General features: G+C 45.3%; 1 long non-coding RNA gene across 1 annotated transcript; it reads right to left on the reverse strand.

Annotated features, from left to right (window-relative positions):
* Positions 1 to 4,011: 4,011 nt before the first annotated feature.
* LOC133229989 (uncharacterized) lies at positions 4,012 to 50,382 on the reverse strand. Its single transcript, XR_009730692.1, has 3 exons — positions 50,177 to 50,382; positions 43,039 to 43,220; positions 4,012 to 5,784 (listed from the first exon to the last, which is right to left on the reverse strand). It is a non-coding gene; the product is annotated as an uncharacterized LOC133229989 (long non-coding RNA).
* Positions 50,383 to 72,089: the final 21,707 nt, after the last annotated feature.

The raw sequence follows: 72,089 nt of genomic DNA on the forward strand, positions 1-72,089 counted from the left end.
CACTTCTGGTAAAGTGTGATGAAAAGCAGCAGTTGGCAAGTGTTTATCTGTGTTCTGTGTGTATCTTTGTTCTTCTAAGAGGTACATCTGTGTGAAAGAGTGGATCTTCCTTCTTTCACCTGAGAATGTGACACACTTTAATTTTTATGTCACCTCTTGCTTTCTCTCCCAGGTTCTAAGACCCTTGGCAGAGACTGTACACACCATCACCAGGCTGAGATAAATTTTTTATTAAGTGGCCACCAGTAAACACACTGAACATCTGGGTGTCACGTGGGCATTAGAAACAATGACTCATCCCCAGATCTTGCCCCCCATCACCCTCCTACTGGGTCTTTATCTCTGTTTCCCCTGCCACAAGGATCTGCACAACACCCAGGGCTATGTGCTCAGTTGTGTCTGACTCTGCAACCCTGACCCCATGGGCTGTACCCCGCCAGGCTCCCCTGTCCATGGGTTCTCCAGGCAAGGATACTGGAGACGAGTGCCGTTTCCTACTCCAGGGGATCTTCCCGACCCAGGGGTTGAGCCCGAGGCTCTTGCATCTCCTGCATTGGCAAGCGGGGATTCTTTACCACTGAGCCACCTGGGAAGCCCATCTCTATATTTGATAGGTATCAAATCCTTTGAAATGATCAAATGCCCACTCCCAATGCTCTACACTACCCACTGGCTAATGCATTCAACATGTGTGACTTTGGTATTCCTAGAAGTTCAGGTTGGCCATAAGGAAAGAGCTATAAGTTGGAGGAGTCCAGAGCAAAGGTCATGAAAAGCAGACCCTCCACCCCAGTCGGGAGTGTTTCTTTCAGGAGGAAATACTTGTAGTCTTCTAAGATGATTAAAAAAAAAAAAATCTACCTTTTACTGAAAGGAAGTCAGTCACTACTTTTAATAAATTCTTTGGCTACAAAGATGAAACAGGCAGACAACAACAACAAAGAAGATAATATTAACATAATTTTATGTAATTAGATAGAGGTGTAATATTTAATATTACAGAGGAAATATGCCACAATGCAGACCCTGGATTAATTCTTTATATCTTTGGACTGCACTTATCAAATAAAACTCTACTTATAGAAAAAGCAAACACATAAATCTTGCCAGCATTGTTAGCTGGCAACTCCCAGCAATGGCTAATTGTATTATACATCTTCTGCAGCCATGCCTAGTGGTTGCCAGGTCCAAATGCATTATTATTTATAACATGAACAAATGCAATTTTGTTCTTTGGAATGTGAGTTTGGAATTCCATGAAGGCCTAAAGTGTGCCCCTCTTCTATCCTGGTAGGAAAAGTAAGACCCCAGTGAGGATAATCTGTTGTAGACTTCTCCCATGAAGATAAAAATGTTTCCCTTGGGAGATATGAAATCAAATCTGCAAGGAGTGGCCTCTGAAGGGCCATTAGGATGGGGGTGAAGCCCTTCTAATTCTCCTCTTGGGAAAGTTTTTGCCCCAGGAGGAAGGCCTGCTAGGCATTTGCCAGCGCCTGAGACAGTGTGCAGCTCTGCTTGTCTGTGGTCAGGGTCTGTGTGCCTGGTGCCCGTCGCATGCATGCACCTCTCTTGTCCTTACTCGGGTTGTCCTTTTCTCTCTCCTTCTGCCCTTGTTGGGACAGGCGAACTCCCGTCTGGAGGCTGACTGCTGCCCAGCTTGCCCTTTCTTGCTCTCTTGTCAACCAGACCCAGGATCTCTGCTCAGCTGCAGGCTGGAGCAAGTGGATTTCTTTCTTGCTCGGCTGACATTCTTTCAGGACTAGCAGATGTGTTACATTGGCCCAAAATATAGTAAAGTCTAACAATGTTAGTAAAATGGATTTCTGCCTGCTCCCCTCACATTTCCTAGCACAGAAGTCAGGGCAGAAATACCAGTTATTGTGATTTGGGGTTTCTTCGTCATAATCATTATACATATATATAATGTAGAAAATACAGAGGGAGTCTATGTAGGCAAACAAAGCAAAATACAGTCAACTCTGGTTTCCTGACAAAACTACATTTAATAACAATAAATTCAACACACAAAGAGTTACTCCTCTGCTCTGGTTCAACTAAATAAAATGTGAATAGCTCTTATGTACTACATGCTAGGTTAGGGTGCTTTCACAGACTGTAGCCTGTGCCCATCACAGTCACTCTGCAATGCACAAACTTCACCCCATCCCTTCCCAAGTATGAGAAATATGAGACTCCAAAAGTTTGATGGCTACTCACACAACCGGGACTTGCAAACAGACTTCCCTATTCCATTTCCAAGACTCTTTCCCTACCACAGTTCCATTTCCTGGGAAGAGAGGCCCTGGGTGGGGTAGACAGTGAATCTAGACCAGGGATTCGCTTTTCCACCAAGTCAAGAACTGGGTGAAAACCAAAGAAATCAACAGAATCCTGCCCAGAATCCTACCCACTGAGTAGGAATTCTACGATGGAGCATTCTGTCAGAGTGGGATCATGTCCTGTCTTTCCTTCATGAACCAACTAAAATCTCATCTCACACACAAAAGGAAATAAAAGGTAGAGTCAGAGAAAGAGACCATGCAGCGTGTCTCCAGTTGGTTTTCTCCACCAACCTGTCTGCCCGTTCTTAAGCGTAAGTCCTGGGACATCACCCCATCACCAAGGCGGGCATATTTCTCTGAGAATATGTCATTTATCTTCTCTGATCCCACCGAAATGTCCTTCCCAGCCCCTGAAGTTAGGGACTTCTCTGAAAAAACATATTGATAAATATATCAAAATGTGTGTTGAATGCTTGGCTGAGGAGGGTTCCCCCGCCCCCTGCTTTGTTTCTAGTAGGCAGTGGAGATCCAGCCAAGGTCTGGGAGAAAGTCAAACATGTTTCTGTTGGCATACCATAGTCTAGTTCCCGGACGTAGCCTGTCCCACGAAGCAATGGTATATCCTTTGGGTGAAATTCACAGGCCATGTCTGCAAAATTATGGAGGACTCTCAGAGAAAGAACAACCAAAGGGTAACTGTGGTAGGACATAGGACTCTGTATCAACTCTAAAGTGATGAAACCTTCAAGGATTAGGGGGCCACACATTTCAGAGAGCTTCCCAGATAAGGACTGATTTCCATAGAATCGAAAAGTACCTTGGACATTGCTCCCTTCCGTTCATAAAAACGTGGCTGTCAGCGAATGTGCCGGCCACCCAGTGTAACTGTAGACACTTTGGCGTGTTAAGCTGAGGCCTCACTGAGCTCAGCTCTCCTTTGAACCCTGGGGACACTAACATGTTCTCCTGGCCCAGAGAAGCACACACACAGGTGTCCCTGACTCTGTGAGGAAGACAGGAACTCCCGTTCGTGGGGCCCAGTGCAAGTCAAAGTGGAGGACCTCTTGTTCAAAGATGGTTAAAAACTTTTAAGACGGCAACAGTAAGGCATTAAACCAGGTGCGGGCACCTTCTGAGCACCAGGACCTGCACAGCTGGCCCCAGGTCAAGTGCCCATGCAGCTGGCCCTGCCAAGAATCATCAATGAGCCATGGCCATGGATTTCTGAAAATGATCCAAACAATGAACAGACCAAGAACATGTAGGTTCTTTATGCTCTGCTGGCTTTGGTGACCCTGCCTAATGTGGAAGAGCCACTGGGATGACTCTTGTCCTCACCTAAGGAGCAAACTACAGGTCTCCATAGATCCCACATCTTGGTCCCAGAGGTTTTCCTTTCTGACGTTATGAGGAAGAAAGGAGTGATGACTATAAGGCAGTTCATACAACAAAAGGAAGACAGACTGTAACACTGAGGCTTAGAAGGAATTGGCCTAAACTCTCACATCCAGCAGGGTGAGCAGCCAGTGAGTGGAGCAGACAGAACTTCATCACTGCACTGCACCATGGAGATACAGAGAGATGAGCAGAGCAAAAGAGGGATTCTTAAAAAGAGGACAAGACAAGGAATTAAAAATATCTAGGACATCCACAAGTCACACCTAAATTCTACCCACGCATGTCTGCAGCACAATTTAACCAGCACGGAGTGATAGCAAGGATCCAATTCTTAGGGGAAAAGAAGTACGAGAGAAATTCTAAGACTGAGACCCTTAAGCCTATCTTTTCCCTGTAAACTTAGAAAAAGACAACCGTTTTTCTACTTTAGTGATAGATACATGCCAGGGTTAAAGAATGAAGTACATTAGTCTATATTTTTACTGTGTGTATCTTTAATAAATGCACAGTAGACTTTAATAAAAATGGTCACTGTAATGAGAACCCTGTGACTGTGGCTGAGGTTTTAGCACTCAAAGCAACAGAACCAGAACGCAGAACATAGATATGAACACATCCAAGGATAACAAAAAATTACCCAGAGCATAAATATACAAACAGAAGTGGAAGAATATTAAAATTTCGGGGAAACAAAAAGATGAGGAATTCGAACAAGTGGGCCAAACAACTAACTCAAAGCCCTTCTTCTTTCTTTGGGGGCCAGGTGGCAAAGGCAATATTTTTTCACTGGGTTTTCTCAACTATCCCCTTAATTTTGCTTCTAAACTCAGTTGTGCTGACATCTTACTGTCTTGTCTCCCAAGAGGGACATTTAACTAAGGTATTGTCCATTCAATTTAAAACAGATGCTGAATATGATCACTTTCCCATTTGTTTGAGAATAACATCTCACCCCTTGATACTTAAAAGGTTTGGGGGGTGGAGGTTGTATTGCAGGAACTTTCCAGCTGCCCCCCCAAAAAATGTATACTTTGACATTTAACCAAATTAACAAACATTAATTGCACATAAAAGCCACTTTGCTGAATTGCAATGAGCCATTTAACTCTATGGACCAATCCACCCGAGAGTTACGGGAGGAGAAGCAGAGTTGGCAATTCTCAAACATTAAGATGCTCAGCAGCCTACACCCTAGCTCCTTCGAGGTCAGAGAAAGCTATGTTGCAGAAAAAGAACGTGAGTCCAAATTAGCAATTTGGCAGTGCTCTTCAAAAAGAGAAATGTAACCTCAGGACTTTCCCAGCGCTCTCGATTCGGTCTGCCAAGGCCTGTCGATGGATTGCCGACTTATCTGTACCCAGGGCAAAGGAGGCCGCTCCCCACAGCAACCCCTTTCCTTAGCACATATATAAACACTAAGGATTTTTTTTTTGGTGGGGGGCACATGTCTCTCTCTGGCTAATTGCTGATTTTCTCTTAGCCCAAGGCTATGACACTTTCTGTCACATCACTTTTCTCACCAGCAATTCCTCATCACAAAAATCATTTCTCCCACTGTCTTCTCCAAGATGTGAGAGGGCTGTGGGAACCCACCTCGGATCTGTCTCCCCTCTGAGGCTGTGGTTCTTGGAAATGGGTGACCTGCGACCATAGCTTTATTGGTTTTATCCTCCAGAGGGACAGGGTTTCCATCCCATGGGACAGTGTATGACTCACGTCTGTTTCACTGACCTCGCTATTTTCAGGCTGGACTCCTCATGCAGCCACATTAGCTGCTCAACAAAACCTTAATGGATGCATAATAAGGGGTGAGGTGGCAGAACTTATTATTTATTTCTTCCCAAAATGTTTTCCAAAGCACCATGGGTTCCAAGGAAATTATCAACGGCCCCCAGACTCACCTTTCACATAGATGTTACCAACGCACTGTGTGCTTGTCTTGGTAATACTTTTTGTTTAGCTTGTACACACCCCAAGCACCAGAATGCAGGTCCACAGAACCCAGGACCCAAGAACCCAGCTTTCGGAAGAGCAATTGTTGGGATCGCCTTGTCTCACTAACAGCTGCATCATAAAGTCTCCAGCAGGAAATGAACAGTCCATCCTGTAAAACAGAGAAACCACCAGAGTTTTGTCTTGTCCCCGTTTCTTTCCTCCATTAGAAAGCTTCAGACACTGGGCATGAGGGTTCAGGTCTCCCACACTGTTTGTCAACTTCTACTTTTGTTTCTGATTATTTTGAGTTGATATATATTGAATCTACTGTTTTTTCCCCCATTGAGTTGCACATCTATTAAATGAAATTCAGACAATTCCTTTGTCTGTTCAAAATGAGACTGTGGCTATTACTCTTTAATGCAGGTTATTCTATCTCATCTCCCTGACATTAATTTTCACCATCTTCCACTCATTTGTGATGCCTGCTATACACCTGTGTAACACACACACACACACACACACACACACACAGAGGCTTCAGGGAAGTATCAGTGGAAGACACCTCTCATCCACCTCCAGGATGGGGTGGAAGTGCACAGTAAACAATCACACATGAGTGAAAATCAATTCAGGTAGACCTCATAGCTCAGTCAGTAAAGAACCTGCCTGCAATGCAGGAGACGTGGGTTCAATTCCTGGGTTGGGAAGATCCCTTGGAGAAGGAAATGGCTACCCACTCCAGTATTCTTGCCCCCAAAATCCCATGGACAGAGGCACCTGGTGGGCTACAGTCCATGGGGTTGTGAGAGCTGGACACAATTGAATAACTAAGGTAGAATTAAGAATAAAATGCAATAAAGAGTAACAGCCACAGTCTCATTTTATATTAACAAAGGAATTATCTTAATTTAATATAATAGGCATTTCCTTCTCCAGGGGATCTTCGCAACCCAGGGATCGAACCCAGGTCTCCTGCATTGTAGACAGACACTTTACCATCTGAGCTACCAGGGAAGCCCATAATATAATAGGCATGCAGCTTTACAGGAAAAACAAAAACACAAAATATGGAATCAAAATAATTAGAAATGGAAGTACATATTGACAAAAACATGGGGGATATTAACCCACCACCAATGGCGTTGTCTGTAGCCATAAATCCCACATGGAAACAGATGAACAACACTAACTTCATATCCAACTATTCCCTCACCAAATGGCCAGTTAACTGAGACAACATAAACCAACACTCTTAGAAAGATCAGGAAGATGAAAATTTAAGTAGGATAAAGAGTATTTTAATTAACATGTAAGATTAATGTTAAAGGTATATTATACTTTTATCTTATAGAAAAGACATTTTAAATGTCTTTAAAGTATCCATGCAAATTGATCAGCTAAATACAGTTCCAAATACATAAGTCCCCAAAAGACTGTGATTGAATCAAAGGGTAATAAGATTAGAAATGTAGAGCAGAGATTAAAACAAAAATTGCAATTATTTTGAGGAAGCACACCTTTAAATACCTCTTAGGTCAGAGAAGATCAAAATTAAAGTTTGCACCTATACTTGTAAGTAAATAGGGATTGGTAACATATAAAATGTCAATCAGTATTGTGAAAATGACTATATTACCAAATGCAATCTACAGATTCAATGTGATCCCTATCAAATTACCAATGACATTTTTCACAGACCTAGAACAAAAAAAATTCACAATACATATGGAAATGCAAAAGACCCCAAATAGCAAAAGCAGTCTTGAGAAAGAAGAATGGATCTGGAACAATCAACCTCCCTGACTTCAGATTATACTACAAAGCTACAGTCATCAAGACAGTATGGTACTGGCACAAGAACAGAATTATAGACCAATGGAACAAGGTAGAAACCCAGAAATAAACCCATGTACCTATGGGCACCTTATTTTTGACAAAGGAGGCAAGAATGTACAATGGGGCAAAGACAGTCTCTTCAATAAATGGTGCTGGGAAAACTGGACAGCTACATGTAAAAGAATGAAATTAGAACACTTCTTAACACCTACACAAAGATACACTCAAAATGTATTAAAAACCTAAATGTAAGACCAAGAACTATAAAACTCTTAGAGGAAAACAGGCAGAACACTCGATGACATAAATCAAAGCAAGATCCTCTATGACCCACCTCCTAGTGTAATGGAAATAAAAACAAAAGTAAACAAGTGGGACCTGATTAAACTTAAAAGCTTTTTCACAGCAAAGGAAACCATAAGCCAGGTGAAAAGACAACCCTCAGAATGGGAGAAAATAATAGCAAATGAAACAACTGACAAAGGATTAATTTCCAAAATATACAAGCAGCTCATACAACTCAATGCCAGAAAAACAAACACCCAATCAAAAAGCGGGGAAAAGACTTAGACATTTCTCCAAAGAAGACATACAGATGGCTAACAAACACATGAAAAGATGCTCAACGTCGCTCATTATTAGAGAAATGCAAATCAAAACTACAATGAGATATCACCTCACACCAGTCAGAATGGTCATCAAAAGTCTGCAAACAATAAATGCTGGAGAGGGTGCGGAGAAAAGGGAATGCTCTTGCACTGCTGGTGGGAATGTAAATTGATAAAGCCACTATGGAAGATGGTATGGAGATTCCTTAAAAAACTAGGAATAAAACCACCATATGACCCAGCAATCCCACTCCTAGGCATATACCCTGAGGAAATCAAAATTGAAAAAGACAAATGTATCCCATTGTTCACTGCAGCACTATTTACAATAGCTAAAACATGGAAGTAACCTAGATGTCCATCAACAGATAAATGGATAAAGAAGTTGTGGTACATATACACAATGGAATATTCAGTTCATTTCAGTTCAGTTCAGTCACTCAGTCGTGTCCGACTCTTTGCAACCCCATGAATCGCAGCACGCCAGGCCTCCATGTCCATCACCAACTCCCGGAGTTCACCCAGACTCACGTCCATCGAGTCAGTGATGCCATCCAGCCATCTCATCCTCTGTCGTCCCCTTCTCCTCCTGCCCTCAATCCCTCCCAGCATCAGAGTCTTTCCCAATGAGTCAACTCTTTGGACGAGGTGGCCAAAGTAACTGGAGTTTCAGCTTGAGCATCATTCCTTCCAAAGAAATCCCAGGGCTGATCTTCAGAATGGACTGGTTGGATCTCCTTGCAGTCCAAGGGACTCTCAAGAGTCTTCTCCAACACCACAGTTCAAAAGCATCAATTCTTCGGTGCTCAGCTTTCTTCACAGTCCAACTCTCACATCCATACATGACCACAGGAAAAACCATAGCCTTGACTAGACGAACATTTGTTGGCAAAGTAATGTCTCTGCTTTTGAATATGCTATCTAGGTTGGTCATAACTTTCCTTCCAAGGAGTAAGCATCTTTTAATTTCATGGCTGCAGTCACCATCTACAGTGATTTTGGAGCCCAAAAAATAAAGTCTGACACTGTTTCCCCATCTATTTCCCATGAAGTGATGGGACTGGATGCCATGATCTTCGTTTTCTTGTTGTTGAGCTTTAAGCCAACTTTTTCACTCTTCACTTTCACTTTCATCAAGAGGTTCTCTTTAGTTCGTCTTCACTTTCTGCCATAAGGGTGGTGCCATCTGCATATCTGAGGTGTTTGATATTTCTCCCGGCAATCTTGAGTCCAGCTTGTGCTTCTTCCAGCCCAGCGTTTCTCATGATGTACTCTACATAGAAGTTAAATAAGCAGGGTGACAATATACAGCCTTGACATATTCCTTTTCCTATTTGGAACCAGACTGTTGTTCCATGTCCAGTTCTAACTGTTGCTTCCTGACCTGTATACAGGTTTCTCAAGAGGCAGGTCAGGTGGTCTGGTATTCCCATCTCTTTCAGAATTTTCCACAGTTTATTGTGATCCACACAGTCAAAGGCTTTGGCATAGTCAATAAAGCAGAAATAGATGTTTTTCTGGAACTCTCTTGCTTTTTCCATGATCCAGCTGATGTTGGCAATTTGATCTCTGGTTCCTCTGCCTTTTCTAAGCGCAGGCGGCTGCGACTGGTGCACTAAGCGCGGCCGAGAGGAGCTACCCCACGTCCGAGGTCAGGGGCAGAAGCCGGGAGGACCCCAGCCCAAATGGAATATTACTCAGCCATAAAAAGGAATGCATTTGAGTCAGTTCTGATGAGGTAGAGGAACCTAGAATCTATTATACAGAGTGGAGTCAGAAAGAGAAAAATAAATATCATATTCTAACATATATATATGGAATCTAGAAAAATGACACTGAAGATTTTATTTACAGGGCAGCAATGGAGAAACAGACATAGAGAATAGACTTATGGACATGGGGAGAGGGGAGGAGAGGATGAGATGTATGGAAAGAGCAACATGGAGACTTACCTTACCATACGCAAAATAGCCAACGGGACTTTGCTCTATGGCTCAGGAAACTCAAACAGGGGCTCTGTATCAACCTAGAGGGGTGGGACGGGGAGGGAGATGGGAGGGAGGGTCAGAAGGGTGGGGATATATGTATACCTATGGCTGATTCATGTTGAGGTTTGACAGAAAACAACACAATTCTGTAAATTATCCTTCAATAAGAAAATAAATTAAAAAAAAAAGACGACTCAAAAAAAAAAGCCAATATGTGACAAATAAATCCACATGAGATGTGTTAAATGCTATAGTCAGAAGCAGATTCATAAATTAAATGCTTTATACATTTGTACATATATGAGATATGCTTAAATATTAGGTAAGTGAAAAAATGCTTAACTTTAAATGTTTAAATATATGTATATTATATTTCAATGTGTGTCATATATGTGTGTATATATCAGTTCAATTCAGTCACTCAGTCATGTCCAACTCTTTGCAACCCCATGGACTATAGCACACCAGGCCTCCCTGTCCATCACCAACTCCCTTAGCTTACTCAAAGTCATGTCCATCGAGTCAGTGATGCCATCCAACCATCTCTTCCTATGTCATCCCCTTCTCCTCCTGCCTTCAATCTTTCCCAGCATCAGAATCTTTTCCATTGAGTCAGTTCTTTGCATCAGGTGGCCAAAGTATTAGTTTCATCTTCAGCATCAGTCCTTACAATGAATATTCAGGACTGATTTCCTTTAAGATGGACTGGTTGGATCTCCTTGAAGTCCAAGGGACTCTAACTTTTAACTTTTAAATGTTTAAATATATGTATATTTCATTGTGTGTCATATATATATAGATACATATATACAGTTACTGCTTTTCATTTAAATTGAAAAATAAGAGGGAAAATATAAGTAATGTTTCCTTAGTAAATTAAGAATCAAGAAAAGAAGAAAACTAAACAAAATGTCTACAAGTTGATACTTTAGTGTGGCAGGGCAAAAAATAAAATGACCTCTAAGAAGTCAAGTAATGAGGAAAAAAGGAGGAAGCATGAAAGCACAATGTACGTACAAGAAGCAGGGCAGAGCCTTTAAAGAATGATGGACAGGGAGGCCTGGCATGCTGCGATTCATGGGGTCGCAAAGGGTCGGACACGACTGAGCCACTGAACTGAACTGAACTGATATGACATTCACCCAATTAGTTTGAAAAATCATAGTGAAATGTTTAAACAGTTTCCAAGAGGCTATCAAAATTGATCCATTTGCCTAGATCAATAACTATTTATTTGAATAGAACTTTTTTTTTAAGTTTCATACTGTCACTTAAGTAAAATGGCATTGGGTCTGGAAGATTTAATAGGCAAGTAATTTCAAAGATTAACTGATTTTCATAACATGTAATGTTATCCAGAATGTTTAAAAGATAGGCAATTCCTAATCTGCTTTGAATCAGGAATGATTCTGTAACTGAGTTGAAATACTTCAAACCACAAACTGCAGTTCTCCTTTATATTGGAATATAAATATAAAAATTCTAAATAAGAGATTACTGAACCCAGTAATGTATTTCAATAATAGCACATACTAAGAAAAACTCGATACCATCATAAAATTACCATTTAATAATAGAGAGTCTTTTAACAGATTGACCCTCTTCAATTTGCCAAAGAAGATGTATATTTTTTAATCTCAGAGAAAGTCAAAAAGATATTTAATAAAATTAAGCACTAAATGCTGCTAGCATTTTATCTAAATACTTTCTAAATGCCATAAATAACATCCATCTGTAATGGTTTGAATAGTGCTCTCCAAAAAAGTTCATGTCCACTGAGAACATCAGAATGTGACCTTATTTGGAGAAATGGTATTTGCAGGTGTGACTAAGGTAAGGATGGAGATGAGATCATACTGGATTAAGGCGGGCGATAAATCCAATGAGGGGGTCCTTTGACAGACAAGAAGGCAATGTGAAGACGGAGGCAGGGACCACAGTGATGCATCTACAGGACAAGGAACCCCAAGGAGTCCTTGCAACCAGCAGAAACTGGAGAGAGGCAAGGGGCAGTTTCACTCTCAGAATCTCCAGGAGGAATCAACCCTGCCAACACCTTGATTTGGAACTCTGGCCTCCGGAACTATGACGGAATCAATTCCTATTGTTTGAAGCCACCCAAGATGTGGTACTTTGTTAGGATAGCCCTGGGCACTGTGGGCTCAGTCGCTCAGTCATGTCTGACTCTTTGCGACCCCATGAACTGTAGCCCACCAGGCTCCTCTGTCCATGGGGATTCTCCAGGCAAGAATACTAGAGTGGGTTGTCATTTCTTCCTCCAGGGGATTTTCCCAACCCAGGGATGGAACCCAGGTCTCCCACATCGCAGGCAGATTCTTTACCATCTGAGCCACCAGGGAAGCCTAAGACTGTCCTAGGAAACAAATACACCATCTTAACCCAAAGCCAACATCACCCCTTACAGCAAGGGCATCCCCACTACTTTCAGCAACAAGACAGTAAGTACCTCCCAAGGAATCACTATAGTTGACAGTGTGGCCTGCTGGAGGAGGCTCCTCTCTTGCACACAGCTACCTCTGAATCCATTTAACTGGCATGTACAGTGCCTGAGCTGATGCTTTGCAAACCAGGACAGAGGAGGAAAATCACCAGTGAGGTGTCTGACAACTGTCCCTGCATTCATTCCTATGACCATTCCTTCTGCAGGTTAAAGACATCTGCTTGAATCCTGCTTTGCCCACTTCTTGGGTCATTCCGCACAAGGCACTTAGCTTTCCTGAGCTGTCCTTCTCTAATCTATAAGATAGAGATCATATACATATATATTTTGCTACAGCAAAGATGAAGCTAAAATAAGAATGGATCAAAAAGACACTTAGCTCAAAACCTGGCACATAGTAGGTACTCAATAATTGTCGGTTTCTTTCCTTTCTGAAATATTGACATATCAGGGGTGAGCCTTTGAGATGAGAATTATATTTGGTCAATTATGCTATTCATAGTCTCCCAATTATGGTAAAACTATAGATTTAAAAATCTCCTCATGGATCAATTTCTCTAAGTCAATTGAATTACAGACAGGTAAATCACATACCTGGAATGTTAGGTCCATGAATCAAGGCAAATTGGAAGTGGTCAAACAGGAGATGGCCAAGAGTGAATGTCGACATTCTAGGAATCAGCGAACTAAAATGGACTGGAATGGGTGAATTTAACTCAGATGACCATTATATCTACTACTGTGGGCAGGAATCCCTTAGAAGAAATGGAGTAGCCATCGTGGTCAACAAAAGAGTCTGAAATGCAGTACTTGGATGCAATCTCAAAAACGACAGAATGATCTCTGTTTGTTTCCAAGGCAAACCATTCAATATCACAGTAATCCAAGTCTATGCCCCGACCAGTAATGCTGAAGAAGCTGAAGTTGAACAGTTCTATGAAGACCTACAAGACCTTCTAGAACTAACACCCAAAAAAGATGTCCTTTTCATTATAGGGGACTGGAATGCAAAGGTAGGAAGTCAAAAAACACCTGGGGTAACAGGCAAATTTGGCCTTGGAGTACAGAATGAAGCAGGGCAAAGTCTAATAGAGTTCTGCCAAGAGAACACACTGGTCATAGCAAACACCTTCTTCCAACAACACAAAAGAAGACTCTACACATGGACATCACCAGACGGTCAACACCGAAATCAGTGATTTGATGATTGATTATATTCTTTGCAGCCACATATGGAGAAGCTCTATACAGTCAGCAAAAACAAGACCAGGAGCTGACTGTGGCTCAGATCATGAACTTCTTATTGCCAAATTCAGACTGAAATTGAAGAAAGTGGAGAAAACCACTAGACCATTCAGGTATAACGTAAATCAAATCCCTTATGACTATACAGTGGAAGTGAGAAATAGATTTAAAGGACTAGATCTGATAGACAGAGTGCCTGATGAACTATGGATGGAGGTTTGTGACATTGTACAGGAGACAGGAATCAAGACCATCCCTAAGAAAAAGAAATGCAAAAAAGCAAAATGGCTGTCTGTGGAGGCCTTACAGATAGCTGTGAAAAGAAGGGAAGGGAAAAGCAAAGGAGAAAAGGAAGGATGTACCCATCTGAACGCAGAGTTCCAAAGAATAACAAGAAGAGATAAGAAAGCCTTCCTCAGTGATCAATGAAAAGACATAGAGGAAAACAATAGAATGAGAAAGACTAGAGATCTCTTCAAGATAATTAGAGATACCAAGGGAACATTTCATGCAAAGATGGGCTCAATAAAGGACAGAAATGGTAGGGACCTAAGAGAAGCAGAAGATATTAAGAAGAGGTGGCAAGAATACACAGAAGAACTGTGCAAAAAAGATATTCACGACCTGAAAAAAACGATCATTGAAAAAGCAAGAGAGTTCAGAAAAACATCTATTTCTGCTTTATTGACTATGCCAAAGCCTTTGACTGTGTGGATCACAATAAACTGGAAAATTCTCAAAGAGATGGGAATACCAGACCACCTGGCCTGCCTCTTGAGAAACCTGTATGCAGGTCAGGAAGCAACAATTAGAACTGGATATGGAACAACAGACTGGTTCCAGATAGGAAAAGGAATATGTCAAGGCTATATATTGTCACCCTGCTTATTTAACTTCTATGCAGAGTACATCATGAGAAACGCTGGGCTGGAAGAAGCACAAGCATGACTCAAGATTGCCGGGAGAAATATCAAACACCTCAGATATGCAGATGACACCACCCTTATGGCAGAAAGTGAAGAGGAACTAAAAAGCCTCTTGATGAAAGTGAAAGAGAAGAGTGGAAAAGTTGGCTTAAAGCTCAACATTCAGAAAACGAAGATCATGGCATCCAGTCCCATCACTTCATGCAAAATAGATGGGGAAACAGTGGAAACAGTGTTAGACTTTATTTTTCTGGGCTCCAAAATCACTGCAGATAGTCATTGCAGCCATGAAATTAAAAGATGCTTACTCCTTGGAAGGAAAGTGATGACCAACCTAGACAGAATATTAAAAAGCAGAGACATTACCTTCAACAAAGGTCCGTCTAGTCAAGGCTATGGTTTTTCCAGTGCTCATGTATGGATGTGAGAGTTGGACTATAAAGAAAGCTGAGTGCCAAAGAATTGATGCTTTTGAACTGTGTTGTTGGAGAAGACTCTTGAGAGTCCTTTGGACTGCAAGGAGATCCAACCAGTCCATCCTAAAGGAGATCAGTCCTGGGTGTTCATTGGTAGGACTGATTTTGAGGCTGAAACTCCAAAACTTTGGCCACCTGATGCAAAGAGCTGACTCATTTGAAAAGATCCTGATGCTGGGAAAGATTGAGGGCAGGAGGAGAAGGGGACGACAGAGGATGAGATGGTTGGATGGCATCACCAACTCGATGAACATGGGTTTGGGTAAACTCCGGGAGTTGGTGATGGACAGGGGTGCCTGGCGTGCTGCAGTTCATGGGGTCGCAAAGACTAGGACACGACTGAGTGACTGAACTGAACTGAAATCACATACTGAAGCAAGAGGGAAGAAAGAATTTTGTTGGTGAGGGTGTATTTTTTTTTATTAGCCTACGAATCACTGAAATGCAATGTTTCATCACCACTTTCTGTTTGTAAAGACAGTGCTGGCCAAATGGTCTAAGCCCATACACACCAATGGGAGAAACAGACCTTTATGTACCAAGAACAGTTGATTTCACAGGTTGTTTAATGCACAGTTTTTAATTTAATATTTTCCCAGAGGCCTTTAAAAGTATTACATGCATTTTGAAGTCCAATAAATATTTGTCATTTTATATAGAGCCATCATTTTTTGTTTGTTTGTGGGTTCCCCTCCCCTCTCAAACACAAATCAAGTGAAATACTTAAGGTCTGAGCCAAGCACCCAGGAGCTTATTCAAAATGAGTCCAAATGAATTTGCTTGCTGGCAAATGCTGGGAGTATGTAAATGAGGCTAAACTTAAGAATCCCCGAGTGGGCTGGAGAAGGAATGCTATGCAGGATGCCCTCTGGGGCAAGCTAGACTAGAAACCTGAGTAGCTGAGAATTAGCCCCGAGGGGTGTGCCCAGGCAGGGAGGGGCCGGGGAGAGGTGCCTCGAAGGTCAAGGAGCAGGAGGCTCGGAAGATCTAGTGTATGGAAACCAAGAGGGAGGCGCCGCTACCCTCCCCAAGCCCACCTCCAGCACATATTCAATAGGACAGCAGTCAAACTCCGAGTCAGTCATCTGATAGCCAAAGGAGAGCCAGTTAAAACTACCCTCCTAGCACACTCCTGCGCGATGCCGCCAACTAAGCCTAACATATTTATTTGTAGTTCCCAAATCACCCAGTTGCATCAATCCTTTTTTTTTAAAACATCATTCAAATCACTCTTGTCACTGACTTGGCAAATACCTGTGCATGGAGTGTCCACTGAAACTCTGTGGGGCCTGGGACAAATGATGACTCGAAACGGGCAGTCACTGCCTCACTGAACTCAGTGTTTAACCAGGAGGTCTGCTCCTCTGTCCCGTTTCTCACAGACTTGACCCAGAGCCTACGTCTTCCTCCTATGAACCATCCCAATCTCCCCGCCTTTAGTCTGCCGTCTCCTCCCTCACCCTCCACACTCAGGAGATACCAATTCCATCATATTACTCAACTAAGAAATACATGCTGGCTCTCTATCACCTACAGAAAGTGAAAGTCACTCAGTCGTGTCCGACTCTTTGTGACCCCATGGCCTATACAGTCCATGCAATTCTCCAGGCCAGAATACTGGAGTGGGTAATCTATCCCTTCTCCAGCGGATCTTGCCGACCCAAGAATAGAACTGGGGTCTCCTGCATTCTTTACTAATTGAGCTATCAGGGAAGCCCAATTGTCTGCAGAACAAAGTCCCAACTCCTTAGTAAAATGTACAAGAGTCTGGCCTGAATTGCCATTTCTTCCCTCTAGCCTCATCTTCAGGCTCTGCTCCTACTTGAATTTTACGTTTCAGCAACTCCAAGAGATCGTTACTTTCCCAAGACACTATGTTGGATCACACTCCCCGCCTTGGTGCTTCCACTCAGCCTTCTAAATTAGGCTGGACTGTGATAGCACCCCAAATTTCTATCTGTTTTATGGACCCTCTGTCTAGTTGGTCTTACATATTGGACACTCTACAAATGATGTTCTGGATTGTCCCCGTCAAAATGCAATCTACATGTCACAAAGGGCATGCTTCAGTTCAGGTGAGCATTTACTGAAACCTAAACTGAGGCAGACTGCTCAGCTTAGGGGCTACAGAGTTGAGTAAGACATGACCCTACACCCCGTGGTTCTCACCATCTAGTTTAAGGGACATAAATAAGAAAATAAGGGCAGTGTTGAGTGACTTATTAAATAATACAATATTATAATATATGATAAAATTAAAATTATGTGTTTCATAGGGATGAGTAGTTGCTTTTGATTTGGGAGTAAGAGAAGGTTTCCTAGAAGAGCCGATTCCTGAATTAGGCATCAGGAGATTATGGTAGACAGAATAATGGTCCCCAAAGACACTCATCTCCTAATGCCCAGAACCTGTGAATATGTTTACCCTGCTTTGCAGATGTGATTAAGGATTCTGAGATGGAAAGAGTACGTGACATTATCCAGATGGGCCCAACATAATAAACGGGTCCTTGTAAGAGGGAGGAAGAAAGGGCAGAGGCAGAGAGATTTGAAGATGCTACACTGCCAGCTTTGAAGATGGAAGAAGGGCCATGGGCTAAGAAATGCAGGTGGCTTCCAGCAACTGCAAAAAGACAAGGAAGTAGATTCTTCACCGGAGCCTCCATAAGGAAGGCAGCCCAGCGATTCTTTGATTTTAGTCCAGTGAGACCCATTTTGGGCTCCTGACCTCCAGAAGTGTAAGAGGATACATTTGTGTATTTTTAAGCCACTAAATCTGTGACAATTTCTTAGAGCAACAACAGGAAACTAATAAACAGATATGCAGGAGTTTAGTGGGAATACACTAGAGGAACAACAGGCACAGCATGTGCAGAGCAAGGATCCTAGACCACTTTTCAACGTGAGAAAAGCTCGGCACAGTCATCAGAGAGCCGTTAGGCCGAAGTTACCATCAGAGGCGGGCCTCCCATGTGGCACTAGTGGTAAAGCACCCACCTGCTCACGCAGGAGATGTGGGCGACACAGGTTCAGTCCCTGGTTCCGGAGGATCCCCTGGAGCAGGAAACGGCAACCCACCTCGGGGTTCTTGCCTGGGAAGGCCCACGGACAGAGGACCCACTGGAGCTCTGGGACGCCGGCGGTGACAGCGGTAAAAGTGAAGACGGGGATGGCCGCGCTTCACCTGACAGGAGAAGTTCAGTAGCAGTGTCCCTGGTCTGGCCTTTTCGGACAAAGGCCGCCTGGACCCAGGAGGAGGCACCAGAAAGCTCTTTGGTGTCAGAGCAGGTCATGAGGGGAAAAGAATCGACTTTGCAGGCAACGGTGACGAATGGTCAAGGTGACCCTCTGCAGAGTCGGCCGCTTTAGTTTGATCAGCAGGTGCGAGTTCGGCCACTGACCCTGTCTTGCAGCTGCTCCTCTCTCGCCTGACTGCAAACTCAGATGGGTGACCCCTGGAGACCTCGGGTTCTTTCTCTCTTGGGTGAGGCCAGAAATACCCCGGGCAGAGCTGACTGCAGGCAGGACATCCTCACAGCTGGCTGTGAGTGGCCACTGGGAAGGGAAGGCAGAGGCAAGTGAGACCGATAGGGCAGGAGTGGGCTGAACGCCGGGAAAGTTCAAACATTTGATTTTGTCCTGATTTTGTCTGAGGCTAAGGGGCGAAGCCATTTCTTATTTTATCCAAATCAGCGCAGCAGCCTTGAGAGACAAGGCCATGGCACTGCTGCAGTATTCCCAAAGCCCTCGGCTAAATGTCTTGACGCTGCCCTGAGGCACCTAACATGCCACTGGAAGTAGAGCCTCACACGGCTTAAAATAAGAGCGTTACCCGGGGCTCAATAATGAACACGCGGAGTAGGGGATTTCAGTATCGTGGGATGCCTATGTCAGCTGGCCTAACCCTTTTCAGTTGTTTTGTGGGAAAATTGGGCTTGCTTTGTAGAAGTTTCCTTGGGACCCAGGACTCAGTCCAAGAGCCATTTTGACAGAAAAGTTTCCTCTCACAAGACTGCTTCAAGGCTGTGTTCACATCACATTCATCTCTAGGCCCTGATCAGAGGTTCTCATGTGTTCTTGTCGTTGTTTAGCCGCTAAGTTGTGTCCAGCACTTTTATGACCCCATGGACTGTAACCCACCAGGCTCCTCTGTCCACGGGATTTCCCAGGCAAGCATGCTGGAGTGGGCTGCCATTTCCTTCTCCAGGAGATCTTCCCAACCCAGGGATCAAACTCCGATCTTCTGTGCATCTCCTGCATTACGGAGAGATTCTTTTACTGCTGGTCACTGGGGAAGCCCTTCTCATGTGTAGTCACAGTCAAAACCTCTCTGGAAGTGCTTGCTTGTATTTCATGAAAGAGGGCCATGACTAGGAAGACCGCGCAAGCTCTCAGAAGGCTTTCCATCTGGGACGAGGGTCCAGTTGAAACTTCTGCAGAAGTGACAACTCTGAGGATCTGAAGGACAAGAGGGTGCTAACCAGGCAAAGGAGGGGCATGTTTTCCAGCAAAGAGGAAATTTAAGAAGACAGGGGGAAGGCTGGAGCCAGAGAGTACAGGTTTACCAGAGCCAGTAGGTAGCTCTTCCCAACTCCACATTCAGTAACATCACATACGAAGCTTAAAATGGGCATTGGGGGGAGTGTTTACACCACTGGCAGATGCTGGCCGATGCTGCAAATCAAGGCTTTTTAAAGTTTTATTTGAGGATAAGGACCTTATCTTTCTGGCACTCTTTTTATAAAAAGTATTTATTTATTTGGCTGTCCTGGGTCTTAGTTGCAGCACATGGAGTCTTCAGTCTTTGGGGTGGCATGTGTGTCCCTCAGTTGCAGCATGTGGGATCTAGTTCCCTGACCAGCGGTTGGACTCAGCCCCCTGCCTTCAGAACATAGAGTCTTAGCCACTGGATCACCAGGGAAGTCCCATATTGCTCGAGCTTACCTGGCAGATTACAGAAGCTCACTAAATGTGAATTTTGGGGGAAGTGGGCTGGATGAAGTTACAGAATTCAGTTATCTGCTTTCCCAACCTATGGCTTAACCTATAGAATGGTTGAGAATCAGCATGAAGGAAGAGAGAAAAAACTAGGGTAAGAACCCTAACTTCTGATTGGTTCTCAGAGAGGCAAGTTCCCATCAGCTTTGAGCAGCAACTCTTCCACTCATTGAGAACATGGGCAGTCAGATATCTGAATCTCACTTTCCTCACACCTTTGACAATTAGTCTCAGTTACAACTTTTGGTAGAAAGCATTGGTGTGGTTAGTACTGGGTTTTTCTCATCCCAATGCCATGGGGTCGCTAAGAGTCGGACACGACTGAGCGACTTCACTTTCACTTTTCACTTTCATGCATTGGAGAAGGAAATGGCAACCCACTCCAGTGTTCTTGCCTGGGGAATCCCAGGGACGGGGGAGTCTGGTGGGCTGCCGTCTATGGGGTCGCACAGAGTTGGACACGACTGAAGCGACTTAGCAGCAGCAATGCCACCTAGGGACTCGCAAGGACTCAGTAATTCACAGGGTTGTCAACTTGCATTGGGGGGAGGGGGAGAATTGGTGTCCAGTTTTTCCTACAAGAGTGATAATATGTGTAGACATACATGTTATGAATGAGCTTAATTTTAAGAGTGGGAGTTCTGGAAATGGTCATATTTAGATTCAGATCTTGACTCTATCAGTACTTTTAGTTACAGGGACAACTTATTTATCTTCTCCATATCTACAAGGATTCTGATACCTCCTAAAATTGTGATGAAGCTTTATTGAGATAATGCAAGTATAATCCTTGGCATTTAACCTACTGTGTAATAAGTTTCCCATAAACAGTAGTCAAAGGCTTTAAGAAACGAAAACGAGAGATGTGCAGGAGATCCGGAGGTGACTTAGACACGCGTCCCTCACTGGAGAGCCACCACTTATGGGAAACCAGGCACCGGTGGGCCTTCTGGGTCCTTTTCATTTATCACTTGCAGTAATGAAACAGCCCGACCAGCTCCATATAATTACCGTTATTTTCCTAATGATGAACTTGAGGGCAAGAGAGGTTAAGGAGCATAAGGCCGCAGTTCATATACAACAGAACCAGAATTTTAACCTAGTTTTCCTGTTTTCAAAACCTAAGATATTCTCTATATTATGCTTCCTCAATAGGTAAGAAAGTCCAGGGGAAAGCCTCTTTCAAAATGTTTAATCTGTCCAAGATAAAATAATAATAATATCCAAACTACAAGTCAAGTCTTGGAAACCTACCCTGGTGTAGTTTGCATCAACCCAGCACCCCACACAAGTGGATTTAGATCAGCTCTATTCAGGACATTAGTAGGTCAAAACAAACTACATGTGTGGGGTCAATGATGCAAGTCGAACTCTGTTCACAGGTGGAAGCAGAGGACATTAAATGCCTTTTGTTACCCAAAGGTATGAACTATAACTCGGGTTTTTTCCTCACTAAGCCCACACTTCTAAACTCTCCAGCACCATTTCTAGTCCTGTTACCCACTGGATGTGTGCCTCAGTTTCCACATTTAGAAAGAGGAACCATAATCCTTCATAATGCCACTGTGAGACAAAGCCATCTGAATTCACTGGGTGTGATTCTGTGTACAAAAGGGGTGCCCATCCACTTTCGCTTTCCTTCCTTCCCCCAGAAACACAACTTTGGGCTTCCCTGGTGGCTCAGAAGGTAAAGAATCTGCCTGCAATGCAGAAGACCAGGTTTGATCCCTGAGTTGGGAAAATCCCCTGGAGAAGGGAATGGCTACCCACTCCAGTATTCTTGCCTGGAGAATTCCATGAACAGAGGAGCCTGGTGGGCTACAGTCCTTAGGGTCATAAAAGAGTCTGACACAATGGAGCGACTAACACTTTGTCATCTAGCTGCATCCTAAGCTCAGCGCTGGGGAGGACACAGTATTCTATAGGGTACGCCCTGAACCATGAGCAGCCCCAGCCCTTGTTTATGCTGAGAGAGTTCCCTATCAGGACTCTCCCTCAATAATGGGTGGTGGTGACAAGGAATCAAAGTGCAGTCTTGGGACATTCAGCAAACATTAACCACTTCAGTGGTGATTACTTCACCATGGGCTCTATTGTCTGCCAGTCAGTTATCTCACGGAACCACGAGTGAGGACAGGCTAGTCACAAGTGAAGGAGGAGCACCACACTCAGGTGCTTTTGGAGGTAGTCAAGTGGGAGAGGCAGAAGGACCAGGCCAGGCATGCCCGTTCTGTGAGGAGTCTGTGGTCCGCATCACTGCTATTGAAGAAATGTATTTGGAGCGTGAGGACCACATTTCAGTCCAGCTCTGCTGGCAACCGGCTGTGGGCCCTGGAGTGAGTCACCACGCAGACCACATGTATGAACGAGGAGGGTGGCACGGTTGGAAAGACTTGAACTTGGATTCCAGGAGCTGCGCTCCCCAGCTGCGTGGGCTTGGCCTCACTGGCTGGCTTCACAATCCACTGCTGCTGAGAATGTTACAGCCCACAGCACAGCTGCACGCACTTTAATGTTTATGATCGTGTCTTGCCTGGCAGGCTTGCCAAGAACATGCGTTTGGTCTGACCTCTGTATTAGTTTCCCATTGCTGCTACAACAAATTACCACAAACTTAACACAAGCTTAGTAGCTTAAAACCCAGCATTCTCGAGGTCTGAAGCCCAGAGTAGGTCTGTCTTACTGGACTAAAACTGCAGTGTCAGCAGGACTGGGTTCCTCCCAGAGACTCTAACGGAGAAGCCATTTCCTCATCCCTTACAGCTTCTATGGTGGTTCAGTGGCTAAGTCGTGTCTGACCCTTGCAAGCCCCCTGGACTGTAGCCTACCAGGCTCCTCTATCCTTGGGATTCTCCAGGCAAGAATACTGAAGTGGGTTGCCATTTCCTTCCCCAACAACTTCTATAGACTGCATGCATTCCTTGACTCCTACCTCTTGTTCCATCTTCAAAATTCATCACTCCAGCCTTTGCTTTGTCCTCATATCTCTGTCTCTGGCATTTGTATTAATTATCCTGGAAACTTCTGATGATATGGGGCCTATCCACATAATCTAATGTAATCTCCCAATCTTGAAAGCCTTACTTTAATTGTATCTGCAAAGTCCCTTCTGCCATGTAAGGTAACACATTCACAGGTCCTGAAATTACAACGTGGACATCTTTTTTCTTGGGGGGGGGGGCGGTGGGCAGCCAATGGGGGAGGCTTATTCTCCCCACTACATCATCTTTTTTAAAAGATGTTTATTTATTTATCCCCTCATTGATTTAATTTGGCTGCACCAGGTCTTGGTTGCAGAAGGTCTTCGATCTTCACTGTGGCATGCAAACTCTTAGTGCCGCATGTGGGAATCTAGTTCCCTGACCGGGAGTTGAACCCAGGCCCCCTGCACTGGGAGTGCAGTCTCACATACTGGCCCACCAGGGAAGTGCCCTGCCTACCACATCATCTTACAGTCAAAGTTAAATGACAGTCGTCTAGGAGAAAGAGTTAAATAATCTCCATTGGCAAACTACTTTGATAATAACAAGTAAAATGGAAGGGACAAAAGGTTGGGAATCAAAGGGAATTACCTTTTAGCTGGACTAAAGTGAATTGAGCCAACGCGTGCTCAGTTTCCGTCTGTGAAGTGAGGATTATAATGCTACTGCCAGTCACATAGATTTATTTAATGAGATAATATTCATAAAGTATTTCTACAGTGGCCAGCACACTGTGGAGACACTAGGAATTCTAACCCAGATACCCTATCTTCTTCACAATTACTATGCCATTTACAGAAGAATTAAAGAGCTGATTGCTGAGTGATCAAGGCTCAGAGTCATGGTGACTTTCTGACAAAGTACGACATCTCCAGTTACCTCTCAGAGCAGACCTTGCGTACCACTCCTGTCAGACTTCATGGTATTCTTTTAGATAAAAGTAATAAGCAATGTGAGGGCAATTTAGAGTTCACAAGGCATTTTCTCCCTTCAACTTCATCACAGCTCTCTACCCAGAGGTGTTATGTTAATTCCCTCTACCCAGAGGAGGAGACAAAGCGTCAGAGTCAGGTCAGTTCAGTTCAGTCGCTCAGTCGAGTCTGACTCTTTGCGACCCCATGGACTGCAGCACTCCAGGCCTCCCTGTCCATCACCAACTCCCAGAGCTTGCTCGGACTCATGTCAGAGTGGTTAAGCCCTAAGTCGCAGTGGTGCGAAGTGGAAAGCCAGGCTCTGCTCCCACTTTTCCTACTCTGGCATCACGCCTTTCTGCCATGCCCTGCTGTCCACTTTCTTGAGTTGTGCCACATTTATGTACTATGGCTGTGAAAACAAGGCTAAAAGAATCCAACAAAAATTAACAGGCAACTCAGTTTCAAAACAGCTGGTAATCACATAGATGAGATGACTGATCATTGTTTTTATTGCTGATATTTTATTCTGAATATGTTCCTCGGGCTCAAAATACTGGAATTGGAGTAATCTGGGCTTGAATCCTGGTTCTGACACTTAGAAGTCAGCGATATTCTGCAAGTCATCTAACCTCTGAGTCTCAGCGCCGGCTCCTCCTCCAGGAAAGCTGTGCATTGCTGTCATTTGGGCACAAATGTAAAAGTGAATGCAATTGTTGCGTGACAGATTAGTGGGGTCAGACTATACTTATGGAAATGTTCCAAGGAAGGTTTGATTGGATTAATCCTTCTAGAACCCTTGCAATTAAGTGGAAACTACCATAGAGGCTAACCAACAGGTGAGCCGGCCTGCCTTCCATCAGTCTTGCCCATCTTTTCCAGAGGCTCTTGTTTGGGGAGATAAATGTTTAGGTTTCAAGAAATCAAGTTCAGTTTCTCTGTGGCCTTCTCACTTCAGTTGAATATGAAAAGAGTTACAATTTGGAAGGTACATCATAAATCTAGTGACAGCTATTCTGGAACTGACTGGAGACACTTTCAAACCTAATTAAAGTGGTTTCCCTTCTTGAATTTGCTCCAGGTATGCATTTATTGCCTGGGCTGGAAACTAATTTGTAGCAAGATTTGGGATCCAGGCCCTTATACTGGGAGGTTTGTTATATGTGATTAAGCTACACTATTTAGTTTAATACCAGAGAAGTAATTTAAAATAAAAGAAACTGCATTCCATATTCAAGAAGTAAAATACCCTTCTAGTATAAACAGAATTAAATTGCATGGAAGTATATTTTCTGAAACCAAATGTCTATTTCAGGTGCTCTGTGAATATGGACTTAGAAACATTTATCTCAAAGAGTCACTTCTTCAACTACAAGTCCAATTCCTTCATACCTAAACTCAGTGCCTGTCTTCCGCATTGCCTTTTTCCTTTTCTTCTTCATTCTGATCTCATGCTGACCTCCTTCTATTGCAATGTCATTACAAGAAATGAAAAAGATGTTTTAAATTACTTAGCACAGTGCTCGACACATAGAAGGCACCTATCAGATCAGAGCCTACCCCAACATCATCACCGCCACCATCACCATCAATACTATCATCTGTCTAGAGACTCTTCCTTCTAGAGAGTGAGGGAGGGCAGGAGATTACAAAAGGAAACCAGAGAATCACTAATTGAGGGGTCTAATCCTTCTCTAACAATAACTTTCACTGAGTTCCCCAAACCACTCTGTTATGTGGATCTGGCAAACTCTCCATGACAAAGGCAGAACTGAGGCAGAGATCCGTTAACACTCTTGTTTATAATCAAATATCTACTAAGCTCTTATTCAGCTTGTACATCTCCACTCAATCATTGCCTCCTGAGGGAAACCTTCTCCGAGCCCCTGGACAAAGTCAAACCTCCCTGGTATATAGTCACATAACATCATGTACAACCACCCCTCTGTAATTTCCCTCATAATTGCATTTTTACTTTTATTTGCATTTTCACTTTTATTTGCATTTTCATTTGGTCTGTCGGTCTCTGCCAAAATACCATAAGCTCCTTACGTGACTTCCAACTCTTATTCTCTGGGCTCCAGCACACACAGGCACTCAGTGACTAGTTGGGTTTTAATATTAACATTTGTTTATTTGGCTGCACCAGGTCTTGGTTGCAGCGTGTGGAATCTTCGATCTTCGTTGCCACATGTGAGATCCTTTCCTTGCAGCATGCAAACTCTTAGATGTGACACGTTGGGCTTAGTTCCCTGACCAGGAATGGAACCTGGAACCCCTGAATTGGAAGCATGAAGTCTTAGCCACTGGACCACCAGGAAATTCCCTAATTGTTCAATAAATAAATAAATGAATGAATGAATCAAAAAGACCAACAATGATAAGTCTTGGTGAGGATATAAAAAACTAGAACCCTCATACATTGTTGGTGGAGTTATAAAATGGCGCAGCTACTGTGAAAAACAACTTGGCAGCTCTCTGAAATGCTAAACATACAGTCACCATCAGTTCAGTTCAGTTCAGTCGTTCAGACGTGTCCGACTCTTTGCGACCCCATGAATCGCAGCATGCCAGGCCCCCCTGTCCATCACCAACTCCCCGAGTTCACTCAGACTCACGTCCATCGAGTCGGTGATGCCATTCAGCCATCTCATCCTCTATCGTCCCCTTCTCCTCCTTCCCCCAATCCCTCCCAGCATCAGACTCTTTTCCAATGAGTCAACTCTTCACATCAGGTGGCCAAAGTACTGGAGTTTCAGCTTGAGCATCATTCCTTCCAAAGAAATCCCAGGGCTGATCTCCTTCAGAATGGACTGATTGGATCTCCTTGCAGTCCAAGGGACTCTCAAGAGTCTTCTCCAACACCACAGTTCAAAAGCATCAATTCTTCAGCGCTCAGCCTTCTTCACAGTCCAACTCTCACATCCATACATGACCACAGGAAAAACCATAGCCTTGACTAGACGAACCTTTGTTGGCAAAGTAATGTCTCTGCTTTTGAATATGCTATCTAGGTTGGTCATAACTTTCCTTCCAAAGAGTAAGCGTCTTTTAGTTTCATGGCTGCAGTCACCATCTGCAGTGATTTTGGAGCCCCAAAAATAAAGTCTGACACTGTTTCCACTGTTTCCCCACCTATTTCCCATGAAGTGACAGTCACCATAAGACCTACCAATTCCACTCCTAGACGTACATCCAAGAGGGCTGAGAATCGAGGTTCACACAAAAACCTCTACATGAATGAACATAGTATCATTAGAGCCACAAACGCAGACAGCCAAATGTCTATCGACTCATGGGTGAATAAATAAAATGTGTTATATAACCTAGGAATATTATTTGACAATGAAAACAAATGAGGAACTGACATTTGCTACAACACGATCAATCCTGAAAACTTTATACTAAGTGAAATAAGCCAGTCACAAAAAAGTCATATATCATGAATCCACTGGTTCAAAATTATCCAAAAGAGAAAAAACCCTAGAGGGGGACTATATAGCATTCCAAGAGAAATGGATTTCCATCTAAGCCTTTCTGCATTTTCCATTTAGTCTTTGTCTTATTCATACAGCAACCTTGACTCAGGAGACTGGAGAACAGGAGGGTGAATGGCAGGATTCAGGTGCTACAATCTGACACAAAAATCCAAAGTGCTGTCACTCTGAAGTCTGCCTGCCCAGCAAACCAAACACTCGTGAAAGTGGGAATTGGGTGTCAGAGGAAATGGGGCAGGGATATTTCATTTGCAGTGAAAATTCCAGATCATTCCAAACGCAATGGCAAAGATGCATTTACAAGAGGAACAGATGGGTGCCTGTGAGCATGGGAGCTTCAGACATTCAGGAGAAGATGTTTTAGCCAAATCTCCTCAGGGAGTCCATCTGGTCCAGGCCAAGACAACTTACTCCATGAGGAGGCTTAATGAGGCCTGAAAATGCCTGCAGCTCTGAGGAGGTGGGCTTGTGGAAGGGGCAGCATTCTCATGGGAAACCAGCCTATTCGGCTCTTGATGGTGACTTTCAGGTCAGCTCTGAGAAAGGAGAAAAAAGATGTTGCTCTGAGGAGGCAACACAGTGAATCCAACCCATCCTTTGCAAGGGCCCTTTGTAGGAGGAAGACTGAGAAGCAATCCACATGTGGCCCAGCCCAGCTCCTGCTGCACGGGAAGGTTGATAGTTACAGGTTCTGTGAGTTCAGGGTGAAAGACCGACGCACCCAAGGGCAGCTCTCGGTGGGCATTCCGTTCCCACCAGCTGTTTGGTATTATTTTTCACAGCATGGCTTCCCGTGCTGCAATTCATTAAGTCTCCCAAACTCCCAAATTCCTTAGCCCTGCGAAACTTCAGCTGATAATGTAATGTGATCACTCTCTGAAATGCAAGGCTCTCTAGGGTGGTCCAAATTACAGGTTAAAAACAAGAGTCGCACATTGTTCTGAGCACAGAGAAGATCGGAGGCAACATGGGTGAAGCTCCAGGATGGCAGATCTCAAACTTTTGGTCTTGAGGACCCATTTACACACTTACAATCTATTGAGGTTCCCAAACAGCTTTTGTTTATGCAAGTTATATCTATCAATATTTACCCTTTACAAATTCAAACTGATGAAATTTTAATATTTATCTACTTATTTGCAATAATAATACTAAATCCATTACATGTCAATGTAAGGAACACAGCTTTGTTTAACAATATAGTTTTCAATTTAAGAAAACAATTTACTGAGAAGAGTGGCATTGTTGAACAGTGTTTGCAAGTCCCTTTAATGTCTGGCTTAGAAGACAGCTAGGTTCTCACATAGACTTCTGCATTCAATCCATTATAATTTAATTTTTGGTTAAAGAATATGAAGCGAAGCCAGACTCACATAGACATGTAATGGAAATAGAGAAGAATACTATAATAGTTTTTTCCAAGTAACTGTGGGTAGTCTTGTTTGATACTACACCAAAACTCAACAAGAGGTATTTCTTAAAGGTTAGTTGCATAGTAGAATCTGAAACCTTATCAATAATTTATTTTGTACTATACCCAGTTAAAACTCAGGGTTCCATCTCGTACTTTGAATGGTTCTTGAACCCATTCATAATAATTCATTTGGAAAATATAGATTCTCTGAGTTACGCAGATTTTAAAATATTTTCATATTTTGCTTGTACCACATTTTTTTAAAAACTCACATTTACTGGCACTCATGATAAAAGAATCCACCTGCCAATGCAGGAGACAAAAGAGATGCAGGTTTGATCCCTGGCTCTGGAAGATCCCCTGGAGAAGAAAATGGCAACCCACTCTAGTATTCTTTCCTGGAAAAACCCACAGACAGAGGAACCTGGTGAGGTCACACAGAGTTGGACATGACTGAGCACACACACAATATTAATACCATCAATCTCATCACAGAAATATTCAAGTGTTGGGATGCTGTCAAGCTTGCAGTTGCAGATACAAGTTGTACAAAATTCTAATTTTCACTTGAAAGGTTGCATTTTAACAGTGGCAAAAAATACTCTCATTTGTTCTCCTTGAAGTGACAGGCCTATCTTTTTTGTTTTCGAAAAAATGTCTGCCAAATACCTCAGTCTGAATAATTATAATTTGTCTGTCAGTTGCTCTTCCAAGTGAAATGGTGTTGCATGAAGAAAGTGGCTAGTTGAGCTCACAACTCAAACACACAAGTGCTTTGCCGGGAGGCCACCATTGTGCTTTGCCAGGCAGCAGAAGTGGAAGTGCTTTCTGCATGCTTCCTCATGCATCACACAAAATATGAAAAGATGTGCATTCAAGAGTTGAGATTTAATTACATTAATCATTAGTATTGCTTTATCTAGGACATTCTTAAGGGAAAAATGCTTTGTGTACTTATTTGCTTGTCTTCTGTGTCATCAAGAGAGCACGGTCATGCAGGGCACAGTGACAGCTTGTACAGTTGGACGCTGTTGCTTAGATTCCTGCTAAGGCACCAGCGCTCTCATCCACTGTGGCTTTTGTGCCATCAGGGAAACTGTCAACATGGCGATAAAGGCAAGTAATGTCTTAATTATTATGAAAACAGTTTAGACCTTGCAGACCCCCTGAAAGACTCTTGGGGACCCAATAGGGTCCACGGATCATGCTTAGGGGAACACAGATCTAGAGAATAGGGGAACCCTAGGAAACTTAACTGACCACAGCCTGAGGTGCCATTAAACAGCTTCCCCTGGGCAGCAGTGGGCAGCTGTTCTTTTGAGACACCTCCCGTCAGCCACCATGTGGAGACACTTCGAAGGGAAGGCTGACAGAGCAAATGCAGGAAAGCCATGTGGGAGCCCACGGCGCTCATCTGGATGAGAAATGTTGGGGGTCTTGAAGAGGGAGGGGGGAGTGGGGTGGAGGGAAGGCTTCGGAGAGCTGGGCGAGGGCGGCCGTGCCATGAATCCTGCATCCAGATCTGAACCCCATCACCAGGCAGGTCATTAGAGCCATAAATTACAAATTAATCTCAACAGAAAAGTGAGGGAGGAAAGTGTTGTGCATGAATTCTTCCTCTGCCCTCCCTGTGTGTATTTGATGACTCTGGGTTTCCTCTGCAAAAGTCAATGAAACAATTAAGCCTCTGCCCATTTTTCCTCATCCTGATCTCAAACAGTGTTAAAAAGGCTTGCACCACACTTTCACACCCAGGCCTGTTAATAATTCATGCGCTTGCCTTCTTTAGTTCTTTTGTCTTTGCTGCTTAAACCCAGTGGAAACGTGGGAGCTTCCTTTTGATTTCTCAGTGCCACATCCTTACACACATTCAAATGGCCGCTTCTCTAACACCAATTATTTGGAGCTGGTGACATCCTCTCTGCCTTTCACCAAAACCCCAACCAAAGACAAAATTCATCTTTGCTCACCGCATCGGCTTGCTTTGTGAGGAATTCTTGGTCACTCTTGGACAGCTTAGCCCAGAGTGGTGGCTGAGCTGGAGGAGGGGACTCTGCTGCTCCTCAGAGTGTGGTCAGTGTTAACAGCAGCATCAGCTTCACCCTGGCAAAGGGATTCTCAGCCCTTGGCACTGGTGATGTTTGGGGCCAGAAATCTTTCTATTGTGGGAGCTGTCCTGTGCACTGCGGGATGTGTAGCAGTATCCTTGACCTGCACTCACTGGCTGCTAACACCACCTTCCTTCACCACAAGTTCTGGCAACTGAAAGCATCTCCAGACATTGACTGAGGTCCTCTGGAGGTAAAAATCACCCCAGCAGAGGACACGCCAGGCCCTTCTGGAAATGTAAACACTCCAGTCCCATCCCAGAGCTAATAAATCAGAAGTCTTTTCCAAGACTCTAGTTGATTCATAGGCATGTAGACATGTGAGAAGGGCTGGGCTAGAGTGCTGGTTCCCAAACTTGACTGCACATTGCAGTCACCTAGGAACCTCTTTAATGTTTAATTTCTCTCTTCCTGATCAGATGGTAAACTCTGAGGGTGGCAAGGGTCAATGCCTGTCTGGCTCACCATGACAAGTGCTTCCCTGGTGCTGAGAAGTTATGTTGGAGAGAGTGACTAGATGAACAAAATGAACAGATGACACCATCAAGAGCCTAGTCTGCATCTGTTTGGTGCCCAAGTCCTCTCCTCCAAGTTAGAAAAAAATGACAGGCATTCTGCCTGTGGATGAGCTGCCTGCCTGCTGGTCAGCCTTTCAGGTTCTATGCCTGCTGGTTGAAGCCAGATGGGGCGTGGCGGCCAGGTCTGAGCCGCAGCCACAGCATCAGCATCTCCAGGAAAGCCTTGAAATCATGGTAACTAAACGTGTCCACGTCCAATCCTATCTCCATGTATGACCAGGTCAACTGTGCCCCCTTGTAGATGCAGACACTAGGGTTCTGAGTAGCAATAACTTGCTCTTAAATGCTGGGGAGATAGAATTCAGGGGGGCCCTGTGATTCCAGCCCTACCATAACCCTGTGCAGAAGAGACTCTCTGGGTGCCCTGGGGCCCGGGAGGCATGTGGATGTCAGGCCCAGCAACATTCTCTAGCCTCATTTCTTATTTTTCTCCTCCCCGCCGTCCTCAGAAACCCAGTAGAGCTCTCCATCCACTCCAACCGCGATGACGCCTTGTTGCTTCCTGGGATGTGCCGAGTGGCCTCTTTCTCTGAGCCTCTCGGTGTCTTGTCTGGTGGCTGGTAACACTCCCCCATATTCATGCGTCTCCATTCTTCAGGTCTCAGCTTCCACCAGAACTACCAGCGGGGGCCTTCCAGACCGCGCCTCACCAGGGAGATGCCTCTGTTTCACACTCCTGTTTCTACCCTGGGATCAACACTGTCGGCTGGTAATCCCATATTTGTCATTCCTGTTACATGATAAACCTTGAGAGGGCTGTGACCACGTCCATGTGTTTCACCTCACATTCCAACACCTAGCAAAATCCCTGACACAGAGTATGTGCTGAATAAACATTTATTCAAGGAATCAGTAAACCGAGCACTGTTCATAACATCTCAGCCAAGACCTGGGGCCTCTATGCTCCCTGTCAGCCAGTTCCATGACTGGGATTAGAATAAAGAGATGGATGAAGGGAGGGAAGAAATCTGTTCTTCTTTGAGTATTTGGAAAGTCATATTCTTTGTCAAGCGATCAGAAAACAATTGTCAGTTTCCTGCCTCCTTACAGACCTCCCACGCCATGAGGCCTCCTGGACACAACCTGAGTTATCAGAGGAAAAGGAGATGCTGTCCAGCAGCAGCCAAGTTTCTGGATCAATGAAAGAAGCGGGTCCGTTCCAGCGCAGGGAGTCAAGATCCAGGATCAGCCACACTAAAGATGTGCATACGGACACCCTCAGAAGAGTCATGGGCGTTTACAAGAAACGCCCCACCCACGACTGGCACTTTAACCAAAGATTAAGGCCTTTGTAAAATATGTGAATGCACAAGGTTTGCATGATTAAAATTTGGCCAACCAGGACAAGCCTTCTCATGGGACAACTCTGGACCACGTGGCTGCAAGTGTGGGGTAAATTTCTGCTGGAGGCTCAGCATCGAGGACTAAAAGATCTGGGCATCTCTGTCTCTCTCAACTCTCTGTGGCTACTCAACTTTTGAAGATTCAGCTTGAGTCTGAGGAATCTTTGGGAAAACAGCCTCAGTCCTCTCAGACCTTCCTGGAGGAAAACTATGCTATTTAGAGATAGTGCAAGTGGCCTGACTCTGAGGGAAGAGTGGGAGCTCCCCGTAGAGGGGACCATCCAGACAATGGTGTGAAGCCATCATGCGCACACAGGTACGGGTGGTAAACTGATCCATCGTGCACAGAATAAAAGCAAAAAGGCAAAGCACTGGAGCACACTGAAGGCGACTTTAAAAGTGATGATGACAATGCTGCTGCTGCTGCTAAGTCACTTCAGTCGTGTCCGACTCTGTGCGACCCCATAGACGGCAGCCCATCCCTGGGATTCTCCAGGCAAGAACACTGGAGTGGGTTGCCATTTCCTTCTCCAATGCATGAAAGTGAAAACTGAAAGTGAAGTTGCTCAGTCGTGTCTGACTCTTAGCGACCCCATGGACTGCAGCCTACCAGGCTCCTTGGATGGATCAAATATACACACGGTCGCGGGTTGAACGCAGTCTTCTATTATTTGAGAAGACTCAAACGATGTCCTTAGTCCAGGGTTGGCCTGGGCCAATGCTCAGTAACTCTGGGCCACATGCAATCTCATTTTTCTCACCAAACCCCACGATGGACTGTCATTGCCACTGTGCAACCAAAGGGAGAAAGAAGATAGAACCTGTGTTTAGACACCCTCATGGGTCACTAGTCAGGGTGGGAACCAGGGTGCTCTGGAGCATCCGAAGCCAAGTCCAGGGTCTTCTTCAGTTTGCCACGCCAGGCTCCTTCCTACCAAAGGAAGGGAGCCAGAGAAGACATGGGGCCCAGCAGCAAGACGTGATGTAGGAGGAACGCTATGGCCAGGGGTGGGTGGAGGGGTGCAGGGTGGAGGCGAGGAGCCTGGAGGCAGGGGGAGAGGGCATTTCCTGGGCTGGGGGATGAAGGAAGGGGATGACAGTGAGACAGGAAAAGAGCAGGGAGATCTGAGAACTCTGGAGGCCAGCCAGTGGCACGTGGTGGCAGGGCACAGAGAGAAAACAGCGATGGGAGGACGGGTAGCACGGCCATCAACACGGAGACCGCTGCTCGGCTGCAGGACGGAGTCCCCCAGGTGCCACATCCTGCCACTGCCTCCTCCTCCCCCTGCTCCTCTTCCTTCCTGAAATGACTTACTGAAGGGAAATTCACACAATATAACATCAGCCACTTTAAAGGGAACGGTTTTGTGGCATCAGGTATAGTCACAATGCTGTTCATCTCCTCCGTCCAGTTTCTAAATGTCTCCATCAACTCCAAAGGAAAACCCCAGACCAATTAAGCGCTCACTCCCCGCTCACCGCTCGCTCCTTCCAGCTGCTGGCAAGCATTCATCTGCTTTCTGTCTCTACAGATTTGCCTATTCTGACATTTCACATAAATGCGATCACACAATCTGTGGTCTTTGGTGACTGGTTTTTTTCCACTTGGCAGAATGTCTTGGAGGTGCATCGACACTGAGGCACGGCTCAGTGCAGTTCCCCCTCGCAGCTCTTTGCTCACCTTGTCATCCTTGAGAACACTCCTGGGTCCCACAGCTGCCTGGCACTAGCTGAGAGGTTCCTTGAGCACACTGCTTATGGTAGTAACAGCACAAGTTCTTCCAGGTGGAGGGGGAGAAAAGTGAGGGCCAGTGGAGCAATGAGCACTCACACCCAGGATCCCACCTCCAAATGTGGCCCCTGAACCCTGACATTGTGAGCAGGAAGAGCGGGTGGTCCCTGGGGGGGGTGGGTGGGGAGCAGTTTTGAGGGTACACCTCCCAGCATTGTGGACGATGAGGTGGTGACCAGGGAGAGCTCATCACACCCTCATTTTGTGCCAACGCAGACCCTTCAAGACCTCTCACTTCAGAGGCAGCGGCTGTTTTGAATGCCAACAGTAAGCGCTTGCTCTTTGACTTGCTGGATGAACCCCAGGGGATTTTAGATCCTTTTTTCACCAAGTTTTGGGTTTAGATCTTTTTAAAGCCAACACTGCACAAAGCAGAAGTGGATGAGTGCATTTCCTGCTTAGAGCTCTGCACGTTGCCAGTAATGAGCCTTAGAGGGCTGATTTGATAGTATCTGTATGGAACCCAGCAGCAGCTCATGGTCAAGAGCAGACTAGAACTGCCCAGGGCGTAGGCGTCCGGGGCCGAGTTGAGGGTGTAGGGAAGCAAAGCAGAGCTGGTGAGGTAGGCATCTGAAAATCTCTGCTGGCTACTCCACCCCCCTGGCCTTGTTCAGACTTTACCGCCTCTCCTCTGGGCTATCACCACAAAGGTGTCCCTGCTCCCAGCCTCCTGCCTTCCACACCATCCATACCAACCAAAGCGGGACTAACCACTTTGCTGTCATCTTTAACTTCCTTCAGTAGCTCTTTCACTTCTACAGCAAGGGTTTAACCTGGGTCTAGGCACCACCCACCCCCAGGCTCTCAACTGCTCCCCAGATTAGGAGCTGGCAAACTTTTTCTGTAAGGGGCTGAAAGGTGTATTTGAGACTTCACAAGTTCATCACATTGTGTGTTACAACCACTCAATCCTGTGCTTGAATAAGAAAGCAGCCATAGGCAATATGTAGATGAATGGCTGTGGCTATGTGCCAACAAAACTTCGTTTACAAGATACATACCACTGGCTGTAGTCATGCCACTCTTGCCCAAAATTCTGAATCTATATGCGAAATGATGTGCAACTGTTGAGCATTTCCGTGGGCAGCAGGTCCGTTGCTTTCAGCAGACAGTGAAAGCGTGTGACGGTCCCCGAATGCTAACGCTCTAGCATGGCCTCGCTCCAGCCTGCATACCTCTCACTGGCTGAGCGGGAAGACTCTCAGCTCCTGACACACCAGGCTCTCTGCCCCCGCTCCATCTTTACACATGCTCGGCCTGGACCGCTCGTGCCTGGCCAGCGCATCTCCTCATTCAATAAATCCACCAACACCCACAAATACAAGTCACTGGGATGGTTTTTGTCTTCCTGAAATTTACTGCCAGATGGGAGAAGATAGACACAAGGAAACTGGAGATAAGGAAGTGGCGCATCTTGTACCAACTGTGCTAACTTGTTACACCTGTAACATTGTGCTACAACTGTGCAGAGTAGGCAAGAGGAGAGGTGCTCACCAACCTCCCGCAGCGGGTTCCCAGGAACTGGGGCTTCCAGTGTTAAAACCAGGAGGCCCTGGTTAAACAGGATGAGTTTAAAGGGTCACCCTATATGTGAGGGGTGGGGAGGCAGGGGGCTCAGGGAGCCCTCCCAGAGGCTGTGGCATTGCAGGGAAGATCTGCATTGGGCCACCCTGGCTTTCCTTTTCTTCTCATGTTCTCCCAGCTCACCGTCACACTGTTCCATCCTTTCCATTTTCTTTCTTTTCCCTGACTCTCCACATTCCCTGTGTAGACATGCTCAGCTCCTCTCTCAGCAAATCAACATTTTTCTCCTTCAAAAGGCAGAATTAGACTTTCTTTACACATTAATCTTTTTGTCCTGCCATATTTAAATTCTATTTTTGAAGAGTTTTCTTTCATTTTTGAGGATTTGACTTGATTTTCCTCTCATATGGAGTAATATAAGACAGGAAAATTAGAAAGTATGTGAAAATGCAAAGAAGCAGGGAGGAAATATAACACAACTCAGCTCCACTCCACAGACACTAATGCAACCCTCGTATGTTCTCCAGTCCTATTTTCCCATATAGGTTGATATCACAGACATATTGTGACTCTTCTTGCAATAAACTTCTTTGGTGTAAATCTTTTTATCTTTTGTAATTTAATCATTGTAGCAACAAAAAAATTTTTTTTTCTGAAATGCAACCACAGAAATTACATAAAGAGACCCATCACTTAGGAAGTACTACTCTGATCTCTGATGAGATAGTATTACTGGATCCCGGAGTAGGAGCTGGTACAGGGCTTGCTTCTCTAAGCCCGTTCCTTACAGAGGAAAGCAGATGATAGATATTTAGCAAGGAGTAATGACCAAGTCTTTTGATAATGCCATTGCTTGCTGGTTTTAGATGAGGGTACTATACCCATCTGGATTAGAATTACATACACCAGAAGTCCTTCAGTAATTGTATTTGCCAAACTCCAAATTGAGTACAATGACTTTGCAATGGGTTACTTTATCTACCCATTGAACCACATGGGATTGACATTTTTTTTAGCACAAATACTATCAAGTATTGGCAATTCCAAATGGCTCAATCTATTTATGTTCAGTGCTGCTAAGTTTTAAAACTTAATTTATTTTGAATATACATGTAATGAATTGGCTTTCCTGAAAGAAAGCCCATATATTGGCGTCATATGCCTGAGTTCCGATCTGGGTCCCACTAGAGAATAAAGAGTGAGAATGAGCTACTGATCTCTCTTCAGTCTCAGTTTCCTCTACTGTAAAGTGTGGATGATGGCGCCATGTCATCAAACCACCAAGAGCACTTCGTGAGAACATGCAGGCCAGGCAGCCCCTGCTCTGCAGGGCACATGCAGGGATGTTTCATCAAAGGAGCGCACTTAGCGGATGCCCGCTGAGAACCCCAGTCATGGGACTGCATGCTTAGGATTACTGATCCCTGTTCTCACCACCTCCTCGCCCTGTCCAGGAGCATGGAAATCCCAAATGGTCTAAACCAACCTCCTTTGAGGGGTGAGGAAACCTGAGACCCAAAACTTGGCAGGGCCAACCGCAGCCTCTGTTCCCGGTGAGCCATGCTTTGCCTTTGTGCTCATGTATGGCCGCAGAGTCACGCACACGCTAATGCCACGTCATGCCATCCAGCGGGTGTGAATTTACCCACGGAGGAGAGAGGATGGTTCTTCTAAGAGCAAGAGGAGTTACCACTGCTGGACTTCATGAAGCCACACATTCATGTCAGTGAAAGAGATCTGAGATCCAGTGTTCACTGTTGTTCTTATTTTTTAAACGAAGCTTTGGTTTATAGCAGAAAAGTCATTAAGGATCTTCTCTGGGAGTTTTAGGACACGTGCAGAGGTACACTCCACCGAATTGTATTAAAAATGGATATTGGAAGTTAAAATGCTCTATACCAGCATTTAGCAGTTACTTCTAAATGGGTGAATCCTTCTCCCCTAATATAATAGATGGATTTCTGCTACTTCAGCCTTTTGGGAAAACAGGCACCCCCAGAAGCCCCTGTGCAGATTTTATTGTGAATCAGGTGTGTAAAAATCAGATGGCACTCTCCTTGCCGCCTCCTAAAAACCTGCTGATTTATGGAAGCAGGGAGTGATTGCATTGCAAGGTTGAAATCAGTACTCTCCCTTTCTTCTGTTCCCCATAACACTTTGCAGAACTCAGAGAATGGTCCTGGTGCTAAAAATGGGAAAATAAATAGCTCTGAAAGGGTGTTTGAGAAAAAAACTAGTCATTTTCTCAACTGTGAAGATAATAGAAAAGCTGAGTATAGGAAAGGCAGAAAATAAGAGAACAAATAATAGTAAGATTTAGGTCTCAGTCCCTCCCACCTGTTTTAAGTTACGTGGTCCGGGGCAAGTAAACTAGGTTAGTGCTAGATCCTTAGGGCTTCCCCTGTGGCTCAGCGGTAAAGAATCTGCCTGCAATGCAGGAGCTACAGGAGACACAGGTTCGATCCCTGGGTCAGGAAGGTCCCCTGGAGAAGGGCATGGCAACCCACTCCAGTATTCTTGCCTGGAGAACCCCATGGACAGAGGAGCCTGGTGGGCTACAGTCCATGGGGTCACAAAGAGTTGGACACGACTGAAGTGACTTAGCACGCATGCATGCTAGATCATTGCTAATATCCACTGTCTGTTTCTCAGCAAATGTCATTCTACAAATAGACTACTTTCCCAGCCTCCCCTGAAGCAAGGTATAGACATATGACAATGAATTATAACCAGATGTGTGGGTGCCTACTTCCAAAAATGACCTTTAAGAAGAAGGGGTCTGGCCTTCTACTTTTTTGTGGCCTCGAATATATGTATCATGGCTGAAGCTTCTATAGCTATTTTGGACATGGGGCAGCAGGCTAAAAAGAGCAGAGCTTCAAGGCAGAAGGAGCCGGTGTCCCTTGGTGATTTCATAATGCTGCCATACCAGCCTTGGATTGTCGAGCTCCAATTCTTTTACTTGTGAGAATAAGCCTTTTGTGTTTAAACCACTATAGAGAGATTTTCTATTGTATGACACCAAAACCTTTTCCAAACCCACTCACTGGTCCCTCCATATCGTCTGCTGTCTGATGCCAGACACCAGTGTTTCTTCTCCAACGGCCACCATAGTTCCTTGGCTGGTCCTCTTGGTTCTGGTCTTGCTCTCTTAAAGTAACTGGAATGATCTTTTTAAAGAAGAATATCCGGTCATGTTATGAGTCTGACAAAAACCATCTAATGATTTCCAAAACCGTATACAGTTTGGTATACAATCCTCACCCTGTCTATTGGCAACATCTCCTGCCTCCCTCCCCCTTGGTTCCTCAGCTCATGTCACGTGACTTTATTTCTGACCTTTAAAAACACTAAGATCATTCCCATCCTGGTACTATCTACACATTCCTGTCTCTGAAAAGCTCTTCTCCCACATCTTTACATGGTGACATGCCAGACACTCAGATTTCAGCTGACTGTGACCTCTTCAGGATACCTTTCCTGACCACTCTCTGAGGACGCCCCCCTCCCTGTCCCCAGTCTCTTTACTCCACTATGTTTTAGCATCGTAACTCATGTGTATACCTGATGTTTGGGGATTGATTTATTTGTGTGAAACCCCTGTTGCATCAAAGCTCCACAGCAGTAGGTACATTCTGTGTTGTGTTCATGGTTATATCATCTGTGTTCAGCATATAGTAGGTCCTCAACAATTATTTTTTAAATGAGTTAAGAGGTCCTGTCAATTGAAATAATAAAATCAACTTGATTGAGTTGACTTAGCTACTGAAGTCAATATTGTTAAGATAAAATTCAAAGTGTATCCAAACAGAATTGCTAATATTAATCCGGCAAGTATTCCAGACTTTAATAGACTCCCTGACATCCCCAGGATTCCACACTACATCCCATCGTCCCAGTCGAAGGCTTTCCCTGGGAGCCAGTGACATTTCTCTAGCTAAACAAGCTAAGAAGAAACTAAATTGCTTATCAATAGTAGGTGGAGGAGTTTAGAGAGTAATAAACATATTCCTCTGTTTATATTCACACCTCTTCCTTCTCTTTCTATTGGCAAATGATAAGGGTTGTTAGGAAATTATTGAACCACTTTAACCACCTACAGTTGATGGGCAAAGCTTTTCTCTAATTAAGCAAATCCTACAAATACAAGTCAGAGGAGGGGAGAGGTTCATTTCTAATGATAGGCACCCAGAACAGAGATAAGCATTTTCCTCCTTTTTTTTTTTCCTTTTTTCTTTTATTTCTGTGTATGAACGTGCCAATGGCAGTCAGCCACTGTATCTGCAGGGTATTCTACCCACACCGCCCCCCCTTCCCCCCAGGGATTGAGGCTTTTAAGCACAACAAATAGAACGGAGAGCAGAGAAGAAGCTTGACACAAAGCTTGATGTAGAATGATCAAAATATGTTAATACTTTGATTGAACAGGAAACATGTAAATTATAGAGCAGTTAAGTTCATAACCTGATTCTCTTCACTGAATCAAAAGATCTCAGGCTAATTTTTTTATTGGTGTGCACATGTGTGCAAAGTCCCTTCAGTTATGTTCAACTCTTTAAGATCTCCTGAAGAAGGAAATGGCAATGCACCCCAGTATTCTTGCCTAGAGAATCCCATGGACAGAAGAGCCTGGTGGGCTACAGTCCATGGGGTCACAAAGAGTCTTATTGGTAACTTACTGCTTATTAATGATTTTTAAGCAGTGTTTTTAATAAAGCAAAGATGGCAGTGTGGTTTAACAATGGGAACAGCATTAGTTCAGGAGCCAGAGAGATCTAGGTTCAAATCTCAAGCCCACGTAACCTACTCAGCTGTAGGTAAGCTAGCCAAACTCCCTCGTCTGACATTTTCTCATCAAGAAAACAGGGATGACAAACACCCCCAACTTAATGCTTTGCTCGAAGTATTAAAGTGAGGTCTTACAAGGTATGGAGCTCTGTGTCCAATGGGTGGCCTTAAGTTCACAGCAAGTATTACATGCTTGCCGCTCACCCTCATCATTACTGTTAAGCCCTGTTACTCTTTATCAGCAACAGTGATCATCTGGCCTAACGATTTTTTCAGCAACTTGAGTCGTGGTTTTCCTTGAAGTGTAAGATCTTAACACAGCCCACGGGGGCCTAGAGAGTCTATCAGGGCCATCCCTGTGGTCAGACCCCATCTCTCCCTGTCCTCAGCACTCCAGGCCCACCCTCCTCCTTTGCGCTCCTTGATCTCCAGCGCTGCCCTCATTGCGGCACGTCTGGCTCCCTCCCATCCTCCAGGCCTTAGTCACTGTCCTGACCACTCTATGAAAATCTTCTCCCATCAATCACTCTCTCCCTCAGCCCTGTTTATTTCCAGCAGGACACGGAGGTACAACCTGAAAAAACTAGCCTTTCTGTGTCTGTTTGCTTGTTTAACATCTGTCTGCTCGATAGGGTTTGTGTTCCTCCAGGCAGGGGTCTTACGTGGTCCTCAGCTGCCTGCTCTGAACAGGCTCCCAACCAGGTTTTAATAAATAAGCGAATGAACTCATTGGAATAATGATTGTTTTGAACTGGTTTCCCCACCAAAGGACAACAAGACAAGGATTTGGGTGCAAGTGGTTTGTTTCGGAGGCAATTACAGGAAAAAACCAGCCAAGAAGTAAGAGGGACGAGAAAGGGACAGAAGCTGCAAAGCATGGAAGTTCACGCACATTGCCACTGAGGGCAACCGCGCTCTCTCTGGGTAACACTGGGAGGGCAGCAGAAGAGCCATGAGATGTCCACACTTCCCACCCTCGTCCCAGGAGAGGCATTCTCTCTCTCTCCCCACCAGTTCACGTGAGCTGTTGACTGAGGACTAGTGCTCCTAAACATTTCCAGCTTGCTTCAAAATGGACAGAGTGGGCTCCTGGGGCCAGACAGAGCACTCAACTGGAGGCTGGAAAGCAGGCAGGGTATGCCTCCAAGTGCTAAGTTCCACAGATACGTGTGACAGGGACCATAACAGTGGAAACAAAACTCAGGGCACACGGGCCAGCATGGAAAGCCAAGACCACTCTCTCAAAGCTATAATCCGTGCCCCATACACACACAGCCTTCATATGATACAGACTGGCATATACACAATATGTCTACAGAAGCTAATTTTTCTGCTGTCTTCCCAAATGCCATTTTGAACAAAGCATGACTACAGAAAATAAAGTCAACTGAGAGGCAAGGCAATGTGTCATTAAGTACCACTTCTTGAATACCTAGGCCCACATACCGGGACACCCCAACAGTGGTCTAGGGAATGGCTCCGACTCCCTGACATGATTCTGAAATAACCAATATCACATTAACAAGCTTTATGCTGGAAATTACTCTGTACAAAGTGCTATTAAAAGTCAGTGATGAGTGAAAATAGCCTTCACAATTTCATGTCAACATTCAAACCCTAGATTGAGTCTCTCCTCTCCAGTTTCTTTCAAATAATTATCTTCCCTGGATTAAATGATATTTTTTAATTCAATAGCATCCCACAGCCATATGTTTATTTTATTTGGATGAAGGAGGAAGGTATCTTAATTTCTCATAATAAGAGCTTTCGTGAAAGCAGGAAATTCAGTGACATGGTGGTAATCAAAACTGAATTCTATACAAGAGGTAAATTATATTGCCTTCCAAATTAATTTGCAAATGGTCACAATACTAATAAAATGCAGGCGAGATTCTGATTTCCCTTCTGCAGAAGCTCAGCTCCTCCGTAAACAGGAGAAAACTCACCAAGGAGCATGGTATCAGGTTAGGTCACGTGCCAGAAAGCCCGAGTTTAGCCTCAGAAGTGAGGTGTGAGTTGCTGAGATGAACACACGACAGATATCTGTCCTTCTGCCTCTGATTCTTCTCTTCTGTTTCTTTACATCATGTGGCTGATCCTGGGAGACACCAGCATCAAGCCGCAGAAACTGGAATGAAGAAAGGACCTCCTTGAAGACACAGCTCGGCAGCACTGCAAGCCCTCTAACCCCTTCTTAGGAAGGCCTCTAGACTGATCCCACCCCCAAGAAGTTATTTATTTTTAACACTTGCAGTACAGATTTTTCTTTGAAATCTACTTCTGTTGATGGGTGGGGTCCTTTACCACATTGAGCAGCTTGAAGCCAAAGATGCGGGAAGTGTATATTAGCTTCCTGTGGCTGCTCTAACAAATAACCACAGCCTTAGCATCTTGGAGCAACACAAACGTATCCTCGTGCCGTTCAGGTCAGAGGGGAATACACCTCCTCTGTTCTTAGCTTCTAGGATCGCCTGAATCCCTTGGCTCGTGGCCCCACAGTACTCCAACCTCTGCTTCCATCATCCTGTCTCCTTCATTTTCTTCGACCTCCTTGCCTCCTTCTTGTCCTTAAACCCATCTGGATAATCCAGAACCACCTTCTCATTTCAAGATCCCTAATAATACCTGCAAAGTCACTTGTGCCATAGAAGGTATTCACAGTTTTGGGAATTAGGATGAGGACATCTTTGGGGGCCATTACTCTGCCCACCTCAGTGGTAATCACCATCGTGTCTCAAGCTACATCCAGGTAATGTGAATTACAGCAAAATGGCAATAAAATAAGGGAACCGAGTGCATTGCTTTGAGTGTGAACTCAGGCCATGAATCCTGGCTCTACTGAGTTAGCCTGACCAGCTTTTGAACCTCTCTGGACCTATCATCTCTTCACCTATGAGCACCCCCCTTGAATAGTTACGATAAATTAGATAACACCTGCTGAGAGTTTTGTCAGTGCAAATAATTTTGCCAGCTCAATAAGCTCTCACTGAGACACCAGTGAACCAGGGGTCAGCAAATGTATTCTGTCAAGGGTCAAGCAGTAAATATTCTCAGCTTTGAAGGCTATATGGTCTCTGTTACAACTATGGAGTTCTGCAAATATAGCACAAAAGCCGTCATAGACATATATAAATGAATGACTGAGGCTATGTTCAAAAAAGTTTATTTATGGACATTCAAATTTTAACTTCATGTAGTTTTCATATCATGAAACATTATTTTTATTTCTTCCCCAACCATTTAAAAATGCGAAAAAAAACAACCAAAAAACCAAAACCCCAAACATTCTTAGCTTGTAGGCCTTTCAAAAACAAGTGCTGGATTTGGCCCATGGATTCTGGGTTGCTGAACCCTGATCTCTATGACCTTCAGAATCCTTTCTATTTGAGAGTCTGCATGTGTGCGTTCTCAGTTGCTCAGTCATGTCCTACTCTTTGCGACCTCACAGACTATAGTCTGCCAGACTCCTCTGTCCAGGCAATTTTCCAGATAAGAATACTGGAGTGGGTTGCCATTTCCTACTCTAGGGGATCCTCCCAACCCAGGGATAGAGCGCACATTTCCTGCATCTCCTGCACTGGCAGGCATCCATCTGAGAGTCTACAATTCTACTAACCAGAAAAGCATGGTGGGGGAAGAGCAGAAGTAGCTAAACCATGCTCAAGTCCAAATTTCACTTCTTAGATAGCTGGCTTACCTCAGTAGCTGAGCTAACTTCTCTGAGTATCTATTTTCTCACCAGGCAAATGATAAAGACTTATCTACTATGGAAATTACAAATGTTGCAATAAGCAAACGACACAATACAGTGTCCACCTTGACCTCTGTCACAGAGTAGGTGCTCAGTCAATGTTAGTTCTCGTTCATCTTCACTCACTTGGAGGAAGGAATTTCTTCACTGAAAGAATTTGGCTCTGAACTGGTCTTCTAAAGAAGCAATTTGCAGTAACAAGATGGAAATGCTGAAAAGGTGCTCTCTGCTCTTAATAGCCTGTGAGACCCCATGATCTGGGCTTCCCTGGTGACTCAGTGCTAAAGAATCTGCCTGCAATGCAGCAGATGTGAGTTCAGTCCCTGGGTTGGGAAGATCTCCTGGAGAAGGAAATGGCAACCTGCTCCAGTATTCTTGTCTGGAGAACCTCATGGACAGAGGAGCCTGGCGGGCTGCAGTGCACGGTGTCACAAAGAGCTGGACGCAACTGAGCAACTAACAGCAACAATGACAAGCCAGTGATCTACCCAGACTCGTGATGAATATGAAACGGCAGTGATTCTAGGTGATTTTGCACCCTGTACTTGTTGGGCCAAGACTGGGTTTGACAGAGGAACCACGTGCCTGCTGTCAAATCCTTTGGAAAACTCTCCTTTGTACTGGGGGTTGAGGGCTGGAGAGGAGTCCTTGGGTTGAGTCCAAGGTTAACTGTGTTTGAATTGAAGGTTAGGAGTTTCTCGACGCATCGAGAGTAAACTGAGATGGCAAGTCTGTTGAACTTGGTGCGTCCTGTTCAATCTCTCCACCCCTACACCCCTCGCCCCCACCCGCCCCTAGCCACCAAACCCTCTCCCTGACCATCAGCCACAGCGGCAAACGGAAACTCACAGTGATAAAACACCGGCTAAGCGCTTACATCATTTTACAATCAAACATCTCCAAATCTGTTTATCTGATCAGCCACAGATTCTGTCAGAGCGTTGACATGTGCATTTCTAAATAATTTCAGGATGTCAACCTGAATAGACCCGCAGAATCGGAAAGTTAATTATCTTTGACAACTTTGCCAGCTAATTTCCTATTTGTATGTACCAAACTGGGGGCCTGTTTCATCCCCTCCCGTCACAAAGGATTTATCAATCAAATCAAGGCCTGAAATTGTCTGCCAAGGCATTCGGGCTTCCCAAAGGGGCGGTGATCTGTCTGAAATCTCGCCAACTGTCCAGCGACAGCAAAGTGGACACGACACAGAAGCAAAGCCACTTCCGTCCCGGGGGAGGCCCCGCTGCCCGGAGCCCCCAGCTCAGCACCCCCACCCTTTCTCCGGCTCATCCTGATCTGGCGGCACTTGTCAGGCCCCCGTTTCCAAAGGAGCACCCGCTTCACCTCTGGGTCTCAGCTGACAGGCCCAGCCAAACGCCAGGGCCCTGCTTGTCAGAGCCAATCGGCTGACCCTTGCTCAGGAAGGTGGGCCCCAGAAACTTAACAAGCGGGCTGGTGCTGACAGGCGCTTTGACGGTGGCGATCAGGCTCCTGTGGTCACTGCTTCTCTCTGACAGGCAGGCGTGTTTCACTTTAATGGCCATTTCCGCTGCCGAGTTCCCTGGACTGGACTGCTGCTTTGCAAGATTGCAGCAGGCTGTCACCGAGCTGGCTGTGGGGCCTGCCTGTAATTCCCTTATTGGTTCCTCATGCTCGACTCAGCCTGCCGAGGAGGCAGCTGCAATACGACAGGATAACAAGGCTGGCCTGGACCTGCCTGGTTCCTGCCCACCCACCAGAGGCACCAACCAGGAGGAAGTCTCAGGAGGAAGGTGTTCCTGTAGCTCACTCATCTATTCAACACCTATTCATGTTGATCACTGTGTAGATGGACCCTGTCTTTCAAAAACTTCCCAATTTAATGGATGACATTCCTTTACTTCTCTTGCTTAATTTATGTCAAATACCTTGTGTGTGCAAAGTGCTCAGCATGAAGTTCTCAGCACTAAGATAACAGTAAAAAACAATAAAATAGAAAGAGTAAAGAAAACAGGATCTATTCTAATGGAGCTTATCTTCTATTGCAGCAAACTATGCATGGTAGGCAGAACAAGGCCCCTGACCTGTTTCGTAAATAAAGTTTAACTGGCACTCAGCCACACCCACTTATTTGCCTCCTATCTCTGGCTGCTTCTGTGCTACAACAGTGGTGGGACTAAGCAATTTTAACAGAGCCCATACATCCCACAAGGTCCACTTACTATCTGACCCTTTACAGAAAACATTTGCTGACAAATACAGATAATTTCCCTGGAGAAGGGAATGGCAACCCACTCCAGTATTCTTGCCTGGGAACTTCCATGGACAGAGGAGCCTGGTGGGCTACAGTCCATGAGGTCAAAAGAGTTGCACTTGACTTGGTGACTAAACCACCACCAGGGACAATTTCAACACAAGTTAAGTGGAAACAGATACACAGAGTCCAGAGGGAGCCCATATGATGGTTGGCCTATTTAGTTACTGTTGTTGCTACAGCGCCTGACACCGGGCTTGGCAGAGAGTAGTAGCTGCTCACCAAAAAGTTCTCATTGGCTGGATGGAGGAAAGAATGGATGTTCTGATGAGGCAGTTGGGAAGCTTCTGGAAGGTTTGATGAAGGAGAGAATAAGTAAGCTGGATCTGAAGAATAAAAAGTACTCAGAAGAAGAAGAAGAAGAAGGAAAAACGTGGTCCTGGAGACAGAAATTCACTTGTAATACCTGATTATCAGAGGCCTGGCGCAGGAAACTGCATTGAAGGAACAAAGAGCTGGTGGAACACAGGACCTGAATGGGGGTCAAAGGGAAGTGCATCAGGAAATCAGGGAGCAGTGATACCATGTGAAGACATGCAATTTGTAATCTCACTGTACACAGGCAGCGTGCCCTCCAGGCCCAAACTTCACTGACCCCATACTTGAGAGTCCCTCCCTTGAAACAGACCGCAGTCTTCACTCCTCCCTTTTGGAGCACTCGTAGGTCCTTTACCCCGGACGTGGAGTCAATGCCCCCAAAGCTCCAGGATTCATACTATGAGGTCATCCTGAGGCCCCATGGCCAGACCCTGGCTCCAGGAACATGGCCTGGCAGGTCAGGCTGGGTGAGAAAGAGACGCTTCCTGCCAAGTGGACTGTTCTCCCTTCTCCGCCCACAGGCCTCTTGCCTGGCCTCTCCTGTGCACCCCACTCTGTGGGTGGCAGGGTGTCATCAGCAGTGAAAGAGATCGCGTGCGAGGCACACAGTGGTGAGGTCCTCGACAGCTCCAAAGAAGACACCGCCGGAGGAGGGGGTGTTCTACATTTTATGTCAATACAGAAAAAATCCCAAATGGTAGGTTTAACGTGCCCCGAAAGTGAATCATCACGCCTATTTTCCTGCATGCGCTTGGTAAGGTTGTATTCTGGTCAACATCAACATCAACAAAGCACAATCTCTGAATCAGTGGGAGCTGGCATTCACGGGTAGAGTGAAGGATGACGCTGCATCATGAGTAATATTGGAACCAGAGCTAAATCAATGGTATTGGGAGCTGCGAGGCAAGAACATCTGTGTTGTTTTCAGTATAAACTGGTTATGAAAAGCCATGGCATTATGAATAATAATGGGGTTGCTACTCTTTGCTTATGATGGAAGATGTTAAATCAGCCAGGAATGACTTACTGACCATAAAAAGCACAAAGAAGTGGTCTCTGGACCTGAAGTAATGGTGCCCTTGTATGTGCAGACTGGACAATAAAAAACTCATGTTCTCTGCCCTCTGTCCGACAGTTTCATCAGTAAATCACCATAGCTCATATGGTGAATAAATTTTATAATGAAATTACTTATAGACAAGGGCCCCACAAAGAATTGTTCCCAAGGGGTCCTGAAGACACGATATGCATTTCCATATCAGAGAGAGAAGTATCACGTTGAAAAACAAACAACATCGACAATTAAAGAGCCAATAAGTGACTTGGATGAATCCTCCCCTTTACTGGTTACCCCCAGAGAACTTCTTGGTCAGACCAGAAACTTGTCCTGAGTCCCTTCTTTCTCCTCCTAGAGCTCACTTCCCAGGTTCTTTAGCACTTTTCACATAATAAACTTGCCCTCAACCTGCCTCCACCTCCCTACCCTGCTCAGTCCTTACTTTCTTTCCTCCAACCCATTCATTATGCTTTTGAGTAGCTGTTTGATTTTCTCACTAGGTTCATCACAACTAGATTCTCTGGCCTTCTGCGTTCTGTCAGTAATGCCTAACGCAGCTCCCGAGCCGCGTTAGGCATTACTGACAGTGTTCCACTCACTACCTGGTTCTGCTTCTTGAAATTCTAGAAACAGCCCTGGCAGAGGCTCTAGCTGAGACCAACTTACTGACCACTTCTGACCACTTCCTGTTTGATGGACTTTGGAGGAGGAGGGGGCCTCTGAACACTCTCACGTCACTAACATCATACCTGTCACATCATGCTTGTCAGATGAAGTTTCTGGATTTTCTCCAAAAGTCAGAAGGAAATAAAGATCAAAATACACATCATGGTGCTGGCCAGAACACTGCCTTCCAGCTGAAATAAAGTTTAGAGTAGCTGGATAAAAATTGCATGAGAGGCTGCGTCAAGGAGATCTTGGAATCATATAAGAGGTGGCGTTCCCAGCATCAGAGAGTATATGTGGCAGAAATGATGATACAAGATTCGGAGCATTAACTCTCTAATTTGTTATCAATTTCAGTTTGATCCTTTTCTGAGCTTCTGCACATAAAAATTAATCTATGGAGTTAATCTGTGTAAAAACTCTTGCCACAGGGGCTCCCAATAATAGTGTATGGAGTGAAGAGAGCAAAGCCGTTCCTCATGTCTCCTCTCTACAGCCAACTTCATATCAACTATTTAACTGTGTGTGTGTGTGTGTGTGTGTGTGTGCAGTCTTGATAGTAATCCTGCAAAGTAAGTGCAAGTCTTCAAAATATAAGGAGGTTAGATTGTGTGTGTGTTTAGAGTTTTTAATTAATAGACTTTATTTTTTAGCCGCTTTCAGGTCTGTAGAAAGACTGAGCAGAAAATACAATGAGTCCCCATGTACCTTCTGTTCTTTCTCTCCTCCACCCAGTTTGCCCTATTATTAGTATCTTGCATTAGTGTGGTGTATTTGTCACAACTGATAAGCAGATACGACACACATCAGTAACTCAAGTCCACAGTCTATATTAGGTTCACATTTTGTGTTGTGCAGGTCTCTGGGTTGTGAGATGCTTTGATTTAGGTTGTTTTTTCCCTACATCTTTTAGCACCTACGGATTCTTTAAAATTTTCTTTAAAGTACCAAAGCAACCACGTTTACAAACAATAATTGAACTAATTTTTTAATTACCTAAGGATATACGATCAATTCAATCCCATCACATATACACTGTGAGGCTTACAGTGTATCAGGTACCGGGCGATGTGCTGGGGAAAGAGTAGTAAACAGACAGAAATGGTCCTTTCCCTCGTAAAGCTTGAGAGCTTCCCATTCGAGATGAGTATCTGGTAAGTAAACACGAGTAAGTGCCCCTTTCAAAGGGCACACGCAGAAGCTGCAAGAATCTACCCAAGGGGTCAGAATGACGGCTCTGACGTCATAGATGTCTCCGAAGCAAAGGGCCTCGATGTTCTGGTTCCCTCGAGTCATCTCCCGAGTTGGTCCATGATCTCAGATGACTTCCTCTAAACTGGAGCCTGCTCGGGTCCCCACTTCTACTTTTCTGGGACCCAGGGATCCCCAGCAGCCCCAGATCATGAGAGCCCATGCAAGACCCACAGGGCTCAGGCCCAGGGCTCCCAGAGCCACCTCCTGTCGCCTCCCTCATCTGTGGAGAGAGGAATTCGCTGCCTCACCACACGGACGCCCTTTGTCCGACAGTGCTGAGCCGGCCAGTTAGAGCCCAGGGCTTATTTCCAACACAACTTTCCTCAGCTGCAAGGGCTGGCTGAAGGGACCTGCACATTTGGAGACTGTTAGCCTTGCATGTGGGTTTCCAGGGGCTGCTACAACAAATTCCCACAAACTGAGGGCTTAAAACTATAAAAGTGTTTCCTGAGCCCGGGTGCTGGAAGTCTGAGATCAAGCTGTCAGCAGGGCCGTGTTCCCGGCAAAGCGTCTTGGGGAGAATCTGCCCCAGGCCATTCTCCCAGCTTCTGGGGGCTGCCAGCCATCCCTGACACCCCTTGGCCTGCAGACACATCACTCCAGTCTTTGCCTCTGTTATCACATGGTCTTCCCCCGGATGTCTTCATGTTTGTATGTCCCAAAGGCCTCTTCTCATAAGGACACCAATCACTGGACTTAGGGCCTCAACCTGATTACATCTACAAAGACAGTCTTTGTAGATATGGCCGCGTCCACAGGGGCTGCGGCCTAGGACTTGCACACATCTTTGGAAGGGACAGAATCCAACCTGCAGCACTGTGAGTTCATCATTCACAACTGACCTCCACCAGAGTGAGACTAAGTGGAACCAAAGCTGAGGCCAGAAGAAGAAAAATATGCTGTTTCCTGACAGTTTTCGAGTAGCACTGACTGGCCTAAGAGCGTGGACAACACCAAGCATGACATACGCACGCAGGTATCCCATGTCATCGGTGTTATGTCACCAACCACGCATAAGTGGTTTTTAAAAGGGGAAAGACAGAATGTGGGGCTGTTCTAGGAGCTGAAAAATACAACTTCCCATGGTTCTAGAAATACCACTTTCCTCATCCCAGGGAAGACCACGATGTCAGATATTAACTGAACATCACTCATCATGTGTTCATTCCAAACACAGTTGGTAAGAACCTCTGCTGCCTGCCCTGTTCTATGCAGGGCAGACAGGGCAGCAGGGGAAAAGCACCCTAACACAGGAGCTCATGTTCTAGTATGGGGAGACCAGCGCTAAGTAAGGAAATAAGGGGAAAGTAGAGAAGAGGCCTGAAGTGGCTGCGGAGTGAAGCAGAGAAGTCAGTGGGCACAGAGGAAGTCGTGCTTAGACGGGGATGTGGGAGACAGTGAGGCAGAGCAAGAGAAGCTCTCCTGACGGCTTGTTTCTCATTTCTTTCTTTGGGGGATGGAACTGACTCACATATGGCTGAGTACGGAGGTACAGATTTGGTGAGAGAGGTTTAAAATGCTGGAACAAGAGGGCATTTACTGATGGCTGAAGGTCCGGGGGCTGGGGATGGCTGGTGATGAGAAAGGTCAGAAGTGGAAGCAAAGACCTTGCTGTTGCCAGGTGTGCAGCAGAGTCCGTCACGGTGGGAGCCACATGCAGGAAATGCAAATTTAGACCTGCTCATGCTTGAGGACCTGAGTTCTTGCTTGGGTTCTGATGACTATCTCTGTGACTCTGCTTTCTCATTGACAACACACCCTGGGAGAGTACCAATCACCCACACTCCTCTTCACAAAAAAACCCCCAAAGCATCCAAGTGGTTTCTGAGTGAGAGCCTCTGAAGCAATTCCAAACAGTCCCACTGCACTAGGGTTTCCCACCTGGGCACAATAACATCTGGGCCCCAATTCTCTGTGGCGGAAGCTATCCTGTGCATCACAGGGTGGTCAACAGCACCCTGGCCTCCACCCACTAGACGCCAGGAGCAATCTTCTCTCTAAATGTGACGACCAACAACATCTCCAGACTTTGTCATTGTTACCTGGGGGATGGAGTGGCCCCTGGTTAAGAGTTGCTGCTAGATCATGGGTCTGAGCAGAGGATCAACAGCTTTTCCGAGCAAGTTCAAGGTCAGCTTCTCCTGAACCCACTCTGTCCAGCCATTCCTCCGCAGGACAGGAGCCCAGAGATAAGGTCTGACCATGACTCCATCTCAGTCCCGCCCAGGTCGCGTCCTTCAAACCCCACCCTACCCCCTTTGCCTTCAGAAGTTGACCTAACTGGCTTAAAAAAAAAATAAGATAAAATAAATAAACAAGCCTGAATTGTGCTCCAAAAGATAAAGGATTATTTGCTTTTCTTTACAAAAGCATCATTCCTACTGCAGTATATACAGTGAATGTCTTTTTTCTTCCAAGTCACCAAAAACAAGCTAATTGAGTACACAACATTTTGGGGGTACTTTCTCTGAATGATTTTCATGTTATTATTCTATTTTAAACATTCTTTATTTTTAAAACAGGGGTGTGGAGGATGGGGAAAGCAGACCAAGTAATATTAAACAATTAGAAATTTCAGACATTTTACAAATTATTACAGTCATCACATCATCACTATTTTTATTTTCTGTTCTAACCCAGAAAGTTACAGTTCTCAAAAGCACAACTGCATCTAATGAGATATAACCAGGATACAAATGTCTTTCTAGTATTTCATTTTTTGCTGTCAATCCAGTTCAAACTCCAAGATACCACTGAATGAAGGATTCTCAACTCAACACTAAAGAGCAAATCAAGATTTCCATTAAAAAAAGAAAAACTGCATGTTCCCAGGCTTTTATCCATTTGTATACCTATAAGAAGCAGCTGCAACTTTGCATACAAGTGATTTCTTTTTACATAAATAAAATGTTTTTGCCATTTTTAGTCACTGAAGCATTAAAAAAAAATAAAGTGGAAGCTGTTGAAAGGATAAGCTTTAAAAAATAACTTTGTTGGCTTACTGAATGATTAGTTCTTGGCTTTTTTTTTTTTTTGAAAAGTTTGTTGTACATCCTATTCCCAATTCAATTTACACTCACCTGCAGAGACCTCTATGCCTTTTAATTGCTACTCTGATTTTTTTCCCCAGTTTTATTGAGAAATACTGGTATTCTGGTTTTTGATGCAAATATTTCTTTTTCCTGAAGATGTACCGCTGTCTGAGATAAGTGATTTGGGGGGATTTTGAAAGTATGTTGAAACATGGTATTAAGGAATCTAAACATGAAGGCTGTACATGTTAAAAAGTGAACGTGTCTGCAGGAGCCTGCCTTGGAAAGACACCTGTCCGTCTACAGATGAGCTAAATGCTGTGAAACACGGAAGAAGCGTCATTCTATGGCTCACTGCCAAGCTGGGCTCAGTACTCCACAGAGACTGTTGAGTTGGCTTAAGACCTTTCAGCCAAAAAAAAAAAAAACAACAACTCTGTAGCTGGGTACTTTTATGCTCCCCCAGGATAGCACATCCCCTCCCTCCACATCCACCTGGCTTTACTCTTATCTTTAGTCAGAAGTAGAGTTGGTCAGGACAGCAATTACCCAGTTAAAAATCCTTGGTTGGATATGAGTGAATGAAAGTAGCTCAGTCGTGTCCAACTCTTTGCGACCCCATGGACTCTACAGTCCATGGAACTCTCCAGGCCAGAATACTGGAGTGGGTAGCCTTTCTCTTCTCCAGGGGATCTTCCCAACTCAGGGATCGAACCCAGGTCTCCCGCGCAGCAGGTAGATTCCTTACCAGCTGAGCCATAAAGTTGGATGAGCTTAGAACATTCAACTATTGACAAAACCCAACCTACTCACTCAAGACACTTTAACCCTTACAGTTGTCTCAGGTGTTCGCATTTTTAATTGGCAAGAAGACACAAAGAACAAGCATCCCAAACTCAATAGGTTACAGCAATTTGTTCCCACACGTTTTCTTTTTTTAATGTCTCATGGTTCTGTGGGTTGACCAGCAGGTCTTCTGATCTGGGCCAACTCATCTGGGCTGGATACGGTGGTCTCATTTCCGTGTCTGGCAGCTAACTCAACGTCACCTGGGGAGATAGCACGGGGATAGCCTGGAGTGGGGGATTTGGTGAACTCCCTGCTTTCTGGAAGCTTAAAATCTATTCATGCATTAATGAATAACACTAATGAATACAGAGACCGAGGTGAGTTGGGGAAGATGTCCTGAGGATGTGATGTGTGAACCAGGATCTAAAGGATAAAGAGGAGGGCCATAGTTCAGCTCCCCAGAAAAGAGACTCTGACATGCAGATCTGAGTACAAAGGGTCTATGGTGGGGTGCTCTCAGAAACATCACCTGCAAGGGAGTGAGGGAGGCTGCATGGGGCAGAGGGAAAAGCAGCAACAGAGGACCTGGCCAAGGGCCTGAAGTCTTATCAGAGTCTTAGACTTTGTACCCCCGTCAACCAGTCATAACTCTCTGGGCAAGGCAGCTCCTTTCAGTTGAGGACAAACCCTGGGAAAAGACTCAACTATCAGCTGACAATAGACCTGTGAGCTGAGTGGAAACAGTGAGCAGTGCCCCCCACACAAACCCCAGCATCCCTAAAAGGAACCAGAGACAAAGGAGGAAGGAGATACACCCAACAGTGGGGACAGTATGTGCAAAGGCCCTGTGGCAGCAGAGATCCTGGAGCATGTGGGCAATGGAGAGAAGGCCCACGGAGGGCTGGGGTGTGGAGAGCAAGCATGAGTGTACAATGAGACGAAGCTGGAGAGCAGGCAGGATGAGGTCACATGGGGCCAGGTGGACCACGGCAGGGTTTTGGTCCTCATTCTAGGGGTAATGTGAAGCCACAGAGATTTTTCAAGCAAAAGAAGCAATTTGCTTCAGCGAAAAGAACAGAATTGAGTAAAGTGCATAGAGGCAAGGTTGAGCTGAGGTGGGAAGACCAGTCCACGTGTTGCATGCAGGTGGCAGGCGGGCCGGGAGACGGTGAGAATTGAATGGAGTCAAGAGAGGTTTTAGGGGTGAAGTTAATGAGGTCTGACGCGGGCAGAGATGAGGGGTGCGAGGGGTAAAAGGCATCAGGGACGCTGCTCTGTTTTCTGGTCTGCCAGTGAGTAGACGTGCCTAGACCAGGGTGGAGGACTCCAAAGGAGCTAGAGCAGACCACGCTGTACTCAGAGCAGCCACTGGGGTACTAAGGCGACGCTCACATCTCCAAATCTAGAACTCCAGTGGGAGGTGAAGATGGCAGAGAAGTGGTAATGGAAGACTCTGTGGGGATGAGATTGTCCAGGGAGCACAGAAGAGGAGAAGGTCTAAGACTAAGTCCCAGAACATGCCACACTCAAAGGCCAGGTGGGAGGAGACAGGCCAAACAGGATCCCAAAGAGCAGCTGAAGTGAAAGGAAACAGGGGAAACAAGGTCAAACAAAGAAATCATTTCAAGGAGAGAATGGCCCAGGACAAGCACCATGGAGGTTCAAGCAGGATGAAGGCTGAAAATTTTCCGCTGGATTAATGACAAATAACAGAACTGAGGTCTTCAATGTGAGAAACAAATAATTAAGCAGAACATTTTTTTTTTCCTGTTTGGGGAAAGGTAACTCCAGGTTATCATGTTGCTAAATAACTCATTCCCCTCTCTTTTGTGTTTGGCTTTTAGAAGAAGCAGCTACAGGAGTTCTCAGCACTTAAAAAAATGACTGCGTATGCTTTAAAGCCAAGTAAACACTGCCTTTGATTAGTTTGGGAACAGCCAGGTCTCTCTTGCTAGAAAGAAGATCAAAAGCTTGGAGAGAAATCAAATACATGAAAATTAAGCAAAAGTGACATAATCTCTCAAACCTAAATTTTACAAATCGTAACATCCAGTCCTGGTGAGTTTTCAGTGAGCCCTACATTCATTCACTCATTCCATGTAAACTGGCACAGCCATGTTGGAACCTGTTATAAGAAGGAACAAGATTCATGAAAACAGACCTAAACGTAACTGTCCTGCTTCTGTGAATTTTACCCAATGATACGATTCAAGAGAAACATAAGAAAATAAAATAATATGCACACGGATATCTAATGCAGATTTTCTCTAAAAGCTAGTCCTTAAAACAATGTACATGTTCAATATTTGGGGACAATTTTAGTATTTGTTAAACAATAGGATGGAATACTAAGGAATCATTAAATTGACTTTGCAGCACCACAGAGGAAAGTGATGAGGTACAAATAAAACACACAAGAGTAGGTTAAGTATTACCTTATCTGTGTAAATTATATAGGAATATGGAGATAAAAATGAAGTCATGAGGAGTTAGGGTGGGGTCACAGATTTCCCATCTTTAAAGTCACTAATATTTTTGTGTTGCTCATTCGTGTAAAATATTCAGGAGTCGTATTTGGGAGAAGCATCCAAAGAAGAAAAACACCTGCTGAAAGGGGCTTCAAAGAAAAACTAAACAGAAGCAGACAACTCTGCTCAGAATAAGACTGTCTTCACTCCACGCTGAACCAGTCAAGATAAATTAAACGGAACCATCTAACTTCATGGATAACTTCAGCATTCACTAATAGAAGGTAAAACCAACTCTCCCTTTTGCCTAAGTGTTTGGTGTCTGTGAAATACTGTTCCATCTTTCACATCACCTCTGCAAAAGGAACTGTTTAGGCTTAGTAGAGAATCCTACATAATTAAGCAGACAGAGTCTACTTCTCAGATAATTATACCTGGAAGGATCTGAAGGTCCAACTCAAGAGACCAATAAAGAAGGTTACAACTTGTGTGTTGAGCCCAAGTACTAGATCTGGAAGAATTTAATGGCATCCTGAGCATTCTGCCAAGAGATACATGGGCCCAGACCAGTACCTAAGGGGTTTCTCTGTTGCTCTGCCTCCCTGGTGCTTGCTGAAGAAGCAAGAGCTGGTTTGCAGATGCCTCCCTGGCAAGGAGGGTCTGGCTCTCATATCCCCTGGAAGTGGGGACAAGAGCTGGCATTCGCAGGAGTGGAGATTGAGTGCTTGGATTCCCAGAAGCCACACGGCACTCGTCCACTAAAATTAAAACATCTCCTTTCCTTCTTAACTCACTGAATCACGAGGCTCATTCGAGCTGCTGGAGCTGTCTTCTTGAGAAACAGGTGATCATTAAGTCCTGGCACAGACACTCCATCTTAGCTCTGGGTGTCTCGAAAAGGATATTGCCTTTTCACGCTCAGGGAAGTTCAGGGGAGGAAAGATTTTGCTGCTGGTCATGAAATAGGAGGAAAGACACACCACAGAGTTATAACCAGGGGCCATGTCTTCTAAGTGCTGATCACTGCTCCCAGGCACCGCAGATACTCATCATATTTACAGTGATGCTCACAATGGACAACATCCATGGCAGGAGGAGGGGGTCGGGGAAAACTTACACCAGACCATATTCCCTGCCTCTTGCAGACAGATGACCTGGAGTTGTTCATGCTGATGCAAAACCCAACTGCCCTCAGAGAATTATGACTTCTGAAGACCAAGTATACAGTTCAAGGAGCCAGAGACCTCTAGGGGGACCAGTGTATAAACTAATGGTCTTTTTCAGAACTCCTTTAAATTATCTTCTTCTCAAACCTTTAAGCCACACCCCTTCCCCAACCAAGAATCTATTTCCCAACAATCGGCAGCAACCTCAGCATCTTAAATCATGGCCACAGACCAGCCAAGAGAAGTAGAATCCGTGTGCCAAAGTGTAGAACTTGTTAAATAAATTCTTCCTTGACAGCAGAGAAAGGCCTGGCTCAGAAAATGGCTCCTTAAACATTTTAATTTAATTCAGCAAGGATTTATTGTGCACCTGATATTAGGAGCCAGACTCCAAGAGCTGAAACTAGAGAGAAAGAGAAAGAGGTATATTCTCTTACATTCGGCTGGGAAGGGCTGGCAGATTCTGAACCCTCCAAAAGCAAGTGAGCATCATCCAGGGATTTCTCTAGGTAGCCTGAATCTCCACCTGGTCCTGAAATGTATCCCTTCCCTCTTTGGGGCATGGATATGTGTCTTCCATCAGTTGTGCCTCTTTCAGATGAATTTGTTTTTCCTTATTAAGTCTCTGGTATTGCCCTGCCGGGAACCCTGCCCACGCCTCCTCCCCAGTTCCTGCTTTAAGGTTTGGCATTAGCCCCACCCTCCCCCACCCCCTCAAAGTCTGCCGATTCTCTAACGCTCCACTCATTTTCCATTTCTGGTATCTGCCCTACACGAGACAGTCCACATTAGCCCTGCCTTTCAACACCCATGAGCACACACCAGGGGCCGGGCAATGCTGTGGGCCTGTGGATATGGCTCCAGGCGAGAAAGCCCTAGTTTATGCCCGCTGGGACCTGACAGTCCGCCCAGACAGAGACACACCACAAAGGGCAACAAGGCCGAGCAGAGCGCTGGGCAAGGGCATAAGGCCATCACACGCCGTGGTGTGATTGTTGGCTCCACGAGGGTGCCTGACCTTGACTGTAACGCTCATCCCTTGGACCTTCAGGTGAACTAGGACATTAACCACAACCATGTCAGAGGCTTTCCGTAAACATGCAATGAGACAGTCCACTGCAAGCATCTACCCCAGTGACTGGCACCCAGTCATCCCATAAAAACAATGCTAGCTACATTTATGAGACTCCTTGCCTAAGCCACGTTCAAATATTCATACAATATCAGAAAACCCATAGCACTGAGTGCAGCTCTCCCCTTCTACAGTCAGCTCTGCAATCTGATATTCAAAATTCCTTGGTATCACTCCTTGTTACAGCTGGAGATTGTTGTTGTTTAGTTGCTAAGTTGTGTTTGACTCTTAACAACTCCATGGACTGTATCCTGCCAGGCCTCTCTGTCCATGGGATTCTCCAGACAAGAATACTGGAGTGGATTGCCACTTCCTTCTCCAAGGGAGCTTCCCAGCTCAGGGATCAAACCCACGTCTTCTGTATTGGCACATGGATTCTTGACCACTGAGCTCCCAGGGAAGCACAGGGGGGCTATATTTCAACTAAGATAAAGAAGAAGAGCTTCCTATGTGGTGAATACCTGGAAAACTGTAAAAGGCATTAAACCACCCCCCCTCCTTTAGTTTCTTTATAATACACATTAATCGTCAAAGCAGGGGTCAGCAGATATTTTCTGAAAAAAGCCAGAAGATAGTAAATATTTTAGGTTTTGCAGGTATACGGTCTCTGTCACAACTACTCATAACCACAAACATGATATAAACCTGTAAGCACAGCTGTGTTCTAATATAACTTTAGTTACAAAAGCAGGTGATGGGTCAATTTTTGACCTGCAAGTCAGAGTTTGCCAATCTCTATAATTTTTCATTTAAGACAAATATTATAAAGTTGTATTGTGAGGTGAGGCTTATAATCTACAGATATAATACTTCCATATAACTGTAACACAGAGGGTCAGGGGGAGTGAATGGACCCATATGGCTGGAGGTTTTCCGCACGCTACTAGAAGTGAGGCAACACTGGCCGGCAGGAAACTGCGCCTGGCTCAGGATAATATTCAAGTATAAAAAGCCAATAGATAGATTAATATGGAACTCTAATATGTTTTATAATTATATATATATATTTTCAAACACCAAAAAGAAAGTAGGAAAAGCAGGAACAGAACAAAAATAAAATAAAAGGAGGGACAAATAGAAAGCAAATAGTAACCCAGGCCTAAATTCAGTCACATCAATAATGACATTCAATACTAATAGAATAAACACTCAATTTAAAAGAGAGAAATTGTCAGAATGGGTAAAAAAAAAAAAAATCAAAACCCAAGTCTTACTGCCTACGAGAGATGTGTCTCAAACATGAAAACAGACAAAGGCTGAAAGTAAACAGATGCAAAAAGCATGACAGAGAGGTCTCGCAGATACAGTGTGCAAAGTCGACCTGGAAACAAAGAATCTTTCCAGAGACAGTGAGAGGAGCACAGTCTGGGTGGGAGAAGAGCTGCTGCTGTGATTGAAACTCTTGGATGGTGCCCACCACAGAAAGCAGCTCTTTGCTTCCTGGTTTCAACCTCAGGTGGGAAAAGAGTTAAATAAACAGGGATGACTTGAGCCATAGACTAAAAAGGCTCCTAAATTCCCAGAGATGAGGAAGACCGGGGGACAGCCTTTCTGGGTGCCTCTATGGGGGCTGCAGTTGATGGGGTGATGTGGGAGAGTGTGACCCCCTTCAGGTGGTACCTGAAGTGCTGCCTGAGCTCCCCAGGATCTTGATCTCCATCCTCATCACCACACAGCTGTCAGACGCTTACAGTGGCCAGGCTCTGTGCTAAATAAATACCCTACATGTACCATCCCATTTATGCCTCCCTTCAGTCCGATGAGGTCCAAACTGTGGATGGGAAAATGAGCCAGAGAGAGCTTCCAAAGCCTGTCCAAGGTCGCAGCCTTGAAGTGCAAAGCCTGGGCTGGCAAAGACACTGGTTGAGCTCTAGAGCCGGTGCTCCAAACACCACTGCATACTCCCTCCATTCCAGCTGGCTCATCCTGCAGCCTCTGGTCCTGCATGGCTGGGAGTGGCCACTTTCAAGAGAAGGGAGGGAGAAACACAAGGACTGTGGGAAGGCCTGCCCCTTTTCAAGCAGCATCAAGTTCTTTCTCCCCACCACAAGATTCGTAGTGTGTGTGTGTGTGTGTGTGTGAGAGAGAGAGAGAGAGAGACTTTGAACAAAGGTAACTGCGAGAAAAGCTGGAATATGCCAACAGCACTGTTCAGGAGGTGGGCAGCCAAGCCAGCTCCTTGGCAGAGCACCGTCATCATTTTCACAGACCAGTCCGGAGTGGACACATGTTCCTCCCATCTGTTCCCACCTCTGTGCTTTTAAAAATGCTCCAAGTCAGGCCTTTGGTGCCCCTCCTGCCCCCGGCGCTTGAATGCCTTCGTGGGCTCACAGGTGTTGGGCAGCCTGTACTCACTGCCGTTCTCGCGCCTCTGCCAGCAGCTCTGCCGGTAAATACGGCTGCGCTGGTTCCCACTGGGGCTGCTTACCGGGGACGAGGCACCAAGGAGCAGAGGGTTTCACACGGACCGCCTCATGTATTTTTCCCACCACTGCGTAAGAGAAGGGTTATCCCTCTCACTTCACAGATTTGAAGGGCAACTGTAGCTCAGAGCAACTAAATAACTTGCCCAAAGCCACAGAGCTACTGAACAGGTGGAGTTGGAACTCTGAACCTTTATCTGACTGAATTCAAAGCCCACATCCCCAACCATCTGCAGACACAGGAAGACCTACGAATATGTGGCTATCCCTTCCCCTCTGCCGATACCAGGACCTCAAAGACGCACCTAAGCCCCTCGGCACAGGAATCCAACTAGTTAAAGAACTCTGATTTTTCTCTGGAAAGAAATAATTCTGATACCAAGGCTCTTCAATTACTCTGTGCAATTAAGTCCTGAGTGCTTGTTTGAACAATTAACTGAAATAATTATAAATGTATCTCTGTTACTACAATTGCATATTAACAAAGGCTCAGAGCCAATTAATCATTACTCCATCAATATCTAATTTGCATAAACCTATTCTCTTTAAAGACTCCATGTTTGGGGTGACAGGGCTCCCTCATCGATTATGGAAATATCCCCATCAAACTTCCCTGAGGCCGTCAAAAGGAATAAAAGGGGTTGTCTGGTGTTGGCTGCTCAGCGCCCCGGCCCAGCCTTCCCAGGGACAGACAAGGGTGGAGAACAAAGGGGAAGGGACACAATGATCGCATGGTTCTCCACCGGGAGACGAGCCTGTCGGGTCCAGCTTCCAGCGTGATGGGCAGAGAGGGGCATCTAGCGTTCAGGGGAAACTAGCGTCTGAGCCTCCTTTGGAGTCATCCAAATACACTCATTCATTCATTCACCTGTCCATCCAATAAATACACCAACACATATTTGCTCTCTGCTATGTAATATCAGTAGGAGTCAACAGTGACTGAGAATCTTCTTGGCAATCACTGAGGTAGACAATTAGCCAGCTGTCACAGGGTGCTGCTTTGGGGTGTTTATGTCTAATTGTAAACAAGTAACACGTGAAAAATCCCATTAAAAACATAACACATGCCTATATAGTTACATACTTGACTGTTTACATAAGAGTAGGAAAAGCTATATAGAATGCCACACATCAAAACATTCACATCAGCATCCTAACCTGTAGAGACTGGAGAAAGGTGGGGAGAAATTAATTGTTTTCTTTCTTACTTATTAAAACAAACATTTTCGTAAATGCTTTCATAAACTAAACTTACATTTTGCACATTTTCAAAACTAAACCATTAGAATTTCGTTTATGATCACTTTAATTTGCTGTGCATCAATGGCTGTGTCTTCAGAAATCTGGGCCCTAACATTTCACTCAACAAGCCATCTTTTAGTTCTCCTGGGCCCCCTGGGTGTTACAGAGAGAGGGGTGAGATGAACTCCCAATCTCAAAGAGTTTAAGAGTCTTACTGCAGGGACAGGATATTACAGGAGAAAAAGCAAATCACCGATACTAGTCAGAAGCAGAGGAGTTATGGATAAGAGAAGTGACCGGTGCAGGAAAAGCAGGTGACTTCAGAAATTTGCAAACCAACATTTTCCCCTCTTATCGGCTTGACAAATAAATGGCAGTGTGTGCCTGCGTTCCAGCTGTGTGGAGTGAAGGGGAGGAGGAATGAGGATGGGAGTCACCCAGGGTGTCCAGGTAAACGCTGCAAGCTGGCCGTGTGGGACAGCAGCCCCCAGCCTGCGGAAGAGAGCTGTGCCCACGGCACAGGCCTCATCTTAAACAATCTCGACACCTCAAACGTAAGGATAAAAATAGCAGCCCCAGAAGGAGTTCGTGGAAATAAAATGAAAGGTGAGAGCCCCAGAGGCAACCCTGAATCTGCTGGAGAGGCAAAGCGAAGGGCAAGCTGATGGACCCCAAGGTCAAGGGCAGGAAGTTTGGTTGGAGGTGAGCGCTAGGAAAGGGGGCAGTTTGACCTGGCCCCAGGGTAGACAGAAGGATACAAGAACCAGATGACATCAGGCTTCACTCAGTGCTCACAGATGCTTCAGGAAAGTCTGACTTTTGCAGAACAACAAAACCTGCTTGAGTCTGTAGGGGAGGGGGAGGGAATGTTTTGCACAAAATATTCTCCCAGATCTATCACAACAAAGACTCTCAGATGATTACTTACACTCGTGGTCCTACAGCAGCAGCGCAAGGACAGTCTTCAGAACGCCTGCCTGGCTGCGCACAAACGCTTCCAGAAAAGCAGTGAGGCAGGCCCGCTGTGTGCGCAGCATCAGCGCTATTCAGTTATTACACCACCCACTCCAGGCACTCGGGCAGAAGACACACAGGAGTACCTGCCGTCCAAAGACTCATGATCTAGTTGACAAAGACTGAAACGGAAACCAGCAATCCTTAAACCTGCTCATTTCAGTTATTTCAGGACCGGATCCCTAGATCCCCAGACCTAGGGAGTCTGAATCTCTCAGGGAGGAGCCTGTGAATCATCTGAAGAAGAAAGTTCTCCAGGTGGTGCTATTGATTGGCTGGGATTAGCGGAAAATGCATTTTTCCTGCACCGCCCCCCCCCAAAGATAACATCTCCTCTGTTAACATTTTTCTAGCAGCAGAATATCTGTGTTTTTAATATTTGAACTTCATAGAAAGCAACTGTTTCTCCACATCACACTCTTCTGCAAATATCCAGGGAAACATATTTAGATGCCCTATAGACCGTGCAACACATATTTTAAAACAATGTAAAAACAAAGAATTGAGTGACCTTGCAAATAAAAATCAGAAGAACGTCAGAATGCTATGTAGATATTTTCAAGAGCTATCTTTTTTTTAATATATTTTCCTGAGGGGCAGTAAAAGGGATACATGTGTCAGAAGAAGCTGGTGATGAGAAGTATCACAGCCCCTGTGCAGACAGGCAGCTGAGTGATAACAATCCAGGTCATTTGGTGGTTGGGGTTCAGAACCGACGGTTGAAACATTTTACCCTCTGACTGATAGCTTGTTACATATACAGGTGAGCCTTATGATGCAAGAAACTGGAAACTTTAGGGTTGATGTGTAATGCCATAACATTTTTCTTTTTTAAAATAATAGGATACAGGCCCCAGGTTAGCATTATTTGAGCAGACTGTCTGAGGTTCGAGTGTGGATGACTGATGTAATGTGGGATATGATGATAATTCAATTCCAGTGTGAGGCCTGCAGCCATCAGGAGCCACCCTTGGTACAGGAAGAGGGCACCACAGAGCGTGTGACATTGGCCCTAGGACCTCTGCTAAGAAGGAGGTGTTTTTGAGGCTGAAAGGAAGATGAAATTTCAGGAGCTGTTTTGGTAAAGAGACAAATTCCCCAACACCCCTGAGCTGATTGAGGATTTTGAAGAAGGGCAGAGCTGCTTGAAACCTAGTCTTCAGTTACCAGCATCAAACCACACCTGGCCGCTTTATTTATTTATTTATTTTTATTTTATTTTATTTTTAAACTTTACAATATTGTATTAGTTTTGCCAAATATCGAAATGAATCCGCCACAGGTATACCTGTGTTCCCCATCCTGAACCCTCTTCCCTCCTCCCTCCCCATACCCTCCCTCTGGGTCGTCCCAGTGCACCAGCCCCAAGCATCCAGTATTGTGCATTGAACCTGGACTGGCGGCTCGTTTCATACATGATATTATACATGTTTCACTGCTATTCTCCCAAATCTCCCCACCCTCTCCCTCTCCCACAGAGTCCATAAGACTGGTCTATACATCAGTGTCTCTTTTGCTGTCTCGTACACAGGGTTATTGTTACCATCTTTCTAAATGCAAATTCCCGGGCCCAGCTACCCCTGGTGACTCAGAATTGTTGAAGTGACGCCAGAAATCACCAGGTGATTCTTATTTGCTCTCAAGTTGAGTACCCAGGGTGCTCATGACAGAAGAGAGAGGAAGGTACCTGAATTTATATTCTGGAAAAGTGAACGAAAGGATCATTAAGGGCTGGTGAATAAATTTTGATAAATTCATTTTATAGTAGTCAGGAGAATTAGATGATACATGAGGAAAGATACTTCTAATGTGTTGTTTTTTTAATTGTCGTCTTTCTTTTGATACTTTATAAGTAAAAAAGCAAAATGCTGAATATAATGTCCTATTAAAAACATGCAGACATATATGTCTATAGTTTATATATTTGTACGTTTATCTAAGAATATAAAAAACTATCAGAGACCTATCAAAAACTATCAACTATCAAAGACTGAATGTTACCATCAGTTTCCTAGTGAGGAGACACTGGAGGAGAATTGGAAGTCATTATTAACTTTTTCTATTTTAAAAAGTGTCCAAACAAGCATTTTTATAAATGCTCTTATAACTTAGAAAATAAAGTTTTAGAATTACACAAGTATGTAAAAACACTCCCCCAGAATTCTCACGCACTTTGTACAGCATCAGAGTGCGCCGTGGGCTGAGGAACCCCAGACGGAGCACGCTGGCTTCGGAACCGAGATGTCTGAGTTCTGGTTCTGCCCCGACCTCCTAGACGTTCCCTCTCCTGGGAGATGAGGCTGCTGCGCTGAAACTGCACCTCAAACTCTCGCCCAATCGCCAACCAGGGCTTCATTTTTCAGTGGTTTGTAGTCTTTATTACTCCTGGGTTTGGAGTGATGGTCACCAAACTAAGCTCGTGTATTCACTTAGGGCTTTTGTTCTCATCAAAAGTTGAATTTCTATTAACTCTTTTAGGGTATCAGATCAGATCAGTCGCTCAGTCGTGTCCGACTCTACGACCCCATGAATCGCAGCACGCCAGAATCGACCCCAAGTCCCCCTTCGTAGGGTCCACGGAACAGGAGGATATCCAGGGTTCTTTTACACTCGCTTTTGATGCTGCGATTTTTTTTAGAACTTTCCACGAGGGGTGTGACCACTGGCGACAGGACAGACAGACCACCGCCCCGCTCTGTGCACCGTGCTCGCTGGGGCCTGACCACCGTGACAAACGCCCTTGGAGGCGCTCAGCTGCCCCGAAGCATCGTGTCAGGCGCTGGGGGAGGGGCTGGGAGAGGCTTTGAGGGCAAGCAGCATTCTCGGCTCAAAAGAGCCAACTATGCTGATTCAAAAAAAAAAAAAAAAAACATTTTCAAAAACGCCTGTGGGTAAATTTGAGCTGCCCACAGCTCCCCAGGGGCATCTCGAACTTGCTGTCGAGCCATTTCTGTGGATTTCAGTCAAATTCTAATTTTAGTGTTCATTAAACACGGGTAATTCCCCAGCCGGTCCCTGCCTCACCTCGCACAGAGTATGTCGGCAATATAGGTCACCGAGGCTTCGAAAACACTCCCACATCAAAGAGAAACCTTTGCATTACGAGTATTAACTTTATAAATAATGATGAATTTGAAAAGTTTTTCAGAAGCAAGGGGCGGGTGTGAAAAGAGTTGGCGTCCTCCTTGTGAACATCTGCAGGAGAGTGGCTTGTTAGAGTGACTGTTCACAAGGCTTTCTGTTCTGGGAAGTGGGATGGGACAGAAATGTGTCTGCCTCTATCACTATATTTAAACTGCCATTTGTTTCGACTGATAAAGCAGGGACACAACTGGAGTGTGCGATGCTGGGAAACACACACACACATCCATCACAGATGTAACATATCTATAAAGGCAGACTGCTTAACATTTTATGTCTTCACATTGTCATAACGTAAAGGCCAAATTCCTTACCATATCAGTTAATATCCTTTACGGGGAAAGTAATAACAACACAAAAAGTTGCTTAGATCCAAAGGGTATTAAATACTTTCCAATCATCCCAAAGGAGTTGGCTCTAATCCTCAGGCCTCGTGATCACAAGGTGGCTGCTGCAGTGCCAAACATCACCTGCTCACATTAAGAGCGTCTCCTTGATTGATATGTTTTAATCCTATGACCGACTGTCACATTGTGCATCACTCAGAAGCGTTTTCTCCCCGTTCGTGCCTTTGCATACGCTATTCCTTATGCCTGCACAGCTTCTCCGTTTCTCCTCTGTGCAGGTAATCCACTCCAGGACCCCGGGCAGGCATCAGCTCCTGACAGGCCCCCTCGAGTAGGCTACCTGTCTCTCCCTCTTTGTTTGCTACTATCAAAGCATCTCTCTATTCAGGTGCAATTGCTCGTTTATTTGTTTTCCCCCCAGGAGACTGTGAGCTCAATGAGGCAAGAACTGGGGCTGCTTTCTTTCTGGTTTCCGTGTGCTTTGCACGGGGCCTGGCTTGTCTACATCTATTGACTGAGTGAACAAGCAGCAGAAGGGAATTGCTCAAGCACCATCCTGAACTCAGAAAATAAAATCACTCTGTGTACAGGGCACAGAGTCAATGCAAGGGCTATGCCTTTAACAACAAAGGCCTATCCTGCAGACCTTTGTTCCAGCTACCTCGTCTACAGTGTTAGGAGATGACTCCAAGGGATTACGACATCCCTTAAGCCCTACAGAAAAAGTATGGGACTTCAAAGGAGCTGATAAAAGAACATGGGTATTTCTGTCCCAAACTCTGGGACAGTAATGGGTATAGGTGGCAATCAGGGTGGATATAGCAGGACCTTTAAGGTTTTTGTCTGTTGTCATCCCCTTGTCAGTTTCCAAGAAAGGACCTGGTTATGTTTCTGGGAAAGGACAGGTTCGTGGGTGGCAGCAGGCCCAGGGTGTTCGAGCTCCTGCCTCGGGGTGGCTGGCTCAGGGCCTGGTGGCTCCTGGCAAAGGAAGGGAGAGGGGGGCATGTCCCACTCCTCACTCCTGGCCTCAGGATGCTGCCAAGGCCAAGACCAGGCACTCAGACAGAGTCCACCGCTTCAGAAGCGCATGCGACTGCTATAGCAGAGGCCAGAAGACCTAAGTGATGAGAATGTGGTTTTTGACCCAGAGCAGAGGTGGGCAAGCAGAAAGACACCAGAGGGACCAAATCTCTCATTCCCATGGGTACAGCATGACAACTCCACCAAACGGTCTGGGCTGAACCCTACCCTGCCACTTATGAGCCCCGGGACCCTGGGAAGGAAATTCACTACCCTCTCCATGCCTCAGTTTTTTCATCAAACTCAAGATAACATCAGTCCTTGCTGAATAGGATGATTACAAAGATCAAATGAATTACTATCTGTTAAGTGCTTGACAGAATGTCTGGCACATAGGACATGCTGTATAAACAAAGTATAAATAATGAAGTGAAATAACATGGAGGGGAGATTAAGCATAGATCACCCGGTTCATCCAGCCTTGGGGTGTCAGCCTCTGTCCACACAGCACGAGGTCAAGGGGAAAGTTGGAAGCCACTGCTAGTTAACTCGGTTACTTAAACCAGGCAAGGGGGGCTAAAAGAAAGGCCAAGCAGGCCGAGTTAGTATCTAATCTTCGCCACCCTTTCCCAATATTGAAAGCAGTCTGCTCCACGATACACTTCAAAACACACTAGTCCAGATTTTTTACGTGAGCTGGATATCCACGTGTTTGCTATGTGAATCTTATGGCCATGGGCAGGATAGAAAGGAATCTGAATTCTGGCATAAAACAGTCGCAGGATGGAGTCTGTGAGCTCAACCAAGCCTGAGACCTGGTACTGGGAGGGCGGGGGGCCTCACCTGGGAAACCCACAAACGTGCAGGGCCCAACTCTGCTGGGAAGGTGCATCTCCAAGAGGAGACGCACAGAAAGGGGGCAAGAATGTGGTCTTCCCCTCCACACAGAAAACCAACCCACTGCTGTTTCGATCTTTTGATCGGCATGGGTTACTGATACAGAAAACACATTATACTGTGGAACTTCATCCAAGTACTCAAGCGCGTGTTGCTCCAATATTCTCCAGCCCCTTGCATCTTACTTGTTTTGGAGTCGATATTATTCATGAGTTGCTGGTTTCCTTTGATTGTTTCTATTGACACTCTCCGTTTATGAATCAGCAGTCCGAGCGCGCTTCTGTGGCCAAAGGACTGCTGGTGGATGCTGACCTGCTATTCCAGCGAGGAGGACCCAGATCCCAACCCAGAGCCCCGAGGCAAGCCCACAGGGACCTTGCTGGAAGGCACAGATCCCAGCCCATCGCAGGAAGCACAAGGGGGCTTAGGAGGCAGGGGAGGCAGCCAGGCATGTGCTACCCTCCCCTGCGTGGACGGAACAGGGCTCCGGCTGCCGCCTGTGCTCCGTCTGACCCACGTGCACCCCCTAACTTCTGTGGCTCTGCCATGCTGTCCCTACTTCCCAGGGTAAATAGAATAGGAACATTCCTCAGACTCTGTTCCAACTGCACCCTGACTCTCCTGAGCCCTCATTCTCCACTCTCAGTTCAGTTCAGTCGCTCAGTCATGTCTGACTCTTTGTGACCCCATGGACTGTAGCACGCCAGGCCTCCCTGTCCATCACCAACTCCCTGAGTTCACTCAAACTCATGTCCATCGAGTCAGTAATGCCATCCAGCCATCTCATCCTCTGTCATCCCCTTTTCCTCCTGCCCCCAATCCCTCCTAGCATCTGAGTCTTTTCCAATGAGGCAGTTCTTCGTATCAGGTGGACAAACTATTGGAGCTTCAGCATCAGTCCTTCCAATGAATATTCAGGACTGATTTCCTTTAGGATGGACTGGTTGGATCACCTTGCAGTCCAAGGGACTCTCAAGAGTCTTCTCCAACACCACAGTTCAAAAGCATCAATTCTTTGGTGCTTAGCTTTCTTTATGGTCCAACTCTCACATCCATACATGACCACTGGAAAAACCATTGCTTTGACTAGATGGACCTTTGTTGGTAAAGTAATGTCTCTGCTTTTTAATATGCTGTCTAGGTTGGTCATAGCTTTCCTTCCAAGGAGCAAGCATCTTTTAATTTCATGGCTGCAGTCACCATCTGCAGTGATTTTGGAGCCCAAGAAAATAAAGTCTGTCACTGTTTCCATTGTTTCCCCATCTATTTGCCGTGGAGTGATGGGGCCGGCTGCCGTGATCTTAGTTTTCTGCAGGTTGAGCTTTAAGCCAACTCTCACTCTCCTCTTTCACTTTCATCATAGGCCCTTGGCTCTGCGCTCTCCACCCGGTGGTGCCCTAAGTCTGCCTCTAGTGTAACCCACCAGCAGGGCCTTCCAACTGTCCACGTTGCTGCTCCGGGTCTGAGGTCTTTGCCAGCAGGAGACGGCCTTCGTCTCTGCCTGGGCTTTCTAGTACTATTCCTTGCATGAAAAATGAATAAACGATTTATAAATGCCTGCAGCACACATGCTGCTGCTGCTGCTGCTAAGTCGCTTCAGTCGTGTCCGACTCTGTGCGACCCCATAGACGGCGGCCCACCAGGCTCCTCTGTCCCTGGGATTCTCCAGGCAAGAACACTGGAGTGGGTTGCCATTTCCTTCTCCAGTGCATGTAAGTGAAAAGTGAAAGTGAAGTCGCTCAGTTGTGTCCAAGTCTTCAAGATCCCATGGTCTGCAGCCCACCAGGCTCCTCCGTCCATGGGACTTTCCAGGCAAGAATACTGGAGTGGGGTGCCATTGCAGCACAGACAGAGGTGTGCAAACCTGTTACTGTTACAAAGTATCAGTTTCCTGTGGCTGTTGTAACAAATTACTACAAACTTAATGATGTAAAACAGCATAAATGTATTATCTTACAATTCTGAGGTCGAAAGTCCAGAAGGGCTCTGATGGGGCTGAAGCCAAGTGGCGGCAGAGCTGTGTTCCCTCGGAGATTCCAAGGAGCAGTGTTTTCCTTCCCTTCCAGGTTCTAGAGGCTGCCTGCCACCCTTGGCTCAGGACCCTCCTGACCATTTCAAAGCCAGAGGCCCGGCTTCCTTCTGTTTCTCAGTCCCCTTCTTGCTCTCCATCCGTCCACCCAGCCCCGCCCCAACCTCTCACCCAGCGCCCCTCACCTGCCTCCCTCATCACCCTTCCTCCTCTGACTCTGCAGCCCCTCATGACAACTCTTAGGATTCCACACATACATAATCCAGGAGAATCCCTGCATCCAAGAGCCTTTTACAATCTGCGAAGTCCCTTTTGCCATACAAAATAACCATCAGATATTCACGGGATTAGGACGTGGACATCTTCGGAGGCCGTTATCAGTCCACCACACAAAAGGAGTGTGAGGCTATTGGAAAATCATTGGAACAGAAGTCAGAGGAAGCTGGGTGCCGGTTCTGATTCTGGTCACTTACTCCTGTGTGACCTTGGATAAATTGCTTAATCTCTTTGAGCACAAATCTTCATGCATGGAAACTCACAGGACTACTCTGGGACAGAAAAAGATTTACATTTCAGAAGAAAGCACTTCAAATATCAAAACACAAAATAGGTGCAAAGCCTGGTTGTCTCAGGCTTCCTTGGTGGCTCAATGGTAAAGAATCTGCCTGCCAATGTAGGAGACGTGGGTTCAGTTCCTGAGTCAGGAAGATCCCTTGGCGGAGGAAATGGCAACCCACTCCAGTATCTTTGCCTGGGAAATCCCATGGACAGAGGAGCCTGGTGGGCCACAGTCCATGGGGTCATGACTGAGCGACTAAACACCAACAACTGGTTGTTTCCGTTTTTTGTTTGTATGTTTTGAATCTGGCAACTGGGCAGCTCTTTAAAATGGCCTTAAGTAGGATAAGGAGCTTGCACACACACAACACACATTTAGAACATCACACACAGAAGA

The sequence above is a fragment of the Bos javanicus genome, chromosome 18 (assembly GCF_032452875.1).
Source record: "Bos javanicus breed banteng chromosome 18, ARS-OSU_banteng_1.0, whole genome shotgun sequence".
NCBI classification, from domain to species: Eukaryota; Metazoa; Chordata; class Mammalia; order Artiodactyla; family Bovidae; genus Bos; species Bos javanicus.